The sequence below is a fragment of the Chiloscyllium punctatum genome, chromosome 33 (assembly GCF_047496795.1).
Source record: "Chiloscyllium punctatum isolate Juve2018m chromosome 33, sChiPun1.3, whole genome shotgun sequence".
NCBI lineage: Eukaryota > Metazoa > Chordata > Chondrichthyes > Orectolobiformes > Hemiscylliidae > Chiloscyllium > Chiloscyllium punctatum.
This window is the reverse complement of record NC_092771.1, coordinates 52,974,310-53,043,953: the sequence shown is the minus strand read 5'-3', so window position 1 is coordinate 53,043,953 and position 69,644 is coordinate 52,974,310.

Sequence of the window (69,644 nt, the reverse complement as noted above, 5' to 3'; positions counted from 1 at the left end):
TGTTACATTGACAGAGTTGGGTCAGTCTGCTCTTCCTAGCTGGGTTACATTGACAGAGTTGGGTCAGTCTGCTCTTCCTGGGTGGGTTACATTGTCAGAGTTAGGTCAGTCTGCTCTTCCCTGGGTGTGTTACATTGACAGAGTGGGGAAAGTCTGCTCTTCCCTGGGTGGGTTACATTGACAGAGTGGGGTTAATCTGCTCTTTCCTGGGTGTGTTACATTGAAAGTGTGGGGTCAGTCTGCCCTTCCCTGGGTGTTTTATATTGACAGAGTGGGGTCAGTCTGCTCTTCCCTGCGTGTGTGACATTGACAGAGTGGGGTCAGTCTCCTCCTCCCTGGGTGTGTTACTTTGACAGAGTGGGGTCAATCTGCTCTTCCCTGGGTGAGTTACATTGACAGAGTGGGGTCAGTCTGCTATTCCCTGGGTGTGTGACATTGACAGAGTGGGGTCAGTCTGCTCTTCCCTGGGTGGGTTACATTGACAGAGTGAAGTCAATCTTCTCTTCCCTGGTTAGTTACATTGATAGACTGGGGTCAGTCTACTCTTCCCTGGGTGTGTTACATTGACAAAGTGGGGTCAGTCTGCTCTTCCCTGGGTGTGTAACATTGACAAAGTTGGCCTGGTCTGCTCTTCCCTGGGTGTGTTACTTTGACAGATTGGGGTCAGTCTGCTCTTCCCTGGGTGTGTTACATTGACAGAGGGGTGTCAGTCTGCTCTTCCCTAGGTGTGTTACACAGACAGAGTGAGGTCAGTCTGCTCTTCCTGGGAATGTAAGATTGACAGAGTGGGGACAGTCTGCTCTACCCTGGGTATGTTACTTTGACATAGTGGGGTCAGTCTGATCTTCCCTGGGTGTGTTTCATTGACAGAGTGGGGTCAGTCTGGTCTTCCCTGGGTGTGTTACATTGACAGAGTGGGGTCAGTCTGGTCTTCCCTGGGTGTGTTACATTGACAGAGTGGGGTCAGTCTGCTCTTCCCTGGGTGTGTTACATTGACAAAGTGGTGTCAGTCTGCTCGTCCCTGGGTGTATTACATTGACCAAGTGGGGTCAGTCTGCTCTTCCCTGGGTGTGTTACATTGACAGAGTGGGGCCAGTCTGCTCTTCCCTGGGTGAGTTACATTGACAGAGTGGGGTCAGTCTGCTCTTCCCTGAGTGTGTTACATTGACAGAGTGGGGTCAGTGTGCGCTACCCTGGGTGGGTTACATTGACAGAGTGGGGTCAGTTTGCTCTTCCCTGGGTGTGTTACATTGACAGAGTGGGTTCAGTCTGCTCTTCCCTGGATGTGTTACATTGACAGAGTTGGGTCAGTCTGATCTTCTCTGGGTGTATTACATTGACAGAGTGGGGTCTGTCTGCGCTTCCCTGGGTGTGTTACATTGACAGAGTGGGGTCAGTCTGCTCTTCACTGGGTGTGTTAATTTGCTAGAGTGAGGTCACTCTGCTCTTCCCTGGGTGTGTCACATTGACAGAGAGGGGTAAGTCTGCTCTTCCCTGGGTGTGTTACATTGACAGAATGGGATCAGTCTGCTCTTCCCTGGGTGTGTTACATTGACAGAATGGGGTCAGTCTGCTCTTACCTGGGTGGGTTACATTGACAAAGTGGGGTCAGTCTGCTCGTCTCTGCGTGTGTTACTTTGACAGAGTGGGGTCAGTCTGCTCTTCCCTGGGTGTGTTACATTTACAGAGTGGGGTCAGTCTGCTCTTCTCTGGGTGTGTTACATTGACAGAGTGGTGTCAGTCTGCTCTTACCTGGGTGGGTTACATTGACAAAGTGGGGTCAGTCTGCTCGTCTCTGCGTGTGTTACTTTGACAGAGTGGGGTCAGTCTGCTCTTCCCTGGGTGTGTTACATTTACAGAGTGGGGTCAGTCTGCTCTTCTCTGGGTGTGTTACATTGACAGAGTGGTGTCAGTCTGCTCTTACCTGGGTGGGATATATTGACAAAGTGGGGTCAGTCTACTCTTACCTGGCATTGTACATTGACAGAGTGGGGTCAGTCTGCTCTTCCCTGGGTGTGTAACATTGACACAGTGGGGTCAGCCTGCTCTTCCCTGGGTGGGTTCCATTGACAGAGTGGGGTCAGTCTTCTCTTCACTGGGTGTGTTACATTGACAGAGTGAGTTGAGTCTGCTATTCCCTGGGTGTGTTACATTGACAAAGTGGGCTCAGTCTGCACTTCCCTGGGTGTGTTACATTGACAGAGTGGGGTCAGTCTGCTCTACGCTGTGTGTGTTACATTGAGAGCGTGGCGTCGGTCTGCTCTTCCCTGGGTGTGTTACATTGAGAGTGTGGGGTTAGTCTGCTCTTCCCTGGGTGTGTAACATTGACAGAGTGGGGTTAGTCTGCTCTTCCCCGAGTCGGTTAAATTGACAGAGTGAGGTCAATCTGCTCTTCCCTGGGTGTGTTACATTGTCAGATTGGGGTCAGTCTGCTCTTCCTGGGTGGGTAACATTGTCAGAGTTGGGTCAGTCTGCTCTTCCCTGGGTGTGTTACATTGACATAGTGGGGTCAGTCTGCTCTTTCCTGGGTGTGTTACATTGACAGAGTGGGGTCAGTCTGCTCTTCCCTGGGTGAGTTACATTGACAGAGTGGGGTCATTCTGCTCTTCCCTGGGTGTGTTACATTGACAGAGTGGGGTCAGTCTGCTCTTCGCTGGGTGTGTTACATTGACAGAGTGGGTTCACTCTGCTCTTCCCTGGGTGGGTTACTTTGACAGAGTGAGGTCAATCTTCTCTTCCATGGCTGAGTTACATTGACAGAGTGGGGTCAGTCTGCTCTTCCCTGGGTGTGTTACATTGACTGAGTGGTGTCAGTCTGTTCTTCCGTGGGTGTGTTACATTGACAGAGTGGGGTCAGTCTGCTCTTCCCTGGGTGGGTGACATTGACAGATTGTAGTCCATCTGCTCTTCCCTGGATGTGTAACATTGACAGAGTGGGGTCAGTCTGCTTTTCGCTGGGTGTGTTACATTGTCAGATTGGGGTCAGTCTGCACTTCCTGGGTGGGTAACATTGTCAGAGTTGGGTCAGTCTGCTCTTCCCTGGGTGTGTTACATTGACAGTGTGGGGTCAGTCTGCTTTTCCCTGGGTATGTTACATTTACAGAGTGGGGTCAGTCTGCTCTTCCCTGGGTGGGTTACATTGACAGAGTGGGGTCAGTCTGCTCTTCCCTGGGTGTGTTACATTGACAGAGTGGGGTCACTCTGCTCTTCCCTGGGTGGGTTATATTGACAGAGTGAGGTCAATCTTCTCTTCCCTGGGTGTGTTACATTGACAGAGTGGGGTCAGTCTGCTCTTCCCTGGGTTTGTTACATTGACAGAGTGGTGTCAGTCTGTTCTTCCGTGGGTGTGTAACATTGACAGAGAGGGGTCAGTCTGCTCTTCCCTGGATGTGTTACATTGACAGAGTGGGTTCAGTCTGCTCTTCCCTGGATGTGTTACATTGACAGTGTGGGGTCAGTCTGATCTTCTCTGGGTGTGTTACATTGACAGAGTGGGGTCACTCTGCTCTTCCCTGGGTGTGTCACATTGACAGAGAGGGGTCAGTCTGCTCTTCCCTGGGTGTGTCACATTGACAGAGTGGGGTCAGTCTGCTCTTCCCCGGGTGAGTTACATTGACAGAGTGGGGTCATTCTGCTCTTCCCAGGGTGTGTTACATTGACAGAGTGGGGTCAGTCTGCTCTTCCCTGGGTGTGTTACATTGACAGAGTGGGTTCACTCTGCTCTTCCCTGGGTGGGTTACATTGACAGAGTGAGGTCAATCTTCTCTTCCGTCGGTGGGTTCCATTGAAAGAGTGGGGTAAGTCTGCTCTTCCCTGGGTGTGTTACATTGACAGAGTGGGGTCAGTGTGTTCTTCCCTGGGTGTGTTACATTGACAGAGTGAGTTGAGACTGCTTTTCCTTGGCTGTGTTACATTGACAGAGTGAGTTGAGTCTGCTCTTCCGTGGGTGTGTTACATTGACAAAGTGCGCTCAGTCTACACTTCCCTGGGTGTGTTACATTGACAGAGTGGGGTCAGTCTGCTCTTTCCTGGGTGAGTTATATTGACAGAGTTGGGTCAGTCTGCTCTTCCCTGGGTGTGTTACATTGACAGAGTGGGTTCAGTCTGCTCTTCCCTGGACGTGTTACATTGACAGAGTGGGGTCAGTCTGCGCTTCCCTGGGTGTGTTATATTGACAGAGTGTGGTCAGTCTGCTCTTCACTGGGAGTGTTACTTTGCTAGAGTGAGGTCACTCTGCTCTTCCCTGGGTGTGTCACATTGACAGAGTGAGGTCAGTCTGCTCTTCCCTGGGTGAGTTACATTGACAGAGTGGGGTCAGTCTGCTCTTCCCTGGGTGTGTTACATTGACAGAGTGGTGTCAGTCTGCTCTTCCCTGGGTGGGTGATATTGACAGATTTTAGTCAGTCTGCTCTTCCCTGGATGTGTAACATTGACAGAGTGGGGTCAGTCTGCTTTTCGCTGGGTGTGTTACATTGTCAGATTGGGGTCAGACTGCTCTTCCTGGGTGGGTAACATTGTCAGAGTTGGGTCAGTCTGCTCTTCCCTGGGTGTGTTACATTGACAGAGTGGGGTCAGTCTGCTTTTCCCTGGGTGTGTTTCATTGACAGAGTGGGGTCAGTCTGCTCTTCCCTGGGTGGGTTACATTGACAGAGTGGAGTCAGTCTGCTCTTCCCTGGGTGTGTTACATTGACAGAGTGGGGTCACTCTGCTCTTCCCTGGGTGGGTTATATTGACAGAGTGAGGTCAATCTTCTCTTCCCTGGGTGTGTTACATTGACAGAGTGGGGTCAGTCTGCTCTTCCCTGGGTGTGTTACATTGACAGAGTGGTGTCAGTCTGTTCTTCCCTGGGTGTGTAACATTGACAAAGAGGGGTCAGTCTGCTCTTCCCTGCGTGTGTTACATTGACAGAGTGGGTTCAGTCTGCTCTTCCCTGGATGTGTTACATTGACAGTTTGGGGTCAGTCTGATCTTCTCTGGGTGTGTTACATTGACAGAGTGGGGTCACTCTGCTCTTCCCTGGGTGTGTCACATTGACAGAGAGGGGTCAGTCTGCTCTTCCCTGGGTGTGTCACATTGACAGAGTGGGGTCTGTCTGCTCTTCCCTGGGTGAGGTACATTGACAGAGTGGGGTCATTCCGCTCTTCCCTGGGTGTGTTACATTGACAGAGTGGGGTCAGTCTGCTCTTCCCTGGGTGTGTTACATAGACAGAGTGGGTTCACTCTGCTCTTCACTGGGTGGGTTACATTGACAGAGTGAGGCCAATCTTCTCTACCGTCGGTGGGTTCCATTGAAAGAGTGGGGTCAGTCTGCTCTTCCCTGGGTGTGTTACATTGACAGAGAGGGGTCAGTGTGTTCTTCCCTGGGTGTGTTACATTGACAGAGTGAGTTGAGTCTGCTTTTCCTTGGGTGTGTTACATTGACAGAGTGAGTTGAGTCTGCTCTTCCCTGGGTGTGTTACATTGACAAAGTGCGCTCAGTCTGCACTTCCCTGGGTGTGTAACATTGACAGAGTGGGGTCAGTCTGCTCTTCCCTGGGTGAGTTATATTGACAGAGTGGGGTCAGTCTGCTCTTCCCTGGGTGTGTTACATTGACAGAGTGTGTTCAGTCTGCTCTTCCCTGGATGTGTTACATTGACAGAGTGGGGTCAGTCTGCTCTTCCCTGGGTGTGTTACATTGACAGAGTGGGGTCAGTCTGCTCTTCACTGGGTGTGTTACTTTGCTAGAGTGAGGTCACTCTGCTCTTCCCTGGGTGTGTCACATTGACAGAGTGAGGTCAGTCTGCTCTTGTCTGGGTGTGTTACATTGACAGAGTGGGGTCAGTCTGCTCTTCCCTGGGTGGGTTACATTGACAAAGTGGGCTCAGTCTGCTCTTCTCTGGGTGTGTTACTTTGACAGAGTGGGGTCAGTCTGCTCTTCCCTGGGTGTGTTACATTTACAGAGTGGGGTCAGTCTGCTCTTCCCTGGGTGTGTTACATTGACAGAGTGGTGTCAGTCTGCTCTTCCCTGGGTGGGTTACATTGACAAAGTGGGGTCAGTCTACACTTCCCTGGCATTGTACATTGACAGAGTGAGGTCAGTCTGCTCTTCTCTGGGTGTGTTACATTGACACAGTGGGGTCAGTCTGCTCTTCCATGGGTGGGTTACATTGACAGAGTGGGGTCAGTTTGCTCTTCCCTGGGTGTGTTACATTGACAGAGTGGGTTCAGTCTGCTCTTCCCTGGATGTGTTACATTGACAGAGTTGGGTCAGTCTGATCTTCTCTGGGTGTATTACATTGACAGAGTGGGGTCTGTCTGCGCTTCCCTGGGTGTGTTACATTGACAGAGTGGGGTCAGTCTGCTCTTCACTGGGTGTGTTAATTTGCTAGAGTGAGGTCACTCTGCTCTTCCCTGGGTGTGTCACATTGACAGAGAGGGGTAAGTCTGCTCTTCCCTGGGTGTGTTACATTGACAGAATGGGATCAGTCTGCTCTTCCCTGGGTGTGTTACATTGACAGAATGGGGTCAGTCTGCTCTTACCTGGGTGGGTTACATTGACAAAGTGGGGTCAGTCTGCTCGTCTCTGCGTGTGTTACTTTGACAGAGTGGGGTCAGTCTGCTCTTCCCTGGGTGTGTTACATTTACAGAGTGGGGTCAGTCTGCTCTTCTCTGGGTGTGTTACATTGACAGAGTGGTGTCAGTCTGCTCTTACCTGGGTGGGATATATTGACAAAGTGGGGTCAGTCTACTCTTACCTGGCATTGTACATTGACAGAGTGGCGTCAGTCTGCTCTTCCCTGGGTGTGTAACATTGACACAGTGGGGTCAGCCTGCTCTTCCCTGGGTGGGTTCCATTGACAGAGTGGGGTCAGTCTTCTCTTCACTGGGTGTGTTACATTGACAGAGTGAGTTGAGTCTGCTATTCCCTGGGTGTGTTACATTGACAAAGTGGGCTCAGTCTGCACTTCCCTGGGTGTGTTACATTGACAGAGTGGGGTCAGTCTGCTCTACGCTGTGTGTGTTACATTGAGAGCGTGGCGTCGGTCTGCTCTTCCCTGGGTGTGTTACATTGAGAGTGTGGGGTTAGTCTGCTCTTCCCTGGGTGTGTAACATTGACAGAGTGGGGTTAGTCTGCTCTTCCCCGAGTCGGTTAAATTGACAGAGTGAGGTCAATCTGCTCTTCCCTGGGTGTGTTACATTGTCAGATTGGGGTCAGTCTGCTCTTCCTGGGTGGGTAACATTGTCAGAGTTGGGTCAGTCTGCTCTTCCCTGGGTGTGTTACATTGACATAGTGGGGTCAGTCTGCTCTTTCCTGGGTGTGTTACATTGACAGAGTGGGGTCAGTCTGCTCTTCCCTGGGTGAGTTACATTGACAGAGTGGGGTCATTCTGCTCTTCCCTGGGTGTGTTACATTGACAGAGTGGGGTCAGTCTGCTCTTCGCTGGGTGTGTTACATTGACAGAGTGGGTTCACTCTGCTCTTCCCTGGGTGGGTTACTTTGACAGAGTGAGGTCAATCTTCTCTTCCATGGCTGAGTTACATTGACAGAGTGGGGTCAGTCTGCTCTTCCCTGGGTGTGTTACATTGACTGAGTGGTGTCAGTCTGTTCTTCCGTGGGTGTGTTACATTGACAGAGTGGGGTCAGTCTGCTCTTCCCTGGGTGGGTGACATTGACAGATTGTAGTCCATCTGCTCTTCCCTGGATGTGTAACATTGACAGAGTGGGGTCAGTCTGCTTTTCGCTGGGTGTGTTACATTGTCAGATTGGGGTCAGTCTGCACTTCCTGGGTGGGTAACATTGTCAGAGTTGGGTCAGTCTGCTCTTCCCTGGGTGTGTTACATTGACAGTGTGGGGTCAGTCTGCTTTTCCCTGGGTATGTTACATTTACAGAGTGGGGTCAGTCTGCTCTTCCCTGGGTGGGTTACATTGACAGAGTGGGGTCAGTCTGCTCTTCCCTGGGTGTGTTACATTGACAGAGTGGGGTCACTCTGCTCTTCCCTGGGTGGGTTATATTGACAGAGTGAGGTCAATCTTCTCTTCCCTGGGTGTGTTACATTGACAGAGTGGGGTCAGTCTGCTCTTCCCTGGGTTTGTTACATTGACAGAGTGGTGTCAGTCTGTTCTTCCGTGGGTGTGTAACATTGACAGAGAGGGGTCAGTCTGCTCTTCCCTGGATGTGTTACATTGACAGAGTGGGTTCAGTCTGCTCTTCCCTGGATGTGTTACATTGACAGTGTGGGGTCAGTCTGATCTTCTCTGGGTGTGTTACATTGACAGAGTGGGGTCACTCTGCTCTTCCCTGGGTGTGTCACATTGACAGAGAGGGGTCAGTCTGCTCTTCCCTGGGTGTGTCACATTGACAGAGTGGGGTCAGTCTGCTCTTCCCCGGGTGAGTTACATTGACAGAGTGGGGTCATTCTGCTCTTCCCAGGGTGTGTTACATTGACAGAGTGGGGTCAGTCTGCTCTTCCCTGGGTGTGTTACATTGACAGAGTGGGTTCACTCTGCTCTTCCCTGGGTGGGTTACATTGACAGAGTGAGGTCAATCTTCTCTTCCGTCGGTGGGTTCCATTGAAAGAGTGGGGTAAGTCTGCTCTTCCCTGGGTGTGTTACATTGACAGAGTGGGGTCAGTGTGTTCTTCCCTGGGTGTGTTACATTGACAGAGTGAGTTGAGACTGCTTTTCCTTGGCTGTGTTACATTGACAGAGTGAGTTGAGTCTGCTCTTCCCTGGGTGTGTTACATTGACAAAGTGCGCTCAGTCTACACTTCCCTGGGTGTGTTACATTGACAGAGTGGGGTCAGTCTGCTCTTTCCTGGGTGAGTTATATTGACAGAGTTGGGTCAGTCTGCTCTTCCCTGGGTGTGTTACATTGACAGAGTGGGTTCAGTCTGCTCTTCCCTGGACGTGTTACATTGACAGAGTGGGGTCAGTCTGCGCTTCCCTGGGTGTGTTATATTGACAGAGTGTGGTCAGTCTGCTCTTCACTGGGAGTGTTACTTTGCTAGAGTGAGGTCACTCTGCTCTTCCCTGGGTGTGTCACATTGACAGAGTGAGGTCAGTCTGCTCTTCCCTGGGTGAGTTACATTGACAGAGTGGGGTCAGTCTGCTCTTCCCTGGGTGTGTTACATTGACAGAGTGGTGTCAGTCTGCTCTTCCCTGGGTGGGTGATATTGACAGATTTTAGTCAGTCTGCTCTTCCCTGGATGTGTAACATTGACAGAGTGGGGTCAGTCTGCTTTTCGCTGGGTGTGTTACATTGTCAGATTGGGGTCAGACTGCTCTTCCTGGGTGGGTAACATTGTCAGAGTTGGGTCAGTCTGCTCTTCCCTGGGTGTGTTACATTGACAGAGTGGGGTCAGTCTGCTTTTCCCTGGGTGTGTTTCATTGACAGAGTGGGGTCAGTCTGCTCTTCCCTGGGTGGGTTACATTGACAGAGTGGAGTCAGTCTGCTCTTCCCTGGGTGTGTTACATTGACAGAGTGGGGTCACTCTGCTCTTCCCTGGGTGGGTTATATTGACAGAGTGAGGTCAATCTTCTCTTCCCTGGGTGTGTTACATTGACAGAGTGGGGTCAGTCTGCTCTTCCCTGGGTGTGTTACATTGACAGAGTGGTGTCAGTCTGTTCTTCCCTGGGTGTGTAACATTGACAAAGAGGGGTCAGTCTGCTCTTCCCTGCGTGTGTTACATTGACAGAGTGGGTTCAGTCTGCTCTTCCCTGGATGTGTTACATTGACAGTTTGGGGTCAGTCTGATCTTCTCTGGGTGTGTTACATTGACAGAGTGGGGTCACTCTGCTCTTCCCTGGGTGTGTCACATTGACAGAGAGGGGTCAGTCTGCTCTTCCCTGGGTGTGTCACATTGACAGAGTGGGGTCTGTCTGCTCTTCCCTGGGTGAGGTACATTGACAGAGTGGGGTCATTCCGCTCTTCCCTGGGTGTGTTACATTGACAGAGTGGGGTCAGTCTGCTCTTCCCTGGGTGTGTTACATAGACAGAGTGGGTTCACTCTGCTCTTCCCTGGGTGGGTTACATTGACAGAGTGAGGCCAATCTTCTCTACCGTCGGTGGGTTCCATTGAAAGAGTGGGGTCAGTCTGCTCTTCCCTGGGTGTGTTACATTGACAGAGTGAGTTGAGTCTGCTTTTCCTTGGGTGTGTTACATTGACAGAGTGAGTTGAGTCTGCTCTTCCCTGGGTGTGTTACATTGACAAAGTGCGCTCAGTCTGCACTTCCCTGGGTGTGTAACATTGACAGAGTGGGGTCAGTCTGCTCTTCCCTGGGTGAGTTATATTGACAGAGTGGGGTCAGTCTGCTCTTCCCTGGGTGTGTTACATTGACAGAGTGTGTTCAGTCTGCTCTTCCCTGGATGTGTTACATTGACAGAGTGGGGTCAGTCTGCTCTTCCCTGGGTGTGTTACATTGACAGAGTGGGGTCAGTCTGCTCTTCACTGGGTGTGTTACTTTGCTAGAGTGAGGTCACTCTGCTCTTCCCTGGGTGTGTCACATTGACAGAGTGAGGTCAGTCTGCTCTTGTCTGGGTGTGTTACATTGACAGAGTGGGGTCAGTCTGCTCTTCCCTGGGTGGGTTACATTGACAAAGTGGGCTCAGTCTGCTCTTCTCTGGGTGTGTTACTTTGACAGAGTGGGGTCAGTCTGCTCTTCCCTGGGTGTGTTACATTTACAGAGTGGGGTCAGTCTGCTCTTCCCTGGGTGTGTTACATTGACAGAGTGGTGTCAGTCTGCTCTTCCCTGGGTGGGTTACATTGACAAAGTGGGGTCAGTCTACACTTCCCTGGCATTGTACATTGACAGAGTGAGGTCAGTCTGCTCTTCTCTGGGTGTGTTACATTGACACAGTGGGGTCAGTCTGCTCTTCCATGGGTGGGTTCCATTGACAGAGTGGGGTCAGTCTGCTCTTCGCTGGGGGTGTTACATTGAGAGAGTGGGGTCATTCTGCTCTTCCCTGTGTGTGTTACATTGACAGAGAGGGGTTAGTCTGCTCTTCCCTGGGTGTGTTACATTGACAGAGTGGGGTCAGTGTGTTCTTCCCTGGGCGTGTTACATTGACAGAGTGAGTTGAGTCTGCTCTTCCCTGGGTGTGTTACATTGACAAAGTGGGGTCAGTCTGCACTTCCCTGGGTGTGTTACATTGACAGAGTGGGGTCAGTCTGCTCTTCCCTGGGTGTGTTATATTGACAGAGTGGGGTCAGTCTGCTCTTCCCTGGGTGTGTTATATTGACAGAGTGGGGTCAGTCTGCTCTTCCCCGAGTGGGTTAAATTGACAGAGTGAGGTCAATCTTCTCTTCCCTGGGTGTGTTACATTGTCAGATTGGGGTCAGTCTGCTCTTCCTGGGTGGGTAACATTGTCAGAGTTGGGTCAGTCTGCTCTTCCCTGGGTGTGTTACATTGACATAGTGGGGTCAGTCTGGTCTTTCCTGATTGTGTTACATTGACAGTGTGGGGTCAGTCTGCTTTTCCCTGGGTATGTTACATTGACAGAGTGGGGTCAGTCTGCTCTTCCCTGGGTGGGTTACATTGACAGAGTGGGGTCAGTCTGCTCTTCCCCGGGTGTGTTACATTGACAGAGTGGGGTCACTCTGCTCTTCCCTGGGTGGGTTATATTGACAGAGTGAGGTCAATCTTCTCTTCCCTGGGTGTGTTACATTGACAGAGTGGGGTCAGTCTGCTCTTCCCTGGGTGTGTTACATTGACAGAGTGGTGTCAGTCTGTTCTTCCTTGGTGTGTAACATTGACAGAGAGGGGTCAGTCTGCTCTTCCCTGGATGTGTTACATTGACAGAGTGGGTTCAGTCTGCTCTTCCCTGGATGTGTTACATTGACAGTGTGGGGTCAGTCTGATCTTCTCTGGGTGTGTTACATTGACAGAGTGGGGTCACTCTGCTCTTCCCTGGGTGTGTCACATTGACAGAGAGGGGTCAGTCTGCTCTTCCCTGGGTGTGTCACATTGACAGAGTGGGGTCAGTCTGCTCTTCCCCGGGTGAGTTACATTGACAGAGTGGGGTCATTCTGCTCTTCCCAGGGTGTGTTACATTGACAGAGTGGGGTCAGTCTGCTCTTCCCTGGGTGTGTTACATTGACAGAGTGGGTTCACTCTGCTCTTCCCTGGGTGGGTTACATTGACAGAGTGAGGTCAATCTTCTCTTCCGTCGGTGGGTTCCATTGAAAGAGTGGGGTAAGTCTGCTCTTCCCTGGGTGTGTTACATTGACAGAGTGGGGTCAGTGTGTTCTTCCCTGGGTGTGTTACATTGACAGAGTGAGTTGAGACTGCTTTTCCTTGGCTGTGTTACATTGACAGAGTGAGTTGAGTCTGCTCTTCCCTGGGTGTGTTACATTGACAAAGTGCGCTCAGTCTACACTTCCCTGGGTGTGTTACATTGACAGAGTGGGGTCAGTCTGCTCTTTCCTGGGTGAGTTATATTGACAGAGTTGGGTCAGTCTGCTCTTCCCTGGGTGTGTTACATTGACAGAGTGGGTTCAGTCTGCTCTTCCCTGGACGTGTTACATTGACAGAGTGGGGTCAGTCTGCGCTTCCCTGGGTGTGTTATATTGACAGAGTGTGGTCAGTCTGCTCTTCACTGGGTGTGTTACTTTGCTAGAGTGAGGTCACTCTGCTCTTCCCTGGGTGTGTCACATTGACAGAGTGAGGTCAGTCTGCTCTTCCCTGGGTGAGTTACATTGACAGAGTGGGGTCAGTCTGCTCTTCCCTGGGTGTGTTACATTGACAGAGTGGTGTCAGTCTGCTCTTCCCTGGGTGGGTGATATTGACAGATTTTAGTCAGTCTGCTCTTCCCTGGATGTGTAACATTGACAGAGTGGGGTCAGTCTGCTTTTCGCTGGGTGTGTTACATTGTCAGATTGGGGTCAGACTGCTCTTCCTGGGTGGGTAACATTGTCAGAGTTGGGTCAGTCTGCTCTTCCCTGGGTGTGTTACATTGACAGAGTGGGGTCAGTCTGCTTTTCCCTGGGTGTGTTTCATTGACAGAGTGGGGTCAGTCTGCTCTTCCCTGGGTGGGTTACATTGACAGAGTGGAGTCAGTCTGCTCTTCCCTGGGTGTGTTACATTGACAGAGTGGGGTCACTCTGCTCTTCCCTGGGTGGGTTATATTGACAGAGTGAAGTCAATCTTCTCTTCCCTGGGTGTGTTACATTGACAGAGTGGGGTCAGTCTGCTCTTCCCTGGGTGTGTTACATTGACAGAGTGGTGTCAGTCTGTTCTTCCCTGGGTGTGTAACATTGACAAAGAGGGGTCAGTCTGCTCTTCCCTGCGTGTGTTACATTGACAGAGTGGGTTCAGTCTGCTCTTCCCTGGATGTGTTACATTGACAGTTTGGGGTCAGTCTGATCTTCTCTGGGTGTGTTACATTGTCAGATTGGGGTCAGTCTGCTCATCCTGGGTGGGTAACATTGTCAGAGTTGGGTCAGTCTGCTCTTCCCTGGGTGTGTTACATTGACATAGTGGGGTCAGTCTGGTCTTTCCTGATTGTGTTACATTGACAGTGTGGGGTCAGTCTGCTTTTCCCTGGGTATGTTACATTGACAGAGTGGGGTCAGTCTGCTCTTCCCTGGGTGGGTTACATTGACAGAGTGGGGTCAGTCTGCTCTTCCCTGGGTGTGTTACATTGACAGAGTGGGGTCACTCTGCTCTTCCCTGGGTGGGTTATATTGACAGAGTGAGGTCAATCTTCTCTTCCCTGGGTGTGTTACATTGACAGAGTGGGGTCAGTCTGCTCTTCCCTGGGTGTGTTACATTGACAGAGTGGGGTCACTCTGCTCTTCCCTGGGTGGGTTATATTGACAGAGTGAGGTCAATCTTCTCTTCCCTGGGTGTGTTACATTGACAGAGTGGGGTCAGTCTGCTCTTCCCTGGGTGTGTTACATTGACAGAGTGGTGTCAGTCTGTTCTTCCCTGGGTGTGTAACATTGACAAAGAGGGGTCAGTCTGCTCTTCCCTGCGTGTGTTACATTGACAGAGTGGGTTCAGTCTGCTCTTCCCTGGATGTGTTACATTGACAGTTTGGGGTCAGTCTGATCTTCTCTGGGTGTGTTACATTGACAGATTGGGGTAACTCTGCTCTTCCCTGGGTGTGTCACATTGACAGAGAGGGGCCAGTCTGCTCTTCCCTGGGTGTGTCACATTGACAGAGTGGGGTCTGTCTGCTCTTCCCTGGGTGAGGTACATTGACAGAGTGGGGTCATTCCGCTCTTCCCTGGGTGTGTTACATTGACAGAGTGGGGTCAGTCTGCTCTTCCCTGGGTGTGTTACATAGACAGAGTGGGTTCACTCTGCTCTTCCCTGGGTGGGTTACATTGACAGAGTGAGGCCAATCTTCTCTTCCGTCGGTGGGTTCCATTGAAAGAGTGGGGTCAGTCTGCTCTTCCCTGGGTGTGTTACATTGACAGAGAGGGGTCAGTGTGTTCTTCCCTGGGTGTGTTACATTGACAGAGTGAGTTGAGTCTGCTTTTCCTTGGGTGTGTTACATTGACAGAGTGAGTTGAGTCTGCTCTTTCCTGGGTGTGTTACATTGACAAAGTGCGCTCAGTCTACACTTCCCTGGCATTGTACATTGACAGAGTGAGGTCAGTCTGCTCTTCTCTGGGTGTGTTACATTGACACAGTGGGGTCAGTCTGCTCTTCCATGGGTGGGTTCCATTGACAGAGTGGGGTCAGTCTGCTCTTCGCTGGGGGTGTTACATTTTGAGAGTGCGGTCATTCTGCTCTTCCCTGTGTGTGTTACATTGACAGAGAGGGGTTAGTCTGCTCTTCCCTGGGTGTGTTACATTGACAGAGTGGGGTCAGTGTGTTCTTCCCTGGGCGTGTTACATTGACAGAGTGAGTTGAGTCTGCTCTTCCCTGGGTGTGTTACATTGACAAAGTGGGGTCAGTCTGCACTTCCCTGGGTGTGTTACATTGACAGAGTGGGGTCAGTCTGCTCTTCCCTGGGTGTGTTATATTGACAGAGTGGGGTCAGTCTGCTCTTCGCTGGGTGTGTAACATTGACAGAGTGGGGTCAGTCTGCTCTTCCCCGAGTGGGTTAAATTGACAGAGTGAGGTCAATCTTCTCTTCCCTGGGTGTGTTACATTGTCAGATTGGGGTCAGTCTGCTCTTCCTGGGTGGGTAACATTGTCAGAGTTGGGTCAGTCTGCTCTTCCCTGGGTGTGTTACATTGACATAGTGGGGTCAGTCTGGTCTTTCCTGATTGTGTTACATTGACAGTGTGGGGTCAGTCTGCTTTTCCCTGGGTATGTTACATTGACAGAGTGGGGTCAGTCTGCTCTTCCCTGGGTGGGTTACATTGACAGTGTGGGGTCAGTCTGCTCTTCCCTGGGTGTGTTACATTGACAGAGTGGGGTCACTCTGCTCTTCCCTGGGTGGGTTATATTGACAGAGTGAGGTCAATCTTCTCTTCCCTGGGTGTGTTACATTGACAGAGTGGGGTCAGTCTGCTCTTCCCTGGGTGTGTTACATTGACAGAGTGGTGTCAGTCTGTTCTTCCTTGGTGTGTAACATTGACAGAGAGGGGTCAGTCTGCTCTTCCCTGGATGTGTTACATTGACAGAGTGGGTTCAGTCTGCTCTTCCCTGGATGTGTTACATTGACAGTGTGGGGTCAGTCTGATCTTCTCTGGGTGTGTTACATTGACAGAGTGGGGTCACTCTGCTCTTCCCTGGGTGTGTCACATTGACAGAGAGGGGTCAGTCTGCTCTTCCCTGGGTGTGTCACATTGACAGAGTGGGGTCAGTCTGCTCTTCCCCGGGTGAGTTACATTGACAGAGTGGGGTCATTCTGCTCTTCCCAGGGTGTGTTACATTGACAGAGTGGGGTCAGTCTGCTCTTCCCTGGGTGTGTTACATTGACAGAGTGGGTTCACTCTGCTCTTCCCTGGGTGGGTTACATTGACAGAGTGAGGTCAATCTTCTCTTCCGTCGGTGGGTTCCATTGAATGAGTGGGGTAAGTCTGCTCTTCCCTGGGTGTGTTACATTGACAGAGTGGGGTCAGTGTGTTCTTCCCTGGGTGTGTTACATTGACAGAGTGAGTTGAGACTGCTTTTCCTTGGCTGTGTTACATTGACAGAGTGAGTTGAGTCTGCTCTTCCCTGGGTGTGTTACATTGACAAAGTGCGCTCAGTCTACATTTCCCTGGGTGTGTTACATTGACAGAGTGGGGTCAGTCTGCTCTTTCCTGGGTGAGTTATATTGACAGAGTTGGGTCAGTCTGCTCTTCCCTGGGTGTGTTACATTGACAGAGTGGGTTCAGTCTGCTCTTCCCTGGACGTGTTACATTGACAGAGTGGGGTCAGTCTGCGCTTCCCTGGGTGTGTTATATTGACAGAGTGTGGTCAGTCTGCTCTTCACTGGGTGTGTTACTTTGCTAGAGTGAGGTCACTCTGCTCTTCCCTGGGTGTTTCACATTGACAGAGTGAGGTCAGTCTGCTCTTCCCTGGGTGAGTTACATTGACAGAGTGGGGTCAGTCTGCTCTTCCCTGGGTGTGTTACATTGACAGAGTGGTGTCAGTCTGCTCTTCCCTGGGTGGGTGATATTGACAGATTTTAGTCAGTCTGCTCTTCCCTGGATGTGTAACATTGACAGAGTTGGGTCAGTCTGCTTTTCGCTGGGTGTGTTACATTGTCAGATTGGAGTCAGACTGCTCTTCCTGGGTGGGTAACATTGTCAGAGTTGGGTCAGTCTGCTCTTCCCTGGGTGTGTTACATTGACAGAGTGGGGTCAGTCTGCTTTTCCCTGGGTGTGTTTCATTGACAGAGTGGGGTCAGTCTGCTCTTCCCTGGGTGGGTTACATTGACAGAGTGGAGTCAGTCTGCTCTTCCCTGGGTGTGTTACATTGACAGAGTGGGGTCACTCTGCTCTTCCCTGGGTGGGTTATATTGACAGAGTGAGGTCAATCTTCTCTTCCCTGGGTGTGTTACATTGACAGAGTGGGGTCAGTCTGCTCTTCCCTGGGTGTGTTACATTGACAGAGTGGTGTCAGTCTGTTCTTCCCTGGGTGTGTAACATTGACAAAGAGGGGTCAGTCTGCTCTTCCCTGCGTGTGTTACATTGACAGAGTGGGTTCAGTCTGCTCTTCCCTGGATGTGTTACATTGACAGTTTGGGGTCAGTCTGATCTTCTCTGGGTGTGTTACATTCACAGAGTGGGGTCACTCTGCTCTTCCCTGGGTGTGTCACATTGACAGAGAGGGGTCAGTCTGCTCTTCCCTGGGTGTGTCACATTGACAGAGTGGGGTCTGTCTGCTCTTCCCTGGGTGTGTTACATTGACAGAGTGTGGTCAGTCTGCTCTTCCCTGGGTGTGTTACATAGACAGAGTGGGTTCACTCTGCTCTTCCCTGGGTGGGTTACATTGACAGAGTGAGGCCAATCTTCTCTTCCGTCGGTGGGTTCCATTGAAAGTGTGGGGTCAGTCTGCTCTTCCCTGGGTGTGTTACATTGACAGAGAGGGGTCAGTGTGTTCTTCCCTGGGTGTGTTACATTGACAGAGTGAGTTGAGTCTGCTTTTCCTTGGGTGTGTTACATTGACAGAGTGAGTTGAGTCTGCTCTTCCCTGGGTTTGTTACATTGACAAAGTGCGCTCAGTCTGCACTTCCCTGGGTGTGTAACATTGACAGAGTGGGGTCTGTCTGCTCTTCCCTGGGTGAGTTATATTGACAGAGTGGGGTCAGTCTGCTCTTCCCTGGGTGTGTTACATTGACAGAGTGTGTTCAGTCTGCTCTTCCCTGGATGTGTTACATTGACAGAGTGGGGTCAGTCTGCGCTTCCCTGGGTGTGTTACATTGACAGAGTGGGGTCAGTCTGCTCTTCATTGGGTGTGTTACTTTGCTAGAGTGAGGTCACTCTGCTCTTCCCTGGGTTTGTCACATTGACAGAGTGAGGTCAGTCTGCTCTTGCCTGGGTGTGTTACATTGACAGAGTGGGGTCAGTCTGCTCTTCCCTGGGTGGGTTACATTGACAAAGTGGGCTCAGTCTGCTCTTCTCTGGGTGTGTTACTTTGACAGAGTGGGGTCAGTCTGCTCTTCCCTGGGTGTGTTACATTTACAGAGTGGGGTCAGTCTGCTCTTCCCTGGGTGTGTTACATTGACAGAGTGGTGTCAGTCTGCTCTTCCCTGGGTGGGTTACATTGACAAAGTGGGGTCAGTCTACACTTCCCTGGCATTGTACATTGACAGAGTGAGGTCAGTCTGCTCTTCTCTGGGTGTGTTACATTGACACAGTGGGGTCAGTCTGCTCTTCATTGGGTGTGTTACTTTGCTAGAGTGAGGTCACTCTGCTCTTCCCTGGGTTTGTCACATTGACAGAGTGAGGTCAGTCTGCTCTTGCCTGGGTGTGTTACATTGACAGAGTGGGGTCAGTCTGCTCTTCCCTGGGTGGGTTACATTGACAAAGTGGGCTCAGTCTGCTCTTCTCTGGGTGTGTTACTTTGACAGAGTGGGGTCAGTCTGCTCTTCCCTGGGTGTGTTACATTTACAGAGTGGGGTCAGTCTGCTCTTCCCTGGGTGTGTTACATTGACAGAGTGGTGTCAGTCTGCTCTTCCCTGGGTGGGTTACATTGACAAAGTGGGGTCAGTCTACACTTCCCTGGCATTGTACATTGACAGAGTGAGGTCAGTCTGCTCTTCTCTGGGTGTGTTACATTGACACAGTGGGGTCAGTCTGCTCTTCCATGGGTGGGTTCCATTGACAGAGTGGGGTCAGTCTGCTCTTCGCTGGGGGTGTTACATTGAGAGAGTGGGGTCATTCTGCTCTTCCCTGTGTGTGTTACATTGACAGAGAGGGGTTAGTCTGCTCTTCCCTGGGTGTGTTACATTGACAGAGTGGGGTCAGTGTGTTCTTCCCTGGGCGTGTTACATTGACAGAGTGAGTTGAGTCTGCTCTTCCCTGGTTGTGTTACATTGACAAAGTGGGGTCAGTCTGCACTTCCCTGGGTGTGTTACATTGACAGAGTGGGGTCAGTCTGCTCTTCCCTGGATGTGTTATATTGACAGAGTGGGGTCAGTCTGCTCTTCGCTGGGTGTGTTACATTGAGAGCGTGGGGTCAGTCTGCTCTTCCCTGGGTGTGTTACATTGAGAGAGTGGGGTTAGTCTGCTCTTCCCTGGGTGTGTAACATTGACAGAGTGGGGTCAGTCTGCTCTTCCCCGAGTGGGTTAAATTGACAGAGTGAGGTCAATCTTCTCTTCCCTGGGTGTGTTACATTGTCAGATTGGGGTCAGTCTGCTCTTCCTGGGTGGGTAACATTGTCAGAGTTGGGTCAGTCTGCTCTTCCCTGGGTGTGTTACATTGACATAGTGGGGTCAGTCTGGTCTTTCCTGATTGTGTTACATTGACAGAGTGGGGTCAGTCTGCTCTTCCCTGGGTGAGTTACATTGACAGAGTGGGGTCATTCTGCTCTTCCCTGGGTCTGTTACATTGACAGAGTGGAGTCAGTCTGCTCTTCCCTGGGTGTGTTACATTGACAGAGTGGGTACACTCTGCTCTTCCCTGGGTGGCTTACATTGACAGAGTAAGGTCAATCTTCTCTTCCCTGGGTGAGTTACATTGACAGAGTGGGGTCAGTCTGCTCTTCCCTGGGTGTGTTACATTGACAGAGTGGTGTCAGTCTGTTCTTCCGTGGGTATGTTACAGTGACAGAGTGGGGTCAGTCTGCTCTTCCCTGGATGTGTTACATTGACACATTTTAGTCAGTCTGCTCTTCCCTGGATGTGTAACATTGACAGAGTGGGGTCAGTCTGCTTTTCGCTGGGTGTGTTACATTGTCAGATTGGGGTCAGTCTGCTCTTCCTGGGTGGGTAACATTGTCAGAGTTGTGTCAGTCTGCTCTTCCCTGGGTGTGTTTCGTTGACAGAGTGGGGTCAGTCTGCTTTTCCCTGGGTGTGTTACATTGACAGAGTGGGGTCAGTCTGCTCTTCCCTGGGTGGGTTACATTGACAGAGTGGGGTCAGTCTGCGCTTCCCTGGGTGTGTTACATTGACAGAGTGGGGTCACTCTGCTCTTCCCTGGGTGGGTTACATTGACAGAGTGAGGTCAATCTTCTCTTCCCTGGGTGTGTTACATTGACAGAGTGGGGTCAGTCTGCTCTTCCCTGGGTGTGTTACATTGACAGAGTGGTGTCAGTCTGTTCTTCCCTGGGTGTGTAACATTGACAGAGAGGGGTCAGTCTGCTCTTCCCTGGGTGAGTTAGATTGACAGAGTGGGGTATTTCTGCTCTTCCCTGGGTGTGTTACATTGACAGAGTGGGGTCAGTCTGCACTTCCCTGGGTGAGTTATATTGACAGAGTGGGGTCAGTCTGCTCTTCGCTGGGTGAGTTACATTGAGAGAGTGGGGTCATTCTGCTCTTCCCTGGGTGTGTTACATTGACAGAGTGGGGTTAGTCTGCTCTTCCCTGCGTGTGTTACATTGACAGAGTGGGGTCAGTCTGCTCTTCCCTGAGTGGGTTACATTGACAGAGTGAGGTAAATCTGCTCTTCCCTGGGTGTGTTACATTGATAGAGTGGGGTCAGTCTGCTCTTGCCTGTGGGTGTTACATTGACAGAGTGGGGTCAGTCTGCTCTTCCCTGGGTGTGTTACATTGTCAGATTGGGTTCAGTCTGCTCTTTCTGGATGGTTTACATCGTCAGAGTGGGGTCAGTCTGCTCTTCCCTGGTAGTGTTACATTGACAGAGTGGGGTCAGTCTGCTCTTCTCTGGGTGAGTTACATTGACAGAGTGGGGTCAGTCTGCTCTCCCCTGGGTGTGTTACATTGACAGAGTTGGGTCAGTCTGCTCTTCACTGGGTGTGTTACATTGACAAAGTGGTGTCAGTCTGCTCTTTCCTGGGTGTATTACATTGACCAAGTGGGGTCAGTATGCTCTTCCCTGGGTGTGTTACATTGACAGAGTGGTGTCAGTCTGTTCTTCCCTGGGTGTGTTACATTGACACAGTAGGGTCAGTCTGCTTTTCCCTGGGTGTGATACATTGACAGAGTGGGGTCAGTCTGCTCTTTCCTGGGTGTGTTACATTGACAGAGTGGGGTCAGTCTGCTTTCCCCTGGGTGTGTTACATTGACAGAATGGGATCAGTCTGCTCTTCCCTGGGTGGGTTAGATTGACAGAGTGGAGTCAGTCTGCTCTTTCCTGGGTGGGTTACATTGAAAGTGTTGGGTCAGTCTGCCCTTCCCTGGGTGTGTTATATTGACAGAGTGGGGTCAGTCTGCTCTTCCCTGGGTGTGTGACATTTACAGAGTGGGGTCAGTCTACTCCTCCCTGGGTGTGTTACTTTGACAGAGTGGGGTCAGTCTGCTCTTCCCTGGGTGTGTTACTTAGACATAGTGGGGTCAGTCTGCTCTTCCCTGAGTGGGTTACATTGACAGAGTGAGGTAAATCTGCTCTTCCCTGGGTGTGTTACATTGACAGAGTGGGGTCAGTCTGCTCTTCCCTGGGTGTGTTACATTGACCAAGTGGGGTCAGTCTGCTCTTCCCTGGGTGTGTTACATTGTCAGATTGGGTTCAGTCTGCTCTTCCTCGGTGGTTTACATTGTCAGAGTTGGGTCAGTCTGCTCTTCCCTGGGTGTGTGACATTGACAGAATGGGGTCAGTCTGCTCTTTCCTGGGTGTGTTACATTGACAGAGTGGGGTCAGTCTGCTCTCCCCTGGGTGTGTTACATTGACAGAGTGGGGTCAGTCTGCTCTTCCCTGGGTGTGTTACATTGACAGAGTGGGGTCTTAATGCTCTTCCCTGGGTTGGTTACAGTGACAGAGTGGGGTCAGTCTGCTCTTTCCTGGGTGTGTTACATTAACAGAATGGGATCAGTCTGCTCTTCCCTGGGTGGGTTAGATTGACAGAGTGGAGTCAGTCTGCTCTTTCCTGGGTGGGTTACATTGAAAGTGTTGGGTCAGTCTGCCCTTCCCTGGGTGTGTTATATTGACAGAGTGGGGTCAGTCTGCTCTTCCCTGGGTGTGTGACATTGACAGAGTGGGGTCAGTCTACTCCTCCCTGGGTGTGTTACTTTGACAGAGTGGGGTCAGTCTGCTCTTCCCTGGGTGTGTTACTTTGACATAGTGGGGTCAGTCTTATCTTCCCTGGGTGTGTTACATTGACAGAGTGGGGTCAGTCTGCTCTTCCCTGAGTGGGTTACATTGACAGAGTGAGGTAAATCTGCTCTTCCCTGGGTGTGTTACATTGACAGAGTGGGGTCAGTCTGCTCTTCCTTGGGTGTGTTACATTGACAGAGTGGGGTAAGTCTGCTCTTCCCTGGGTGTGTTACATTGTCAGATTGGGTTCAGTCTGCTGTTCCTCGGTGGTTTACATTGTCACAGTTGGGTCAGTCTCCTCTTCCCTGGGTGTGTTACATTGACAGAATGGGGTCAGTCTGCTCTTTCCTGGGTGTGTTACATTGACAGAGTGGGGTCAGTCTGCTCTTCCCTGGATGAGTTACATTGACAGAGTGGGGTCAGTCTGCTCTCCCCTGGGTGTGTTACATTGACAGAGTGGGGTCAGTCTGCTCTTCCCTGGGTGTGTTACATTGACAGAGTGGGGTCTTAATGCTCTTCCCTGGGTTGGTTACAGTGACAGAGTGGGGTCAGTCTGCTCTTCTCTGGGTGTGTTACATTTACAGAGTGGGGTCAGTCAGCTCTTCCCTGGGTGGGTTACATTGACAAAGTGGGGTCAGTCTGCTCTTCCCTCGGTGTGTTACATTGTCAGATTGGGGTCAGTCTGCTCTTCCTGGGTGGGTAACATTGTCAGAGTTGGGTCAGTCTGCTCTTCCCTGGCTGTGTTACATTGACATAGTGGGGTCAGTCTGGTCTTTCCTGGGTTTGTTACATTGACAGAGTGGGGTCAGTCTGCTCTTCCCTGGGTGAGTTACATTGACAGAGTGGGGTCATTCTGCTCTTCCCTGGGTGTGTTACATTGACAGATTGGTTTCAGTCTGCTCTTCCCTGGGTGTGTTACATTGACAGAGTGGGTTCACTCTGCTCTTCCCTGTGTGGGTTACATTGACAGAGTAAGGTCAATCTTCTCTTCCCTGGGTGAGTTACATTGACAGAGTGGGGTCAGTCTGCTCTTCCTGGGTGCGTCACATTGACAGAGTGGGGTCAGTCTGATCTTTCGTGTGTGAGTTACATTGTCAGAGTTGCGTCAGTCTTCTCTTCCTGTGTGGTTACATTGACAGAGTGGGGTCAGTCTGCTCTTCCCTGGGTGTGTTACATTGACAGAGTGGGTTCAGTCTGCTCTTCCCTCGGTGTGTTACATTGACAGAGTGGGGTCAGTCTTCTCTTTCTTGGGTGTGTTACATTGACAGAGTGGGGTCAGTCTGATCTTCTCTGGGTGTATTACATTGACAGAGTTGGGTCAGTCTGCTCTTCCTGGGTGGATTACATTGACAGAGTGGGGTCAGTCTGCTCTTCCCTGGGGGGGTTACATTGACAGAGTGGGGTCAGTCTGCTCTTCACTGGGTGTGTTACATTGACAGAGTGGTGTCAGTCTGTTCTTCCCTGGGTGTGTTACATTGACAGAGTTGGGTCAGTCTGCTCTTCCCTGGGTGTGTTACTTTGACATAGTGGGGTCAGTCTGATCTTCCCTGGGTGTGTTCCATTGACAGAGTGGGGTCAGTCTGCTCTTCCCTGGGTGATTTACATTGACCAAGTGGGGTCAGTCTGCTCTTCCCTGGGTGTGTTACATTGTCAGAGTGGTGTCAGTGTGTTCTTCCCTGGGTGTGTTACATTGACAGAGTGGTGTCAGTCTGCTCTTCCCTGGGTGGGTGACATTGACAGATTTTAGTCAGTCTGCTCTTCCCTGGATGTGTAACATTGACAGAGAGGGGTCAGTCTGCTCTTCCCTGGGTGAGTTAGATTGACAGAGTGGGGTCAGTCTGCTTTCCCCTGTGTGTGTTACATTGACACAGTAGGGTCAGTCTGCTTTTCCCTGGGTGTGATACATTGACAGAGTCGGGTCAGTCTGCTCTTTCCTGGGTGTGTTACATTGACAGTGTGGGGTCAGTCTGCCCTTCCCTTGGTGTGTTATATTGACAGAGTGGGGTCAGTCTGCTCTTCCCTGGGTGTGTGACATTGACAGAGTGGGGTCAGTCTACTCCACCCTGGGTGTGTTACATTGACAGAGTGGGGTCAGTCTGCTTTTCCCTGGGTGTGTTACATTGACAGAATGGGGTCAGTCTGCTCTTCCCTGGGTGGGTTAGAGTGAAAGTGTTGGGTCCGTCTGCCCTTCCCTGGGTGTGTTATATTGACAGAGTGGGGTCAGTCTGCTCTTCCCTGGGTGTGTTACATTGACAGAGTGGGGTCAGTCTGCTCTTCCCTTAGTGGGTTACATTGACAGAGTGAGGTAAATCTGCTCTTCCCTGGGTGTGTTACATTGACAGAGTCGGGTCAGTCTGCTCTTCCTTGGGTGTGTTACATTGTCAGTTTGGGTTCAGTCTGCTCTTCCCTGGGTGTGTTACATTGACAGAGTCGGGTCAGTCTGCTCTTCCTGGGTGGGTTACATTGTTAGAGTTGGGTCAGTCTGCTCTTCCCTGGGGGTGTTACATTGACAGAGTGGGATCATTCTGCTCTTCCCTGGGTGGGTTACATTGACAGAGTGGGGTCAGTCTGCTCTTCACTGGGTGTGTTATATTGACAGAGTGGGGACAGTCTGCTCTTCCCTGGGTGTGTTACATTGACAAAGTGGTGTCAGTCTGCTCTTCACTGGGTGTATTACATTGACAGAGTGGTGTCAGTCTGTTCTTCCCTGGGTGTGTTATATTGACAGAGTGGTGTCAGTCTGTTCTTCCCTGGGTGTGTTACATTGACAGAGTGGGGTCAGTCTGCTCTTCCCTTAGTGGGTTACATTGACAGAGTGAGGTAAATCTGCTCTTCCCTAGGTGTGTTACATTGACAGAGTGGGGTCAGTCTGCTCTTTCCTGGGTGTGTTATATTGACAGAGTCGGGTCAGTCTGCTCTTCCCTGGGTGTGTTACATTGACAGAGTGGGGTCAGTCTGCTCCTCCCTGGGTGTGTTACATTGACAGAGTGGGGTCAGTCTGCTCTTTCCTGGGTGTGTTACATTGACAGAGTGGGGTCAGTCTGCTCTTCCCTGGGTGAGTTACATTGACAGAGTGGGGTCAGTCTGCTCTCCCCTGGGTGTGTTACATTGACAGAGTGGGGTCAGTCTGCTCTTCCCTGGGTGAGTTACATTGACAGAGTGGGGTCAGTCTGCTCTTCTCTGGGTGTGTTACATTGACAAAGTGGTGTCAGTCTGCTCTTCCCTGGGTGTACTACATTGACCAAGTGGGGTCAGTCTGCTCTTCACTGGGTGTGTTACATTGACAGAGTGGTGTCAGTCTGTTCTTCCCTGGGTGTGTTACATTGACAGAGTGGGGTCAGTCTGCTCTTCCCTGGGTGTGTTACTTTGACATAGTGGGGTCAGTCTGATCTTCCCTGGGTGTGTTACATTGACAGAGTGGGGTCAGTCTGCTCTTCCCTGGGTGTATTACATTGACCAAGTGGGGTCAGTCTGCTCTTCCCTGGTTGTGTTACATTGTCAGATTGGGTTCAGTCTGCTCTTCCTCGGTGGTTTACATTGTCAGAGTTGGGTCAGTCTGCTCTTCCCTGGGTGTGTGACATTGACAGAATGGGGTCAGTCTGCTCTTTCCTGGGTGTGTTACATTGACAGAGTGGGGTCAGTCTGCTCTCCCCTGGGTGTGTTACATTGACAGAGTGGGGTCAGTCTGCTCTTCCCTGGGTGTGTTACATTGACAGAGAGGGGTCTTAATGCTCTTCCCTGGGTTGGTTACAGTGACAGAGTGGGGTCAGTCTGCTCTTTCCTGGGTGTGTTACATTAACAGAATGGGATCAGTCTGCTCTTCCCTGGGTGGGTTAGATTGACAGAGTGGAGTCAGTCTGCTCTTTCCTGGGTGGGTTACATTGAAAGTGTTGGGTCAGTCTGCCCTTCCCTGGGTGTGTTATATTGACAGAGTGGGGTCAGTCTGCTCTTCCCTGGGTGTGTGACATTGACAGAGTGGGGTCAGTCTACTCCTCCCTGGGTGTGTTACTTTGACAGAGTGGGGTCAGTCTGCTCTTCCCTGGGTGTGTTACTTTGACATAGTGGGGTCAGTCTTATCTTCCCTGGGTGTGTTACATTGACAGAGTGGGGTCAGTCTGCTCTTCCCTGAGTGGGTTACATTGACAGAGTGAGGTAAATCTGCTCTTCCCTGGGTGTGTTACATTGACAGAGTGGGGTCAGTCTGCTCTTCCTTGGGTGTGTTACATTGACAGAGTGGGGTAAGTCTGCTCTTCCCTGGGTGTGTTACATTGTCAGATTGGGTTCAGTCTGCTGTTCCTCGGTGGTTTACATTGTCACAGTTGGGTCAGTCTCCTCTTCCCTGGGTGTGTTACATTGACAGAATGGGGTCAGTCTGCTCTTTCCTGGGTGTGTTACATTGACAGAGTGGGGTCAGTCTGCTCTTCCCTGGATGAGTTACATTGACAGAGTGGGGTCAGTCTGCTCTCCCCTGGGTGTGTTACATTGACAGAGTGGGGTCAGTCTGCTCTTCCCTGGGTGTGTTACATTGACAGAGTGGGGTCTTAATGCTCTTCCCTGGGTTGGTTACAGTGACAGAGTGGGGTCAGTCTGCTCTTCTCTGGGTGTGTTACATTTACAGAGTGGGGTCAGTCAGCTCTTCCCTGGGTGGGTTACATTGACAAAGTGGGGTCAGTCTGCTCTTCCCTCGGTGTGTTACATTGTCAGATTGGGGTCAGTCTGCTCTTCCTGGGTGGGTAACATTGTCAGAGTTGGGTCAGTCTGCTCTTCCCTGGCTGTGTTACATTGACATTGTGGGGTCAGTCTGGTCTTTCCTGGGTGTGTTACATTGACAGAGTGGGGTCAGCCTGCTCTTCCCTGGGTGAGTTACATTGACAGAGTGGGGTCATTCTGCTCTTCCCTGGGTGTGTTACATTGACAGATTGGTTTCAGTCTGCTCTTCCCTGGGTGTGTTACATTGACAGAGTGGGTTCACTCTGCTCTTCCCGGTGTGGGTTACATTGACAGAGTAAGGTCAATCTTCTCTTCCCTGGGTGAGTTTCATTGACAGAGTGGGGTCAGTCTGCTCTTCCTGGGTGCGTCACATTGACAGAGTGGGGTCAGTCTGATCTTTCGTGTGTGAGTTACATTGTCAGAGTTGCGTCAGTCTTCTCTTCGTGTGTGGTTACATTGACAGAGTGGGGTCAGTCTGCTCTTCCCTGGGTGTGTTACATTGACAGAGTGGGTTCAGTCTGCTCTTCCCTCGGTGTGTTACATTGACAGAGTGGGGTCAGTCTTCTCTTTCTTGGGTGTGTTACATTGACAGAGTGGGGTCAGTCTGATCTTCTCTGGGTGTATTACATTGACAGAGTTGGGTCAATCTGCTCTTCCTGGGTGGATTACATTGACAGAGTGGGGTCAGTCTGCTCTTCCCTGGGGGGGTTACATTGACAGAGTGGGGTCAGTCTGCTCTTCACTGGGTGTGTTACATTGACAGAGTGGTGTCAGTCTGTTCTTCCCTGGGTGTGTTACATTGACAGAGTTGGGTCAGTCTGCTCTTCCCTGGGTGTGTTACTTTGACATAGTGGGGTCAGTCTGATCTTCCCTGGGTGTGTTCCATTGACAGAGTTGGGTCAGTCTGCTCTTCCCTGCGTGATTTACATTGACCAAGTGGGGTCAGTCTGCTCTTCCCTGGGTGTGTTACATTGTCAGAGTGGTGTCAGTGTGTTCTTCCCTGGGTGTGTTACATTGACAGAGTGGTGTCAGTCTGCTCTTCCCTGGGTGGGTGACATTGACAGATTTTAGTCAGTCTGCTCTTCCCTGGATGTGTAACATTGACAGAGAGGGGTCAGTCTGCTCTTCCCTGGGTGAGTTAGATTGACAGAGTGGGGTCAGTCTGCTTTCCCCTGGGTGTGTTACATTGACACAGTAGGGTCAGTCTGCTTTTCCCTGGGTGTGATACATTGACAGAGTCGGGTCAGTCTGCTCTTTCCTGGGTGTGTTACATTGACAGTGTGGGGTCAGTCTGCCCTTCCCTTGGTGTGTTATATTGACAGAGTGGGGTCAGTCTGCTCTTCCCTGGGTGTGTGACATTGACAGAGTGGGGTCAGTCTACTCCACCCTGGGTGTGTTACATTGACAGAGTGGGGTCAGTCTGCTTTTCCCTGGGTGTGTTACATTGACAGAATGGGGTCAGTCTGCTCTTCCCTGGGTGGGTTAGAGTGACAGAGTGGAGTCAGTCTGCTCTTTCCTGGGTTGGTTACAGTGAAAGTGTGGGGTCCGTCTGCCCTTCCCTGGGTGTGTTATATTGACAGAGTGGGGTCAGTCTGCTCATCCCTGGGTGTGTTACATTGACAGAGTGGGGTCAGTCTGCTCTTCCCTTAGTGGGTTACATTGACAGAGTGAGGTAAATCTGCTCTTCCCTGGGTGTGTTACATTGACAGAGTCGGGTCAGTCTGCTCTTGCCTGGGGGTGTTACATTGACAGATTGGGGTCAGTCTGCTCTTCCTTGGGTGTGTTACATTGTCAGTTTGGGTTCAGTCTGCTCTTCCCTGGGTGTGTTACATTGACAGAGTCGGGTCAGTCTGCTCTTCCTGGGTGGGTTACATTGTTAGAGTTGGGTCAGTCTGCTCTTCCCTGGGGGTGTTACATTGACAGAGTGGGATCATTCTGCTCTTCCCTGGGTGGGTTACATTGACAGAGTGGGGTCAGTCTGCTCTTCACTGGGTGTGTTATATTGACAGAGTGGGGACAGTCTGCTCTTCCCTGGGTGTGTTACATTGACAAAGTGGTGTCAGTCTGCTCTTCCCTGGGTGTATTACATTGACAGAGTGGTGTCAGTCTGTTCTTCCCTGGGTGTGTTATATTGACAGAGTGGTGTCAGTCTGTTCTTCCCTGGGTGTGTTACATTGACAGAGTGGGGTCAGTCTGCTCTTCCCTTAGTGGGTTACATTGACAGAGTGAGGTAAATCTGCTCTTCCCTAGGTGTGTTACATTGACAGAGTGGGGTCAGTCTGCTCTTTCCTGGGTGTGTTATATTGACAGAGTCGGGTCAGTCTGCTCTTCCCTGGGTGTGTTACATTGACAGAGTGGGGTCAGTCTGCTCCTCCATGGGTGTGTTACATTGACAGAGTGGGGTCAGTCTGCTCTTTCCTGGGTGTGTTACATTGACAGAGTGGGGTCAGTCAGCTCTTCCCTGGGTGAGTTACATTGACAGAGTGGGGTCAGTCTGCTCTCCCCTGGGTGTGTTACATTGACAGAGTGGGGTCAGTCTGCTCTTCCCTGGGTGAGTTACATTGACAGAGTGGGGTCAGTCTGCTCTTCTCTGGGTGTGTTACATTGACAAAGTGGTGTCAGTCTGCTCTTCCCTGGGTGTACTACATTGACCAAGTGGGGTCAGTCTGCTCTTCACTGGGTGTGTTACATTGACAGAGTGGTGTCAGTCTGTTCTTCCCTGGGTGTGTTACATTGACAGAGTGGGGTCAGTCTGCTCTTCCCTGGGTGTGTTACTTTGACATAGTGGGGTCAGTCTGATCTTCCCTGGGTGTGTTACATTGACAGAGTGGGGTCAGTCTGCTCTTCCCTGGGTGTATTACATTGACCAAGTGGGGTCAGTCTGCTCTTCCCTGGTTGTGTTACATTGACAGAGTCGTGTCAGTGTGTTCTTCCCTGGGTGTGTTACATTGACAGAGTGGGGTCAGTCTGCTCTTCCCTGGGTGGGTGACATTGACAGATTTTAGTCAGTCTGCTCTTCCCTGCATGTGTAACATTGACAGAGAGGGGTCAGTCTGCTCTTCCCTGGGTGAGTTAGATTGTCAGAGTGGGGTCAGTCTGCTCTTCCCTGGGTGTGTTACATTGACACAGTAGGGTCAGTCTGCTTTTCCCTGGGTGTGATACATTGACAGAGTGGGGTCAGTCTGCTCCTTCCTGGGTGTGTTACATTGACAGTGTGGGGTCAGTCTGCCCTTCCCTTTGTGTGTTATATTGACAGAGTGGAGTCAGTATGCTCTTCCCTGGGTGTGTGACATTGACAGAGTGGGGTCAGTCTACTCCTCCCTGGGTGTGTTACATTGACAGAGAGGGGTCAGTCTGCTTTTCCCTGGGTGTGTTACATTGACAGAATGGGGTCAGTCTGCTCTTCCCTGGGTGGGTTAGAGTGACAGAGTGGAGTCAGTCTGCTCTTTCCTGGGTTGGTTACATTGAAAGTGTGGGGTCAGTCTGCCCTTCCCTGGGTGTGTGATATTGACAGAGTGGGGTCAGTCTGCTCTTCCCTGGGTGTGTGACATTGACAGAGTGGGGTCAGTGAACTGCTCCCTGGGTGGGTTACATTGACAAAGTGGGGTCAGTCTGCTCTTCCCTCGGTGTGTTACATTGTCAGATTGGGGTCAGTCTGCTCTTCCTGGGTGGGTAACATTGTCAGAGTTGGGTCAGTCTGCTCTTCCCTGGCTGTGTTACATTGACATTGTGGGGTCAGTCTGGTCTTTCCTGGGTGTGTTACATTGACAGAGTGGGGTCAGCCTGCTCTTCCCTGGGTGAGTTACATTGACAGAGTGGGGTCATTCTGCTCTTCCCTGGGTGTGTTACATTGACAGATTGGTTTCAGTCTGCTCTTCCCTGGGTGTGTTACATTGACAGAGTGGGTTCACTCTGCTCTTCCCGGTGTGGGTTACATTGACAGAGTAAGGTCAATCTTCTCTTCCCTGGGTGAGTTTCATTGACAGAGTGGGGTCAGTCTGCTCTTCCTGGGTGCGTCACATTGACAGAGTGGGGTCAGTCTGATCTTTCGTGTGTGAGTTACATTGTCAGAGTTGCGTCAGTCTTCTCTTCGTGTGTGGTTACATTGACAGAGTGGGGTCAGTCTGCTCTTCCCTGGGTGTGTTACATTGACAGAGTGGGTTCAGTCTGCTCTTCCCTCGGTGTGTTACATTGACAGAGTGGGGTCAGTCTTCTCTTTCTTGGGTGTGTTACATTGACAGAGTGGGGTCAGTCTGATCTTCTCTGGGTGTATTACATTGACAGAGTTGGGTCAATCTGCTCTTCCTGGGTGGATTACATTGACAGAGTGGGGTCAGTCTGCTCTTCCCTGGGGGGGTTACATTGACAGAGTGGGGTCAGTCTGCTCTTCACTGGGTGTGTTACATTGACAGAGTGGTGTCAGTCTGTTCTTCCCTGGGTGTGTTACATTGACAGAGTTGGGTCAGTCTGCTCTTCCCTGGGTGTGTTACTTTGACATAGTGGGGTCAGTCTGATCTTCCCTGGGTGTGTTCCATTGACAGAGTTGGGTCAGTCTGCTCTTCCCTGCGTGATTTACATTGACCAAGTGGGGTCAGTCTGCTCTTCCCTGGGTGTGTTACATTGTCAGAGTGGTGTCAGTGTGTTCTTCCCTGGGTGTGTTACATTGACAGAGTGGTGTCAGTCTGCTCTTCCCTGGGTGGGTGACATTGACAGATTTTAGTCAGTCTGCTCTTCCCTGGATGTGTAACATTGACAGAGAGGGGTCAGTCTGCTCTTCCCTGGGTGAGTTAGATTGACAGAGTGGGGTCAGTCTGCTTTCCCCTGGGTGTGTTACATTGACACAGTAGGGTCAGTCTGCTTTTCCCTGGGTGTGATACATTGACAGAGTCGGGTCAGTCTGCTCTTTCCTGGGTGTGTTACATTGACAGTGTGGGGTCAGTCTGCCCTTCCCTTGGTGTGTTATATTGACAGAGTGGGGTCAGTCTGCTCTTCCCTGGGTGTGTGACATTGACAGAGTGGGGTCAGTCTACTCCACCCTGGGTGTGTTACATTGACAGAGTGGGGTCAGTCTGCTTTTCCCTGGGTGTGTTACATTGACAGAATGGGGTCAGTCTGCTCTTCCCTGGGTGGGTTAGAGTGACAGAGTGGAGTCAGTCTGCTCTTTCCTGGGTTGGTTACAGTGAAAGTGTGGGGTCCGTCTGCCCTTCCCTGGGTGTGTTATATTGACAGAGTGGGGTCAGTCTGCTCATCCCTGGGTGTGTTACATTGACAGAGTGGGGTCAGTCTGCTCTTCCCTTAGTGGGTTACATTGACAGAGTGAGGTAAATCTGCTCTTCCCTGGGTGTGTTACATTGACAGAGTCGGGTCAGTCTGCTCTTGCCTGGGGGTGTTACATTGACAGATTGGGGTCAGTCTGCTCTTCCTTGGGTGTGTTACATTGTCAGTTTGGGTTCAGTCTGCTCTTCCCTGGGTGTGTTACATTGACAGAGTCGGGTCAGTCTGCTCTTCCTGGGTGGGTTACATTGTTAGAGTTGGGTCAGTCTGCTCTTCCCTGGGGGTGTTACATTGACAGAGTGGGATCATTCTGCTCTTCCCTGGGTGGGTTACATTGACAGAGTGGGGTCAGTCTGCTCTTCACTGGGTGTGTTATATTGACAGAGTGGGGACAGTCTGCTCTTCCCTGGGTGTGTTACATTGACAAAGTGGTGTCAGTCTGCTCTTCCCTGGGTGTATTACATTGACAGAGTGGTGTCAGTCTGTTCTTCCCTGGGTGTGTTATATTGACAGAGTGGTGTCAGTCTGTTCTTCCCTGGGTGTGTTACATTGACAGAGTGGGGTCAGTCTGCTCTTCCCTTAGTGGGTTACATTGACAGAGTGAGGTAAATCTGCTCTTCCCTAGGTGTGTTACATTGACAGAGTGGGGTCAGTCTGCTCTTTCCTGGGTGTGTTATATTGACAGAGTCGGGTCAGTCTGCTCTTCCCTGGGTGTGTTACATTGACAGAGTGGGGTCAGTCTGCTCCTCCATGGGTGTGTTACATTGACAGAGTGGGGTCAGTCTGCTCTTTCCTGGGTGTGTTACATTGACAGAGTGGGGTCAGTCAGCTCTTCCCTGGGTGAGTTACATTGACAGAGTGGGGTCAGTCTGCTCTCCCCTGGGTGTGTTACATTGACAGAGTGGGGTCAGTCTGCTCTTCCCTGGGTGAGTTACATTGACAGAGTGGGGTCAGTCTGCTCTTCTCTGGGTGTGTTACATTGACAAAGTGGTGTCAGTCTGCTCTTCCCTGGGTGTACTACATTGACCAAGTGGGGTCAGTCTGCTCTTCACTGGGTGTGTTACATTGACAGAGTGGTGTCAGTCTGTTCTTCCCTGGGTGTGTTACATTGACAGAGTGGGGTCAGTCTGCTCTTCCCTGGGTGTGTTACTTTGACATAGTGGGGTCAGTCTGATCTTCCCTGGGTGTGTTACATTGACAGAGTGGGGTCAGTCTGCTCTTCCCTGGGTGTATTACATTGACCAAGTGGGGTCAGTCTGCTCTTCCCTGGTTGTGTTACATTGACAGAGTCGTGTCAGTGTGTTCTTCCCTGGGTGTGTTACATTGACAGAGTGGGGTCAGTCTGCTCTTCCCTGGGTGGGTGACATTGACAGATTTTAGTCAGTCTGCTCTTCCCTGCATGTGTAACATTGACAGAGAGGGGTCAGTCTGCTCTTCCCTGGGTGAGTTAGATTGTCAGAGTGGGGTCAGTCTGCTCTTCCCTGGGTGTGTTACATTGACACAGTAGGGTCAGTCTGCTTTTCCCTGGGTGTGATACATTGACAGAGTGGGGTCAGTCTGCTCCTTCCTGGGTGTGTTACATTGACAGTGTGGGGTCAGTCTGCCCTTCCCTTTGTGTGTTATATTGACAGAGTGGAGTCAGTATGCTCTTCCCTGGGTGTGTGACATTGACAGAGTGGGGTCAGTCTACTCCTCCCTGGGTGTGTTACATTGACAGAGAGGGGTCAGTCTGCTTTTCCCTGGGTGTGTTACATTGACAGAATGGGGTCAGTCTGCTCTTCCCTGGGTGGGTTAGAGTGACAGAGTGGAGTCAGTCTGCTCTTTCCTGGGTTGGTTACATTGAAAGTGTGGGGTCAGTTGCCCTTCCCTGGGTGTGTGATATTGACAGAGTGGGGTCAGTCTGCTCTTCCCTGGGTGTGTGACATTGACAGAGTGGGGTCAGTGAACTGCTCCCTGGGTGTTTTACTTTGACAGAGTGGGGTCAGTCTGCTCTTCCCTGGGTGGGTTACATTGACGAAGTGGGGTCAGTCTGCTCTTCCCTGGGTGTGTTACTTTGACAGAGTGGGGTCAGTCTGATGTTCCCTGGGTGTGTTACATTGACAGAGTGGGGTCACTCTGCTCTTCCCTGGGTGGGTTAGAGTGACAGAGTGGAGTCAGTCTGCTCTTTCCTGGGTTGGTTACATTGAAAGTGTGGGGTCAGTCTGCCCTTCCCTGGGTGTGTTATATTGACAGAGTGGGGTCAGTCTGCTCTTCCCTGGGTGAGTTACATTGACAGAGTGGGGTCAGTCTGTTCTTCTCTGGGTGTGTTACATTGACAAAGTGGTGTCAGTCTGCTCTTCCCTGGGTGTACAACATTAACCAAGTGGCGTCAGTCTGCTCTTCACTGGGTGCGTTACATTGACAGAGTGGTGTCAGTCTGTTCTTCCCTGGGTGTGTTACATTGACAGAATGGGGTCAGTCTGCTCTTCCCATAGTGGGTTACATTGACAGAGTGGGGTCAGTCTGCTCTTCCCTTAGTGGGTTACATTGACAGAGTGAGGTAAATCTGCTCTTCCCTGGGTGTGTTACATTGACAGAGTCGGGTCAGTCTTCTCTTGCCTGGGGGTGTTACATTGACAGATTGGGGTCAGTCTGCTCTTCCTTGGGTGTGTTACATTGTCAGATTGGGTTCAGTCTGCTCTTCCCTGGGTGTGTTACATTGACGGAGTTGGGTCAGTCTGCTCTTCCTGGGTGGGTTACGTTGTCAGTGTTGGGTCAGTCTGCTCTTCCCTGGGGGTGTTACATTGACAGAGTGGGGTCAGTCTGCTCTTCCCTGGGTGAGTTACATTGACAGAGTGGGGTCAGTCTGCTCTTCCCTGAGTATGTTACATTGACAAAGTGGGGTCAGTCTGCTCTTCCCTGGGTGTGTTACTTTGACAGAGTGGGGTCAGTCTGCTCTTCCCTGGGTGTGTTACATTGACAGAGTGGGGTCACTCTGCTCTTCCCTGGGTGGGTTACAGTGACAGAGTGGGGTCAGTCTGCTCTTCCCTGGGGGAGTTACATTGACAGAGTGGGGACAGTCTGCTCTTCCCTGGGTGTGTTACATTGACCGAGTGGGGTCAGTCTGCTCTTCCCTGGGTGGGTTAGAGAGACAGAGTGGAGTCAGTCTGCTCTTTCCTGGGTTGGTTACATTGAAAGTGTGGGGTCAGTCTGCTCTTCCCTGGGTGTGTTACATTGACAGAGTGGGGTCAGTCTGATCTTCACTGGGTGGGTTACATTGACAGAGTGGGGTCAGTCTGCTCTTCCCTGGGTGGGTTACATTGACAAAGTGGGGTCAGTCTGCTCTTCCCTGGGTGTGTTACTTTGACAGAGTGGGGTCAGTCTGCTCTTCCCTGGGTGTGTTACATTGACAGAGTGGGGTCACTCTGCTCTTCCCTGGGTGGGTTACAGTGACAGAGTGGGGTCAGTCTGCTCTTCCCTGGGGGAGTTACATTGACAGAGTGGGGACAGTCTGCTCTTCCCTGGGTGTGTTACATTGACAGAGTGGGGTCAGTCTGCTCTTACCTGGGTATGTTATATTGACAGAGTGGGGTCAGTCTGCTCTTCCCTGGGTGTGTGATATTGACAGAGTGGGGTCAGTGAACTGCTCCCTGGGTGTTTTACTTTGTCAGAGTGGGGTCAGTCTGCTCTTCCCTGGGTGTGTTACATTGACAGAGTGGGGTCAGTCTGCTCTTCCCTTCGTGGGTTACCTTTACAGAGTGAGGTAAATCTGCTCTTCCCTGGGTGTGTTACATTGACAGAGTCGGGTCAGTCTGCTCTTGCCTGGGGGTGTTACATTGACAGATTGGGGTCAGTCTGCTCGTCCTTGGGTGTGTTACATTGTCAGATTGGGTTCAGTCTGCTCTTCCCTGGGTGTGTTACATTGACAGAGTTGGGACAGTCTGCTCTTCCTGGGTGTGTGACATTGACAGAGTGGGGTCAGTGAACTGCTCCCTGGGTGTTTTACTTTGACAGAGTGGGGTCAGTCTGCTCTTCCCTGGGTGTGTTACCTTGACAGAGTGGGGTCAGTCTGCTCTTCCCTTAGTGGGTTACATTGACAGAGTGAGGTAAATCTGCTCTTCCCTGGGTGTGTTACATTGACAGAGTCGGGTCAGTCTGCTCTTGCCTGGGGGTGTTACATTGACAGATTGGGGTCAGTCTGCTCTTCCTTGGGTGTGTTACATTGTCAGATTGGGTTCAGTCTGCTCTTCCCTGGGTGTGTTACATTGACAGAGTGGGGTCAGTCTGCTCTTCCTGGGTGTGTGACATTGACAGAGTGGGGTCAGTGAACTGCTCCCTGGGTGTTTTACTTTGACAGAGTGGTGTCAGTCTGCTCTTCCCTGGGTGTGTTACATTGACAGAGTGGGGTCAGTCTGCTCTTCCTTTCGTGGGTTACATTGACAGAGTGAGGTAAATCTGCTCTTCCCTGGGTGTGTTACATTGACAGAGTCGGGTCAGTCTGCTCTTGCCTGGGGGTGTTACATTGACAGATTGGGGTCAGTCTGCTCTTCCTTGGGCGTGTTACATTGTCAGATTGGGTTCAGACTGCTCTTCCCTGGGTGTGTTACATTGACAGAGTTGGGTCAGTCTGCTCTTCCTGGGTGGGTTACATTGTCAGAGTTGGGTCAGTCTGCTCTTCCCTGGGGGTGTTACATTGACAGAGTGGGATCATTCTGCTCTTCCCTGGGTGGGTTACATTGACAGAGTGGGGTCAGTCTGCTCTTCACTGGGTGTGTTATATTGACAGAGTGGGGACAGTCTGCTCTTCCCTGGGTGTGTTACATTGACAAAGTGGTGTCAGTCTGCTCTTCCCTGGGTGTATTACATTGACAGAGTGGTGTCAGTCTGTTCTTCCCTGGGTGTGTTACATTGACAGAGTGGGGTCAGTCTGCTCTTCCCTGGGTGTGTTACATTGACAGAGTGGGGTCAGTCTGCTCTTCCCTGGGTGTGTTACATTGACAGAGTGGGGTCAGTCTGCTCTTCCCTTAGTGGGTTACATTGACAGAGTGAGGTAAATCTGCTCTTCCCTAGGTGTGTTACATTGACAGAGTCGGGTCAGTCTGCTCTTCCTTTCGTGCGTTACATTGACAGAGTGAGGTCAGTCTGCTCTTCCCTGGGTGTGTTACATTGACAGAGTGGGGTCAGTCTGCTCTTTCCTGGGTGTGTTACATTGACAGAGTGGGGTCAGTCTGCTCTTCCCTGGGTGAGTTACATTGACAGAGTGGGGTCAGTCTGCTCTCCCCTGGGTGTGTTACATTGACAGAGTGGGGTCAGTCTGCTCTTCCCTGGGTGAGTTACATTGACAGAGTGGGGTCAGTCTGCTCTTCTCTGGGTGTGTTACATTGACAAAGTGGTGTCAGTCTGCTCTTCCCTGGGTGTACTACATTGACCAAGTGGGGTCAGTCTGCTCTTCACTGGGTGTGTTACATTGACAGAGTGGTGTCAGTCTGTTCTTCCCTGGGTGTGTTACATTGACAGAGTGGGGTCAGTCTGCTCTTCCCTGGGTGTGTTACTTTGACATAGTGGGGTCAGTCTGATCTTCCCTGGGTGTGTTACATTGACAGAGTGGGGTCAGTCTGCTCTTCCCTGGGTGTATTACATTGACCAAGTGGGGTCAGTCTGCTCTTCCCTGGTTGTGTTACATTGACAGAGTCGTGTCAGTGTGTTCTTCCCTGGGTGTGTTACATTGACAGAGTGGGGTCAGTCTGCTCTTCCCTGGGTGGGTGACATTGACAGATTTTAGTCTGTCTGCTCTTCCCTGCATGTGTTACATTGACAGAGTGGGGTCAGTCTGCTCTTCCCTGGGTGAGTTACATTGACAGAGTGGGGTCAGTCTGCTCTTCTCTGGGTGTGTTACATTGACAAAGTGGTGTCAGTCTGCTCTTCCCTGGGTGTACTACATTGACCAAGTGGGGTCAGTCTGCTCTTCACTGGGTGTGTTACATTGACAGAGTGGTGTCAGTCTGTTCTTCCCTGGGTGTGTTACATTGACAGAGTGGGGTCAGTCTGCTCTTCCCTGGGTGTGTTACTTTGACATAGTGGGGTCAGTCTGATCTTCCCTGGGTGTGTTACATTGACAGAGTGGGGTCAGTCTGCTCTTCCCTGGGTGTATTACATTGACCAAGTGGGGTCAGTCTGCTCTTCCCTGGTTGTGTTACATTGACAGAGTCGTGTCAGTGTGTTCTTCCCTGGGTGTGTTACATTGACAGAGTGGGGTCAGTCTGCTCTTCCCTGGGTGGGTGACATTGACAGATTTTAGTCAGTCTGCTCTTCCCTGCATGTGTAACATTGACAGAGAGGGGTCAGTCTGCTCTTCCCTGGGTGAGTTAGATTGTCAGAGTGGGGTCAGTCTGCTCTTCCCTGGGTGTGTTACATTGACACAGTAGGGTCAGTCTGCCCTTCCCTTGGTGTGTTATATTGACAGAGTGGTGTCAGTCTGCTCTTCCCTGGGTGTACTACATTAACCAAGTGGGGTCAGTCTGCTCTTCACTGGGTGCGTTACATTGACAGAGTGGTGTCAGTCTGTTCTTCCCTGGGTGTGTTACATTGACAGAATGGGGTCAGTCTGCTCTTCCCATAGTGGGTTACATTGACAGAGTGGGGTCAGTCTGCTCTTCCCTTAGTGGGTTACATTGACAGAGTGAGGTAAATCTGCTCTTCCCTGGGTGTGTTACATTGACAGAGTCGGGTCTGTCTGCTCTTGCCTGGGGGTGTTACATTGACAGATTGGGGTCAGTCTGCTCTTCCTTGGGTGTGTTACATTGTCAGATTGGGTTCAGTCTGCTCTTCCCTGGGTGTGTTACATTGACAGAGTTGGGTCAGTCTGCTCTTCCTGGGTGGGTTACGTTGTCAGTGTTGGGTCAGTCTGCTCTTCCCTGGGGGTGTTACATTGACAGAGTGGGGTCAGTCTGCTCTTCCCTGGGTGAGTTACATTGACAGAGTGGGGTCAGTCTGCTCTTCCCTGAGTATGTTACATTGACAAAGTGGGGTCAGTCTGCTCTTCCCTGGGTGTGTTACTTTGACAGAGTGGGGTCAGTCTGCTCTTCCCTGGGTGTGTTACATTGACAGAGTGGGGTCAGTCTGCTCTTCCCTGGGTGGGTTAGAGAGACAGAGTGGAGTCAGTCTGCTCTTTCCTGGGTTGGTTACATTGAAAGTGTGGGGTCAGTCTGCTCTTCCCTGGGTGTGTTACATTGACAGAGTGGGGTCAGTCTGATCTTCACTGGGTGGGTTACATTGACAGAGTGGGGTCAGTCTGCTCTTCCCTGGGTGGGTTACATTGACAAAGTGGGGTCAGTCTGCTCTTCCCTGGGTGTGTTACTTTGACAGAGTGGGGTCAGTCTGCTCTTCCCTGGGTGTGTTACATTGACAGAGTGGGGTCACTCTGCTCTTCCCTGGGTGGGTTACAGTGACAGAGTGGGGTCAGTCTGCTCTTCCCTGGGGGAGTTACATTGACAGAGTGGGGACAGTCTGCTCTTCCCTGGGTGTGTTACATTGACAGAGTGGGGTCAGTCTGCTCTTCCCTGGGTGTGTTATATTGACAGAGTGGGGTCAGTCTGCTCTTCCCTGGGTGTGTGACATTGACAGAGTGGGGTCAGTGAACTGCTCCCTGGGTGTTTTACTTTGTCAGAGTGGGGTCAGTCTGCTCTTCCCTGGGTGTGTTACATTGACAGAGTGGGGTCAGTCTGCTCTTCCCTTAGTGGGTTACCTTTACAGAGTGAGGTAAATCTGCTCTTCCCTGGGTGTGTTACATTGACAGAGTCGGGTCAGTCTGCTCTTGCCTGGGGGTGTTACATTGACAGATTGGGGTCAGTCTGCTCGTCCTTGGGTGTGTTACATTGTCAGATTGGGTTCAGTCTGCTCTTCCCTGGGTGTGTTACATTGACAGAGTTGGGACAGTCTGCTCTTCCTGGGTGTGTGACATTGACAGAGTGGGGTCAGTGAACTGCTCCCTGGGTGTTTTACTTTGACAGAGTGGGGTCAGTCTGCTCTTCCCTGGGTGTGTTACCTTGACAGAGTGGGGTCAGTCTGCTCTTCCCTTAGTGGGTTACATTGACAGAGTGAGGTAAATCTGCTCTTCCCTGGGTGTGTTACATTTACAGAGTCGGGTCAGTCTGCTCTTGCCTGGGGGTGTTACATTGAGAGTTTGGGGTCTGTCTGCTCTTCCTTGGGTGTGTTACATTGTCAGATTGGGTTCAGTCTGCTCTTCCCTGGGTGTGTTACATTGACAGAGTGGGGTCAGTCTGCTCTTCCTGGGTGTGTGACATTGACAGAGTGGGGTCAGTGAACTGCTCCCTGGGTGTTTTACTTTGACAGAGTGGTGTCAGTCTGCTCTTCCCTGGGTGTGTTACATTGACAGAGTGGGGTCAGTCTGCTCTTCCCTTCGTGGTTACATTGACAGAGTGAGGTAAATCTGCTCTTCCCTGGGTGTGTTACATTGACAGAGTCGGGTCAGTCTGCTCTTGCCTGGGGCTGTTACATTGACAGATTGGGGTCAGTCTGCTCTTCCTTGGGTGTGTTACATTGTCAGATTGGGTTCAGACTGCTCTTCCCTGGGAGTGTTACATTGACAGAGTTGGGTCAGTCTGCTCGTCCTTGGGTGTGTTACATTGTCAGATTGGGTTCAGTCTGCTCTTCCCTGGGTGTGTTACATTGACAGAGTTGGGACAGTCTGCTCTTCCTGGGTGTGTGACATTGACAGAGTGGGGTCAGTGAACTGCTCCCTGGGTGTTTTACTTTGACAGAGTGGGGTCAGTCTGCTCTTCCCTGGGTGTGTTACCTTGACAGAGTGGGGTCAGTCTGCTCTTCCCTTAGTGGGTTACATTGACAGAGTGAGGTAAATCTGCTCTTCCCTGGGTGTGTTACATTGAAAGAGTCGGGTCAGTCTGCTCTTGCCTGGGGGTGTTACATTGAGAGATTGGGGTCAGTCTGCTCTTCCCTGGGTGTGTTACATTGACAGAGTGGGGTCAGTCTGCTCTTCCTTTCGTGGGTTACATTGACAGAGTGAGGTAAATCTGCTCTTCCCTGGGTGTGTTACATTGACAGAGTCGGGTCAGTCTGCTCTTGCCTGGGGGTGTTACATTGACAGATTGGGGTCAGTCTGCTCTTCCTTGGGCGTGTTACATTGTCAGATTGGGTTCAGACTGCTCTTCCCTGGGTGTGTTACATTGACAGAGTTGGGTCAGTCTGCTCTTCCTGGGTGGGTTACATTGTCAGAGTTGGGTCAGTCTGCTCTTGCCTGGGGGTGTTACATTGACAGATTGGGGTCAGTCTGCTCTACCTTGGGTGTGTTACATTGTCAGATTGGGTTCAGTCTGCTCTTCCCTGGGTGTGTTACATTGACAGAGTCGGGTCAGTCTGCTCTTCCTGGGTGGGTTACATTGTTAGAGTTGGGTCAGTCTGCTCTTCCCTGGGGGTGTTACATTGACAGAGTGGGATCATTCTGCTCTTCCTGGGTGGGTTACATTGACAGAGTGGGGTCAGTCTGCTCTTCACTGGGTGTGTTATATTGACAGAGTGGGGACAGTCTGCTCTTCCCTGGGTGTGTTACATTGACAAAGTGGTGTCAGTCTGCTCTTCCCTGGGTGTATTACATTGACAGAGTGGTGTCAGTCTGTTCTTCCCTGGGTGTGTTATATTGACAGAGTGGTGTCAGTCTGTTCTTCCCTGGGTGTGTTACATTGACAGAGTGGGGTCAGTCTGCTCTTCCCTTAGTGGGTTACATTGACAGAGTGAGGTAAATCTGCTCTTCCCTAGGTGTGTTACATTGACAGAGTCGGGTCAGTCTGCTCTTCCCTGGGTGTGTTACATTGACAGAGTGGGGTCAGTCTGCTCTTCCCTGGGTGTGTTACATTGACAGAGTGGGGTCAGTCTGCTCTTTCCTGGGTGTGTTACATTGACAGAGTGGGGTCAGTCTGCTCTTCCCTGGGTGAGTTACATTGACAGAGTGGGGTCAGTCTGCTCTCCCCTGGGTGTGTTACATTGACAGAGTGGGGTCAGTCTGCTCTTCCCTGGGTGAGTTACATTGACAGAGTGGGGTCAGTCTGCTCTTCTCTGGGTGTGTTACATTGACAAAGTGGTGTCAGTCTGCTCTTCCCTGGGTGTACTACATTGACCAAGTGGGGTCAGTCTGCTCTTCACTGGGTGTGTTACATTGACAGAGTGGTGTCAGTCTGTTCTTCCCTGGGTGTGTTACATTGACAGAGTGGGGTCAGTCTGCTCTTCCCTGGGTGTGTTACTTTGACATAGTGGGGTCAGTCTGATCTTCCCTGGGTGTGTTACATTGACAGAGTGGGGTCAGTCTGCTCTTCCCTGGGTGTATTACATTGACCAAGTGGGGTCAGTCTGCTCTTCCCTGGTTGTGTTACATTGACAGAGTCGTGTCAGTGTGTTCTTCCCTGGGTGTGTTACATTGACAGAGTGGGGTCAGTCTGCTCTTCCCTGGGTGGGTGACATTGACAGATTTTAGTCAGTCTGCTCTTCCCTGCATGTGTAACATTGACAGAGAGGGGTCAGTCTGCTCTTCCCTGGGTGAGTTAGATTGTCAGAGTGGGGTCAGTCTGCTCTTCCCTGGGTGTGTTACATTGACACAGTAGGGTCAGTCTGCCCTTCCCTTGGTGTGTTATATTGACAGAGTGGTGTCAGTCTGCTCTTCCCTGGGTGTACTACATTAACCAAGTGGGGTCAGTCTGCTCTTCACAGGGTGCGTTACATTGACAGAGTGGTGTCAGTCTGTTCTTCCCTGGGTGTGTTACATTGACAGAATGGGGTCAGTCTGCTCTTCCCATAGTGGGTTACATTGACAGAGTGGGGTCAGTCTGCTCTTCCCTTAGTGGGTTACATTGACAGAGTGAGGTAAATCTGCTCTTCCCTGGGTGTGTTACATTGACAGAGTCGGGTCAGTCTGCTCTTGCCTGGGGGTGTTACATTGACAGATTGGGGTCAGTCTGCTCTTCCTTGGGTGTGTTACATTGTCAGATTGGGTTCAGTCTGCTCTTCCCTGGGTGTGTTACATTGACAGAGTTGGGTCAGTCTGCTCTTCCTGGGTGGGTTACGTTGTCAGTGTTGGGTCAGTCTGCTCTTCCCTGGGGGTGCTACATTGACAGAGTGGGGTCAGTCTGCTCTTCCCTGGGTGAGTTACATTGACAGAGTGGGGTCAGTCTGCTCTTCCCTGAGTATGTTACATTGACAAAGTGGGGTCAGTCTGCTCTTCCCTGGGTGTGTTACTTTGACAGAGTGGGGTCAGTCTGCTCTTCCCTGGGTGTGTTACATTGACAGAGTGGGGTCAGTCTGCTCTTCCCTGGGTGGGTTAGAGAGACAGAGTGGAGTCAGTCTGCTCTTTCCTGGGTTGGTTACATTGAAAGTGTGGGGTCAGTCTGCTCTTCCCTGGGTGTGTTACATTGACAGAGTGGGGTCAGTCTGATCTTCACTGGGTGGGTTACATTGACAGAGTGGGGTCAGTCTGCTCTTCCCTGGGTGGGTTACATTGACAAAGTGGGGTCAGTCTGCTCTTCCCTGGGTGTGTTACTTTGACAGAGTGGGGTCAGTCTGCTCTTCCCTGGGTGTGTTACATTGACAGAGTGGGGTCACTCTGCTCTTCCCTGGGTGGGTTACAGTGACAGAGTGGGGTCAGTCTGCTCTTCCCTGGGGGAGTTACATTGACAGAGTGGGGACAGTCTGCTCTTCCCTGGGTGTGTTTCATTGACAGAGTGGGGTCAGTCTGCTCTTCCCTGGGTGTGTTATATTGACAGAGTGGGGTCAGTCTGCTCTTCCCTGGGTGTGTGACATTGACAGAGTGGGGTCAGTGAACTGCTCCCTGGGTGTTTTACTTTGTCAGAGTGGGGTCAGTCTGCTCTTCCCTGGGTGTGTTACATTGACAGAGTGGGGTCAGTCTGCTCTTCCCTTAGTGGGTTACCTTTACAGAGTGAGGTAAATCTGCTCTTCCCTGGGTGTGTTACATTGACAGAGTCGGGTCAGTCTGCTCTTGCCTGGGGGTGTTACATTGACAGATTGGGGTCAGTCTGCTCGTCCTTGGGTGTGTTACATTGTCAGATTGGGTTCAGTCTGCTCTTCCCTGGGTGTGTTACATTGACAGAGTTGGGACAGTGTGCTCTTCCTGGGTGTGTGACATTGACAGAGTGGGGTCAGTGAACTGCTCCCTGGGTGTTTTACTTTGACAGAGTGGGGTCAGTCTGCTCTTCCCTGGGTGTGTTACCTTGACAGAGTGGGGTCAGTCTGCTCTTCCCTTAGTGGGTTACATTGACAGAGTGAGGTAAATCTGCTCTTCCCTGGGTGTGTTACATTTACAGAGTCGGGTCAGTCTGCTCTTGCCTGGGGGTGTTACATTGAGAGATTGGGGTCAGTCTGCTCTTCCTTGGGTGTGTTACATTGTCAGATTGGGTTCAGTCTGCTCTTCCCTGGGTGTGTTACATTGACAGAGTGGGGTCAGTCTGCTCTTCCTGGGTGTGTGACATTGACAGAGTGGGGTCAGTGAACTGCTCCCTGGGTGTTTTACTTTGACAGAGTGGTGTCAGTCTGCTCTTCCCTGGGTGTGTTACATTGACAGAGTGGGGTCAGTCTGCTCTTCCCTTCGTGGTTACATTGACAGAGTGAGGTAAATCTGCTCTTCCCTGGGTGTGTTACATTGACAGAGTCGGGTCAGTCTGCTCTTGCCTGGGGCTGTTACATTGACAGATTGGGGTCAGTCTGCTCTTCCTTGGGTGTGTTACATTGTCAGATTGGGTTCAGACTGCTCTTCCCTGGGAGTGTTACATTGACAGAGTTGGGTCAGTCTGCTCTTCCTGGGTGGGTTACATTGTCAGAGTTGGGTCAGTCTGCTCTTCCCTGGGGGTGTTACATTGACAGAGTGGGGTCAGTCTGCTCTTCCCTGGGTGAGTTACATTGACAGAGTGGGGTCAGTCTGCTCTTCCCTGAGTGTGTTACATTGACAGAGTGGGGTCAGTCTGATCTTCACTGGGTGGGTTACATTGACAGAGTGGGGTCAGTCTGCTCTTCCCTGGGTGGGTTACATTGACAAAGTGGGGTCAGTCTGCTCTTCCCTGGGTGTGTTACTTTGACAGAGTGGGGTCAGTCTGCTCTTCCCTGGGTGTGTTACATTGACAGAGTGGGGTCACTCTGCTCTTCCCTGGGTGGGTTACAGTGACAGAGTGGGGTCAGTCTGCTCTTCCCTGGGGGAGTTACATTGACAGAGTGGGGACAGTCTGCTCTTCCCTGGGTGTGTTACATTGACAAAGTGGTGTCAGTCTGCTCTTCCCTGTTTGTATTACATTGACCAAGTGGGGTCAGTCTGCTCTTCCCTGGGTGTGTTACATTGACAGAGTGGTGTCAGTCTGTTCTTCCCTGGGTGTGTTACATTGACAGAGTGGGTTCAGTCTGCTCTTCCCTGGATGGGTTACATTGACAGATTTTAGTCAGTCTGCTCTTCCCTGGATGTGTAACATTGACAGAGAGGGGTCAGTCTGCTCTTCCATGGGTGAGTTAGATGGACAGAGTGGGGTCAGTCTGCTCTTCCCTGGGTGTGTTCCTTTGACAGAGTAGGGTCAGTCTGCTTTTCCCTGGGTGTGTTACATTGACAGAGTGGGTTCAGTCTGCTCTTCCCTGGGTGGGTTACATTGACAGAGTGGGGTCAGTCTGCTTTTCCCTGGGTGTGTTACATTGTCAGAGTGGGGTCAGTCTGCTCTGCCCTGGGTGGGTTACATTGACAGAGTGGAGTCAGTGTGCTCTTTCATGGGTTGGTTACATTGAAAGTGTGGGGTCAGTCTGTCCTTCCCTGGGTGTGTTATATTGACCGAGTGGGGTCAGTCTGCTCTTCCCTGGGTGTGTGACATTGACAGAGTGGGGTCAGTCTACTCCTCCCTGGGTGTTTTACTTTGACAGTGTGGGGTCAGTCTGCTCTTCCCTGGGTGTGTTACATTGACAGAGTGTGGTCAGTCTGCTCTTCCCTTAGTGGGTTACATTGACAGAGTGAGGTAAATCTGCTCTTCCCTAGGTGTGTTACATTGACAGTGTGGGGTCAGTCTGCCCTTCCCTTGGTGTGTTATATTGACAGAGTGGGGTCAGTCTGCTCTTCCCTGTGTGTGTGACATTGACAGAGTGGGGTCAGTCTACTCCTCCCTTGGTGTGTTACATTGACAGAGTGGGGTCAGTCTGCTTTTCCCTGGGTGTGTTATATTGACAGAGTGGGGTCAGTCTGCTCTTCCCTGGGTGCGTTACATTGACAGAGTGGGGTCAGTCTGCTTTTCCCTGGGTGTGTTACATTGACAGAGTGGGGTCAGTCTGCTCTTCCCTGGGTGAGTTACATTGACAGAGTGGAGTCAGTCTGCTCTTTCCTGGGTGTGTTACATTGACAGAGTGGGGTCAGTCTGCCCTTCCCTGGGTGTGTTATATTGACAGAGTGTGGTCAGTCTGCTCTTCCTTGGGTGTGTTACATTGTCAGATTGGGTTCAGTCTGCTCTTCCCTGGGTGTGTTACATTGACAGAGTTGGGTCCGTCTTCTATTCCTGGGTGGGTTACATTGACAGAGTTGGGTCAGTCTGCTCTTCCTGGGTGGGTTACATTGTCAGAGTTGGGTCAGTCTGCTCTTCCCTGGGTGTGTTACATTGACAGAGTGGGGTCAGTCTGCTCTTCCCTGGGAGGGTTACATTGACAGAGTGGGGTCAGTCTGCTCTTTCCTGGGTGTGTTACATTGAAAGTGTGGGGTCAGTCTGCCCTTCCCTGGGTGTGTTATATTGACAGAGTCGGGTCAGTCTGCTCTTCCCTGGGTGTGTTACATTGACAGAGTGGGGTCAGTCTGCTCTTCCCTGGGTGTGTTACATTGACAGAGTGGGGTCAGTCTGCTCTTTCCTGGGTGTGTTACATTGACAGAGTGGGGTCAGTCTGCTCTTCCCTGGGTGAGTTACATTGACAGAGTGGGGTCAGTCTGCTCTCCCCTGGGTGTGTTACATTGACAGAGTGGGGTCAGTCTGCTCTTCCCTGAGTGTGTTACATTGACAGAGTGGGGTCACTCTGCTCTTCACTGGGTGGGTTACAGTGACAGATTGGGGTCAGTCTGCTCTTCCCTGGGTGTACTACATTGACAAAGTGGGGTCAGTCTGCTCTTCATTGGGTGTGTTACATTGACAGAGTGGTGTCAGTCTGTTCTTCCCTGGGTGTGTTACATTGACAGAGTGGGTTCAGTCTGCTCTTCCCTGGGTGTGTTACTTTGACATAGTGGGGTCAGTCTGATCTTCCCTGGGTGTGTTACATTGACAGAGTGGGGTCAGTCTGCTCCTCCCTGGGTGTATTACATTGACCAAGTGGGGTCAGTCTGCTCTTCCCTGGGTGTGTTACATTGACAGAGTGGGGTCAGTCTGCTCTTCCCTGGGTGGGTTACATTGACAGATTTTAGTCAGTCTGCTCTTCCCTGGATGTGTAACATTGACAGAGTGGGGTCAGTCTGCTCTTCCCTGGGTGAGTTAGATTGACAGAGTTTAGTCAGTCTGCTCTTCCCTGGATGTGTAACATTGGCAGAGAGGGGTCAGTCTGCTCTTCCCTGGGTGAGTTAGATTGACAGAGCGGGGTCAGTCTGCTCTTCACTGGGTGTGTAACATTGAAACAGTAGGGTCAGTCTGCTTTTCCCTGGGTGTGATACATTGACAGAGTGGGGTCAGTCTGCTCTTTCCTGGGTGTGTTACATTGACAGAGTGGGGTCAGTCTGCCCTTCCCTTGGTGTGTTATATTGACAGAGTGGTGTCAGTCTGCTCTTCCCTGGGTGTGTGACATTGACAGAGTGGGGTCAGTCTACTCCTCCCTGGGTGTGTTACATTGACAGAGTGGGGTCAGTCTGGTTTTCCCTGGGTGTGTTACATTGACATAATGGGGTCAGTCTGCTCTTCCCTGGGTGGGTTAGAGTGACAGAGTGGAGTCAGTCTGCTCTTTCCTGGGTGGGTTACATTGAAAGTGTTGGGTCAGTCTGCCCTTCCCTGGGTGTGTTACATTGACAGAGTGGGGTCATTCTGCTCTTGCCTGGGGGTGTTACATTGACAGAGTGGTGTCAGTCTGCTCTTTCCTGGGTGTGTTACATTGACAGTGTTGGGTCAGTCTGCCCTTCCCTTGGTGTGTTATATTGACAGAGTGGGGTCAGTCTGCTCTTCCCTGGGTGTGTGACATTGACAGAGTGGGGTCAGTCTACTCCTCCCTGGGTGTGTTACTTTGACAGAGTGGGGTCAAGTCTGCTCTTCCCTGGGTGTGTTACTTTGACATAGTGGGGTCAGTCAGATCTTCCCTGGGTGTGTTACATTGAGAGAGTGGGGTCAGTCTGCTCCTCCCTGAGTGGGTTACATTGACAGCGTGAGGTAAATCTGCTCTTCCCTGGGTGTGTTACCTTGACAGAGTGGGGTCAGTCTGCTCTTGCCTGGGGGTGTTACACTGACAGAGTGGGGTCAGTGTGGTCTTCCACGGGTGGGTTACATTGACAGAGTTGGGTCAGTCTGCTCTTACCTGGGTGTGTTACATTGACAGAGTGGGGTCAGTCTGATCTTCCGTGTGTGAGTTACATTGTCAGAGTTGGGTCAGTCTTCTCTACCTGGGTGTGTTACATTGACAGAGTGGGTTCAGTCTGCTCTTCCCTGGGTGTGTTACATTGACAGAGTGGGGTGAGCCTTCTCTTTCTTGGGTGTGTTACATTGACAGAGTGGGGTCAGTCTGATCTTCTCTGGGTGTATTACATTGACAGAGTTGGGTCAGTCTGCTCTTCCTGGGTGGGTTACATTGACAGAGTGGGGTCAGTCTGCTCTTCCCTGGGGGGGTTACATTGACAGAGTGGTGTCAGTCTGCTCTTCCCTGGGTGTGTTACATTGACAGAGTGGGGTCAGTCTGCTCTTCCCTGGGTGTGTTACTTTGACAGAGTGAGGTCACTCTGCTCTTCCCTGGGTGTGTTACGTTGACAAAGTGGGGTCAGTCTGCTCTTCCCTGGGTGTGTTACATTTACAGAGTGGGGTCAGTATGCTCTTCCCTGTGTGTGTTAAATTGACCGAGTGGTGTCAGTCTGCTCTTCCCTGGGTGGGTTACATTGACAAAGTGGGGTCAGTCTGCTCTTCCCTGGGTGTGTTACATTGACAGAGTGGGGTCAGTCTGCTCTTCCCTGTGTGTTTTATATTGACAGAGTGGGGTCAGCCTGCTCTTCCCTGGGTGTGTTACATTGACAGAGTGAGTTTAGTCTGCTCTTCCCTGGGTGTGTTACATTGACAATTTGCGCTCAGTCTGCACTTCCCTGGGTGTGTTACATTGACAGAGTGGGGTCAGTCTGCTCTTCCCTGGGTGTGTTATATTGACAGAGTGGGGTCAGTCTGCTCTTTGCTGGGTGTGTTACATTGAGAGAGTGGGGTCATTCTGCTCTTCCCTGGGTGTGTTACATTGACAGAGTGGGGTTAGTCTGCTCTTCCCTGGGTGTGTTACATTGACAGAGTGGGGTCAGTCTGCTCTTCCCTGGGTGTGTTACATTGACAGAGTTGGGTCAGTCTGCTCTTCCCTGGGTGAGTTACATTGACAGAGTGAGGTAAATCTACTCTTCCCTGGGTGTGTTACATTGACAGAGTGGGGTCAGTCTGCTCTTGCCTGGGGGTGTTACATTGACAGAGTGGGGTTTGTCTGCTCTTCCCTGGGTGTGTTGCATTGTCAGATTGGGTTCAGTCTGCTCTTCCCTGGGTGTGTTACATTGACAGAGTTGGGTCAGTCTGCTCTTCCCTGGGTGAGTTACATTGACACAGTGGGGTCAGTCTGCTCTCCCTGGGTGTGTTACATTGACAAAGTTGTGTCAGTCTGACCTTCCCTGGGTGTGTTACATTGACAGAGTGGGGTCAGTCTCCTCTTCCCTGGGTGGGTTACATTGACAGATTTTAGTCAGTCTGCTCTTCCCTGGATGTGTAACATTGACAGAGAGGGGTCAGTCTGCTCTTCGCTGGGTGAGTTAGATTGACAGAGTGGGGTCAGTCTGCTCTTCCCTGGGTGTGTTACATTGACAGAGTTGGGTCAGTCTGCTCTTCCTGGGTGTGTGACATTGACAGAGTGGGGTCAGTGAACTGCTCCCTGGGTGTTTTACTTTGACAGAGTGGGGTCAGTCTGCTCTTCCCTGGGTGTGTTACATTGACAGAGTGGGGTCAGTCTGCTCTTCCCTTAGTGGGTTACATTGACAGAGTGAGGTAAATCTGCTCTTCCCTGGGTGTGTTACATTGACAGAGTTGGGTCAGTCTGCTCTTGCCTGGGGGTGTTACATTGACAGATTGCGGTCAGTCTGCTCTTCCTTGGGTGTGTTACATTGTCAGATTGGGTTCAGTCTGCTCTTCCCTGGGTGTGTTACATTGACAGAGTTGGGTCAGTCTGCTCTTCCTGGGTGTGTGACATTGACAGAGTGGGGTCAGTGAACTGCTCCCTGGGTGTTTTACTTTGACAGAGTGGGGTCAGTCTGCTCTTCCCTGGGTGTGTTACATTGACAGAGTGGGGTCAGTCTGCTCTTCCCTTAGTGGGTTACTTTGACAGAGTGAGGTAAATCTGCTCTTCCGTGGGTGTGTTACTTTGACAGAGTCGGGTCAGTCTGCTCTTGCCTGGGGGTGTTACATTGACAGAGTGGGGTCAGTCTGCTCTTCCTTGGGTGTGTTACATTGTCAGATTGGGTTCAGTCTGCTCTTCCCTGGGTCTGTTACATTGACAGAGTTGGGTCAGTCTGCTCTACCTGGGTGGGTTACATTGTCAGAGTTCGGTCAGTCTGCTCTGCCCTGGGGGTGTTACATTGACAGAGTGGGGTCAGTCTGCTCTTCCCTGGGTGGGTTACATTGTCAGAGTTGGGTCAGTCTGCTCTGCCCTGGGGGTGTTACATTGACAGAGTGGGGTCAGTCTGCTCTTCCCTGGGTGAGTTACATTGACAGAGTGGGGTCAGTCTGCTCTTCCCTGAGTGTGTTACATTGACAGAGTGGGGTCACTCTGATCTTCACTGGGTGGGTTACATTGACAGAGTGGGGTCAGTCTGCTCTTCCCTGGGTGGGTTACATTGACAAAGTGGGGTCAGTCTGCTCTTCCCTGGGTGTGTTACTTTGACAGAGTAGGGTCAGTCTGCTCTTCCCTGGGTGTGTTACATTGACAGAGTGGGGTCACTCTGCTCTTCCCTGGGTGGGTTACAGTGACAGAGTGAGTTCAGTCTGCTCTTCCCTTGGGGAGTAACATTGACAGAGTGGGGACAGTCTGCTCATCCCTGGGTGTGTTACATTGACAAAGTGGTGTCAGTCTGCTCTTCCCTGGTTGTATTACATTGACCAAGTGGGGTCAGTCTGCTCTTCCCTGGGTGTGTTACATTGACAGAGTGGTGTCAGTCTGTTCTTCCCTGGGTGTGTTACATTGACAGAGTGGGGTCAGTCTGCTCTTCCCTGGGTGGGTTACATTGACAGATTTTAGTCAGTCTGCTCTTCCCTGGATGTGTAACATTGACAGATTGGGGTCAGTCTGCTCTTGCCTGGGGGTGTTACATTGACAGAGTGGGGTCAGTCTTCTCTTCCTTGGGTGTGTTACATTGTCAGATTGGGTTCAGTCTGCTCTTCCCTGGGTGTGTTACATTGACAGAGTTGGGTCAGTCTGCTCTTCCTGGGTGGGTTACATCGTCAGAGTTGGGTTAGTCTGCTCTTCCCTGGGTGTGTAACATTGACAGAGGGAGGTCAGTCTGCTCTTCCCTGGGTGGGTTACATTGACAGAGTGGGGTCAGTCTGCTCATTCCTGGGTGTGTTACATTGAAAGTGTGGGTTCAGTCTGCCCTTCCCTGGGTGTGTTATATTGACAGAGTCGGGTCAGTCTGCTCTTCCCTGGGTGTGTTATATTGACAGAGTGGGGTCAGTCTGCTCTTGCCTGGGGGTGTTACATTGACAGAATGGGGTTTGTCTGCTCTTCCCTGGGTGTGTTACATTGTCAGATTGGGTTCAGTCTGCTCTTCCCTGGGTGTGTTACATTGACAGAGTTGGGTCAGTCTGCTCTTCCCTGGGTGAGTTACATTGACAGAGTGGGGTCAGTCTGCTCTCCCTGGGTGTGTTACATTGACAAAGTGGTGTCAGTCTACTCCTCCCTGGGTGTGTTCCTTTGACAGAGTGGGGGCAGTCTGCTCTTCCCTGGGTGTGTTACAATGACAGAGTGGGGTCAGTCTGCTCTTCCCTTAGTGGGTTACATTGACAGAGTGAGGTAAATCTGCTCTTCCCTGGGTGTGTTACATTGACAGATTGGGGTCAGTCTGCTCGTGCCTGGGGGTGTTACATTGACAGAGTGGGGTCAGTCTGCTCTTCCTTGGGTGTGTTACTTTGTCAGATTGGGTTCAGTTTGCTCTTCCCTGGGTGTGTTACATTGACAGAGTTGGGTCAGTCTGCTCTTCCTGGGTGGGTTACATTGACAGAGTTGTGTCAGTCTGCTCTTCCTGGGTGGGTTACATTGACAGAGTGGGGTCAGTCTGCTTTTCCCTGGGTGTGTTACATTGACAGAGTGGGGTCAGTCAGCTCTTCCCTGGGTGGGTTACACAGACAGAGTGAGGTCTGTTTGCTCTTCCCTGGGAATGTTACGTTGACAAAGTGGGGTCAGTCTGCTCTTCCCTGGGTGTGTTACATTGACAGAGTGGGGTCAGTCTGCTCTTCCCTGGGTGTGTTACATTGACAAAGTGGTGTCAGTCTGCTCTTCCCTGAGTGTGTTACATTGACAGAGTGGGGTCAGTCTGCTCTTCCCTGGGTGGGTTACATTGACAAAGTGGTGTCAGTCTGCTCTTCCGTGGGTGTATTACATTGACCAAGTGCGGTCAGTCTGCTCTTCCCTGGGTGTGTTACATTGACAGAGTGGTGTCAGTCTGTTCTTCCCTGGGTGGGTTACATTGACAGAGTGGGGTCAGTCTGCTCTTCCCTGGGTGGGTTACATTGACAGAGTGGGGTCAGTCTGCTCTTTCCTAGGTGTGTTACATTGACAGAGTGGGGTCAGTCTGCCCTTCCCTTGGTGTGTTACATTCACAGAGTGGGGTCAGTCTGCTTTTCCCTGGGTGTGTTACATTGACACAGTGGGGTCAGTCTGCTCTTCCCTGGGTGTGTTACTTTGACAGAGTGAGGTCACTCTGCTCTTCCCTGGGTGTGTCACATTGACAGAGAGGGGTCAGTCTGCTCTTCCCTGGGTGAGTTAGATTGACAGAGTTGGGTCAGTCTGCTTTTCCCTGGGTGTGTTACATTGACAGAGTGGGGTCAGTCTGCTCTGCCCTGGGTGGGTTACATTGACAGAGTGGGGTTAGTCTGCTCTTTCCTGGGTGTGTTACATTGACAGTGTGGGGTCAGTCTGCCCTTCCCTTGGTGTGTTATATTGACAGAGTGCGGTCAGTCTGCTCTTCCCTGGGTGTGTGACATTGACAGAGTGGGGTCCGTCTACTCCTCCCTGGGTGTGTTACATTGACAGAGTGGGGTCAGTCTGCTTTTCCCTGGGTGTGTTACATTGTCAGATTGGGGTCAGTCTGCTCTTCCCTGGGTGTGTTACATTGACGGAGTGAGGTAAATCTGCTCTTCCCTGGGTGTGTTACATTGACAGAGTTGGGTCAGTCTGCTCTTCCCTGGGTGTGTTACATTGACAGAGTGGGGTCAGTCTGCTCTTCCCTGGGTGTGTTACATTGACAGAGTTGGGTCAGTCTGCTCTTCCCTGGGTGAGTTACATTGACAGAGTGAGGTAAATCTACTCTTCCCTGGGTGTGTTACATTGACAGAGTGGGGTCAGTCTGCTCTTGCCTGGGGGTGTTACATTGACAGTGTGGGGTTTGTCTGCTCTTCCCTGGGTGTGTTGCATTGTCAGATTGGGTTCAGTCTGTTCTTCCCTGGGTGTGTTACATTGACAGAGTTGGGTCAGTCTGCTCTTCCCTGGGTGAGTTACATTGACACAGTGGGGTCAGTCTGCTCTCCCTGGGTGTGTTACATTGACAAAGTTGTGTCAGTCTGACCTTCCCTGGGTGTGTTACATTGACAGAGTGGGGTCAGTCTCCTCTTCCCTGGGTGGGTTACATTGACAGACTTTAGTCAGTCTGCTCTTCCCTGGATGTGTAACATTGACAGAGAGGGGTCAGTCTGCTCTTCGCTGGGTGAGTTAGATTGACAGAGTGGGGTCAGTCTGCTCTTCCCTGGGTGTGTTACATTGACAGAGTTGGGTCAGTCTGCTCTTCCTGGGAGTGTGACATTGACAGAGTGGGGTCAGTGAACTGCTCCCTGGGTGTTTTACTTTGACAGAGTGGGGTCAGTCTGCTCTTCCCTGGGTGTGTTACATTGACAAAGTGGGGTCAGTCTGCTCTTCCCTTAGTGGGTTACATTGACAGAGTGAGGTAAATCTGCTCTTCCCTGGGTGTGTTACATTGACAGAGTTGGGTCAGTCTGCTCTTACCTGGGTGTGTTACATTGACAGAGTGGGGTCAGTCTGATCTTCCGTGTGTGAGTTACATTGTCAGAGTTGGGTCAGTCTTCTCTACCTGGGTGTGTTACATTGACAGAGTGGGTTCAGTCTGCTCTTCCCTGGGTGTGTTACATTGACAGAGTGGGGTGAGCCTTCTCTTTCTTGGGTGTGTTACATTGACAGAGTGGGGTCAGTCTGATCTTCTCTGGGTGTATTACATTGACAGAGTTGGGTCAGTCTGCTCTTCCTGGGTGGGTTACATTGACAGAGTGGGGTCAGTCTGCTCTTCCCTGGGGGGGTTACATTGACAGAGTGGTGTCAGTCTGCTCTTCCCTGGGTGTGTTACATTGACAGAGTGGGGTCAGTCTGCTCTTCCCTGGGTGTGTTACTTTGACAGAGTGAGGTCACTCTGCTCTTCCCTGGGTGTGTTACGTTGACAAAGTGGGGTCAGTCTGCTCTTCCCTGGGTGTGTTACATTTACAGAGTGGGGTCAGTATGCTCTTCCCTGTGTGTGTTAAATTGACCGAGTGGTTTCAGTCTGCTCTTCCCTGGGTGGGTTACATTGACAAAGTGGGGTCAGTCTGCTCTTCCCTGGGTGTGTTACATTGACAGAGTGGGGTCAGTCTGCTCTTCCCTGTGTGTTTTATATTGACAGAGTGGGGTCAGCCTGCTCTTCCCTGGGTGTGTTACATTGACAGAGTGAGTTGAGTCTGCTCTTCCCTGGGTGTGTTACATTGACAATTTGCGCTCAGTCTGCACTTCCCTGGGTGTGTTACATTGACAGAGTGGGGTCAGTCTGCTCTTCCCTGGGTGTGTTATATTGACAGAGTGGGGTCAGTCTGCTCTTTGCTGGGTGTGTTACATTGAGAGAGTGGGGTCATTCTGCTCTTCCCTGGGTGTGTTACATTGACAGAGTGGGGTTAGTCTGCTCTTCCCTGGGTGTGTTACATTGACAGAGTGGGGTCAGTCTGCTCTTCCCTGGGTGTGTTACATTGACAGAGTTGGGTCAGTCTGCTCTTCCCTGGGTGAGTTACATTGACAGAGTGAGGTAAATCTACTCTTCCCTGGGGGTGTTACATTGACAGAGTGGGGTTTGTCTGCTCTTCCCTGGGTGTGTTGCATTGTCAGATTGGGTTCAGTCTGCTCTTCCCTGGGTGTGTTACATTGACAGAGTTGGGTCAGTCTGCTCTTCCCTGGGTGAGTTACATTGACACAGTGGGGTCAGTCTGCTCTCCCTGGGTGTGTTACATTGACAAAGTTGTGTCAGTCTGACCTTCCCTGGGTGTGTTACATTGACAGAGTGGGGTCAGTCTCCTCTTCCCTGGGTGGGTTACATTGACAGATTTTAGTCAGTCTGCTCTTCCCTGGATGTGTAACATTGACAGAGAGGGGTCAGTCTGCTCTTCGCTGGGTGAGTTAGATTGACAGAGTGGGGTCAGTCTGCTCTTCCCTGGGTGTGTTACATTGACAGAGTTGGGTCAGTCTGCTCTTCCTGGGTGTGTGACATTGACAGAGTGGGGTCAGTGAACTGCTCCCTGGGTGTTTTACTTTGACAGAGTGGGGTCAGTCTGCTCTTCCCTGGGTGTGTTACATTGACAGAGTGGGGTCAGTCTGCTCTTCCCTTAGTGGGTTACATTGACAGAGTGAGGTAAATCTGCTCTTCCCTGGGTGTGTTACATTGACAGAGTTGGGTCAGTCTGCTCTTGCCTGGGGGTGTTACATTGACAGATTGCGGTCAGTCTGCTCTTCCTTGGGTGTGTTACATTGTCAGATTGGGTTCAGTCTGCTCTTCCCTGGGTGTGTTACATTGACAGAGTTGGGTCAGTCTGCTCTTCCTGGGTGTGTGACATTGACAGAGTGGGGTCAGTGAACTGCTCCCTGGGTGTTTTACTTTGACAGAGTGCGGTCAGTCTGCTCTTCCCTGGGTGTGTTACATTGACAGAGTGGGGTCAGTCTGCTCTTCCCTTAGTGGGTTACATTGACAGAGTGAGGTAAATCTGCTCTTCCCTGGGTGTGTTACATTGACAGAGTCGGGTCAGTCTGCTCTTGCCTGGGGGTGTTACATTGACAGAGTTGGGTCAGTCTGCTCTTCCTGGGTGGGTTACATTGTCAGAGTTGGGTCAGTCTGCTCTGCCCTGGGGGTGTTACATTGACAGAGTGGGGTCAGTCTGCTCTTCCCTGGGTGGGTTACATTGTCAGAGTTGGGTCAGTCTGCTCTGCCCTGGCGGTGTTACATTGACAGAGTGGGGTCAGTCTGCTCTTCCCTGGGTGTGTTACCTTGACAGAGTGGGGTCGGTCTGCTCTTCCCTGAGTGTGTTACATTGACAGAGTGGGGTCACTCTGATCTTCACTGGGTGGGTTACATTGACAGAGTGGGGTCAGTCTGCTCTTCCCTGGTTGGGTTACATTGACAAAGTGGGGTCAGTCTGCTCTTCCCTGGGTGTGTTACTTTGACAGAGTAGGGTCAGTCTGCTCTTCCCTGGGTGTGTTACATTGACAGAGTGGGGTCACTCTGCTCTTCCCTGGGTGGGTTACAGTGACAGAGTGGGGTCAGTCTGCTCTTCCCTTGGGGAGTAACATTGACAGAGTGGGGACAGTCTGCTCTTCCCTGGGTGTGTTACATTGACAAAGTGGTGTCAGTCTGCTCTTCCCTGGTTGTATTACATTGACCAAGTGGGGTCAGTCTGCTCTTCCCTGGGTGTGTTACATTGACAGAGTGGTGTCAGTCTGTTCTTCCCTGGGTGTGTTACATTGACAGAGTGGGGTCAGTCTGCTCTTCCCTGGGTGGGTTACATTGACAGATTTTAGTCAGTCTGCTCTTCCCTGGATGTGTAACATTGACAGATTGGGGTCAGTCTGCTCTTGCCTGGGGGTGTTACATTGACAGAGTGGGGTCAGTCTTCTCTTCCTTGGGTGTGTTACATTGTCAGATTGGGTTCAGTCTGCTCTTCCCTGGGTGTGTTACATTGACAGAGTTGGGTCAGTCTGCTCTTCCTGGGTGGGTTACATCGTCAGAGTTGGGTTAGTCTGCTCTTCCCTGGGTGTGTAACATTGACAGAGGGAGGTCAGTCTGCCCTTCCCTGGGTGTGTTATATTGACAGAGTCGGGTCAGTCTGCTCTTCCCTGGGTGTGTTATATTGACAGAGTGGGGTCAGTCTGCTCTTGCCTGGGGGTGTTACATTGACAGAATGGGGTTTGTCTGCTCTTCCCTGGGTGGGTTACATTGTCAGATTGGGTTCAGTCTGCTCTTCCCTGGGTGTGTTACATTGACAGAGTTGGGTCAGTCTGCTCTTCCCTGGGTGAGTTACATTGACAGAGTGGGGTCAGTCTGCTCTCCCTGGGTGTGTTACATTGACAAAGTGGTGTCAGTCTACTCCTCCCTGGGTGTGTTCCTTTGACAGAGTGGGGTCAGTCTGCTCTTCCCTGAGTGTGTTACATTGACAGAGTGGGGTCAGTCTGCTCTTCCCTTAGTGGGTTACATTGACAGAGTGAGGTAAATCTGCTCTTCCCTGGGTGTGTTACATTGACAGATTGGGGTCAGTCTGCTCGTGCCTGGGGGTGTTACATTGACAGAGTGGGGTCAGTCTGCTCTTCCTTGGGTGTGTTACTTTGTCAGATTGGGTTCAGTTTGCTCTTCCCTGGGTGTGTTACATTGACAGAGTTGGGTCAGTCTGCTCTTCCTGGGTGGGTTACATTGACAGAGTTGTGTCAGTCTGCTCTTCCTGGGTGGGTTACATTGACAGAGTGGGGTCAGTCTGCTTTTCCCTGGGTGTGTTACATTGACAGAGTGGGGTCAGTCAGCTCTTCCCTGGGTGGGTTACACAGACAGAGTGAGGTCTGTTTGCTCTTCCCTGGGAATGTTACGTTGACAAAGTGGGGTCAGTCTGCTCTTCCCTGGGTGTGTTACATTGACAGAGTGGGGTCAGTCTGCTCTTCCCTGGGTGTGTTACATTGACAAAGTGGTGTCAGTCTGCTCTTCCCTGAGTGTGTTACATTGACAGAGTGGGGTCAGTCTGCTCTTCCCTGGGTGTGTTACATTGACAAAGTGGTGTCAGTCTGCTCTTCCCTGGGTGTGTTACATTGACAGAGTGGGGTCACTCTGCTCTTCCCTGGGTGGGTTACAGTGACAGAGTGGGGTCAGTCTGCTCTTCCCTTGGGGAGTAACATTGACAGAGTGGGGACAGTCTGCTCTTCCCTGGGTGTGTTACATTGACAAAGTGGTGTCAGTCTGCTCTTCCCTGGTTGTATTACATTGACCAAGTGGGGTCAGTCTGCTCTTCCCTGGGTGTGTTACATTGACAGAGTGGTGTCAGTCTGTTCTTCCCTGGGTTTGTTACATTGACAGAGTGGGGTCAGTCTGCTCTTCCCTGGGTGGGTTACATTGACAGATTTTAGTCAGTCTGCTCTTCCCTGGATGTGTAACATTGACAGATTGGGGTCAGTCTGCTCTTGCCTGGGGGTGTTACATTGACAGAGTGGGGTCAGTCTTCTCTTCCTTGGGTGTGTTACATTGTCAGATTGGGTTCAGTCTGCTCTTCCCTGGGTGTGTTACATTGACAGAGTTGGGTCAGTCTGCTCTTCCTGGGTGGGTTACATCGTCAGAGTTGGGTTAGTCTGCTCTTCCCTGGGTGTGTAACATTGACAGAGGGAGGTCAGTCTGCTCTTCCCTGGGTGGGTTACATTGACAGAGTGGGGTCAGTCTGCTCATTCCTGGGTGTGTTACATTGAAAGTGTGGGTTCAGTCTGCCCTTCCCTGGGTGTGTTATATTGACAGAGTCGGGTCAGTCTGCTCTTCCCTGGGTGTGTTATATTGACAGAGTGGGGTCAGTCTGCTCTTGCCTGGGGGTGTTACATTGACAGAATGGGGTTTGTCTGCTCTTCCCTGGGTGGGTTACATTGTCAGATTGGGTTCAGTCTGCTCTTCCCTGGGTGTGTTACATTGACAGAGTTGGGTCAGTCTGCTCTTCCCTGGGTGAGTTACATTGACAGAGTGGGGTCAGTCTGCTCTCCCTGGGTGTGTTACATTGACAAAGTGGTGTCAGTCTACTCCTCCCTGGGTGTGTTCCTTTGACAGAGTGGGGTCAGTCTGCTCTTCCCTGAGTGTGTTACATTGACAGAGTGGGGTCAGTCTGCTCTTCCCTTAGTGGGTTACATTGACAGAGTGAGGTAAATCTGCTCTTCCCTGGGTGTGTTACATTGACAGATTGGGGTCAGTCTGCTCGTGCCTGGGGGTGTTACATTGACAGAGTGGGGTCAGTCTGCTCTTCCTTGGGTGTGTTACTTTGTCAGATTGGGTTCAGTTTGCTCTTCCCTGGGTGTGTTACATTGACAGAGTTGGGTCAGTCTGCTCTTCCTGGGTGGGTTACATTGACAGAGTTGTGTCAGTCTGCTCTTCCTGGGTGGGTTACATTGACAGAGTGGGGTCAGTCTGCTTTTCCCTGGGTGTGTTACATTGACAGAGTGGGGTCAGTCAGCTCTTCCCTGGGTGGGTTACACAGACAGAGTGAGGTCTGTTTGCTCTTCCCTGGGAATGTTACGTTGACAAAGTGGGGTCAGTCTGCTCTTCCCTGGGTGTGTTACATTGACAGAGTGGGGTCAGTCTGCTCTTCCCTGGGTGTGTTACATTGACAAAGTGGTGTCAGTCTGCTCTTCCCTGAGTGTGTTACATTGACAGAGTGGGGTCAGTCTGCTCTTCCCTGGGTGGGTTACATTGACAAAGTGGTGTCAGTCTGCTCTTCCCTGGGTGTGTTACATTGACAGAGTGGGGTCAGTCTGTTCTTCCCTGGGTGGGTTACATTGACAGAGTGGGGTCAGTCTGCTCTTCCCTGGATGGGTTACATTGACAGAGTGGGGTCAGTCTGCTCTTTCCTAGGTGTGTTACATTGACAGAGTGGGGTCAGTCTGCCCTTCCCTTGGTGTGTTACATTCACAGAGTGGGGTCAGTCTGCTTTTCCCTGGGTGTGTTACATTGACACAGTGGGGTCAGTCTGCTCTTCCCTGGGTGTGTTACTTTGACAGAGTGAGGTCACTCTGCTCTTCCCTGGGTGTGTCACATTGACAGAGAGGGGTCAGTCTGCTCTTCCCTGGGTGAGTTAGATTGACAGAGTTGGGTCAGTCTGCTTTTCCCTGGGTGTGTTACATTGACAGAGTGGGGTCAGTCTGCTCTGCCCTGGGTGGGTTACATTGACAGAGTGGGGTTAGTCTGCTCTTTCCTGGGTGTGTTACATTGACAGTGTGGGGTCAGTCTGCCCTTCCCTTGGTGTGTTATATTGCCAGAGTGGGGTCAGTCTGCTCTTCCCTGGGTGTGTGACATTGACAGAGTGGGGTCCGTCTACTCCTCCCTGGGTGTGTTACATTGACAGAGTGGGGTCAGTCTGCTTTTCCCTGGGTGTGTTACATTGTCAGATTGGGGTCAGTCTGCTCTTCCCTGGGTGTGTTACATTGACGGAGTGAGGTAAATCTGCTCTTCCCTGGGTGTGTTACATTGACAGAGTTGGGTCAGTCTGCTCTTCCCTGGGTGTGTTACATTGACAGAGTGGGGTCAGTCTGCTCTTCCCTGGGTGTGTTACATTGACAGAGTTGGGTCAGTCTGCTCTTCCCTGGGTGAGTTACATTGACAGAGTGAGGTAAATCTACTCTTCCCTGGGTGTGTTACATTGACAGAGTGGGGTCAGTCTGCTCTTGCCTGGGGGTGTTACATTGACAGTGTGGGGTTTGTCTGCTCTTCCCTGGGTGTGTTGCATTGTCAGATTGGGTTCAGTCTGTTCTTCCCTGGGTGTGTTACATTGACAGAGTTGGGTCAGTCTGCTCTTCCCTGGGTGAGTTACATTGACACAGTGGGGTCAGTCTGCTCTCCCTGGGTGTGTTACATTGACAAAGTTGTGTCAGTCTGACCTTCCCTGGGTGTGTTACATTGACAGAGTGGGGTCAGTCTCCTCTTCCCTGGGTGGGTTACATTGACAGATTTTAGTCAGTCTGCTCTTCCCTGGATGTGTAACATTGACAGAGAGGGGTCAGTCTGCTCTTCGCTGGGTGAGTTAGATTGACAGAGTGGGGTCAGTCTGCTCTTCCCTGGGTGTGTTACATTGACAGAGTTGGGTCAGTCTGCTCTTCCTGGGTGTGTGACATTGACAGAGTGGGGTCAGTGAACTGCTCCCTGGGTGTTTTACTTTGACAGAGTGGGGTCAGTCTGCTCTTCCCTGGGTGTGTTACATTGACAGAGTGGGGTCAGTCTGCTCTTCCCTTAGTGGGTTACATTGACAGAGTGAGGTAAATCTGCTCTTCCCTGGGTGTGTTACATTGACAGAGTTGGGTCAGTCTGCTCTTGCCTGGGGGTGTTACATTGACAGATTGGGGTCAGTCTGCTCTTCCTTGGGTGTGTTACATTGTCAGATTGGGTTCAGTCTGGTCTTCCCTGGGTGTGTTACATTGACAGAGTTGGGTCAGTCTGCTCTTCCTGGGTGTGTGACATTGACAGAGTGGGGTCAGTGAACTGCTCCCTGGGTGTTTTACTTTGACAGAGTGGGGTCAGTCTGCTCTTCCCTGGGTGTGTTACATTGACAGAGTTGGGTCAGTCTGCTCTTCCCTTAGTGGGTTACATTGACAGAGTGAGGTAAATCTGCTCTTCCCTGGGTGTGTTACATTGACAGAGTCGGGTCAGTCTGCTCTTGCCTGGGGGTGTTACATTGACAGAGTGGGGTCAGTCTGCTCTTCCTTGGGTGTGTTACATTGTCAGATTGGGTTCAGTCTGCTCTTCCCTGGGTGTGTTACATTGACAGAGTTGGGTCAGTCTGCTCTTCCTGGGTGGGTTACATTGTCAGAGTTGGGTCAGTCTGCTCTGCCCTGGGGGTGTTACATTGACAGAGTGGGGTCAGTCTGCTCTTCCCTGTGTGTGTTACATTGACAGAGTGGGGTCAATCTGCTTTTCCCTGGGTGGGTTACATTGTCAGAGTTGGGTCAGTCTGCTCTGCCCTGGGGGTGTTACATTGACAGAGTGGGGTCAGTCTGCTCTTCCCTGGGTGAGTTACATTGACAGAGTGGGGTCGGTCTGCTCTTCCCTGAGTGTGTTACATTGACAGAGTGGGGTTACTCTGATCTTCACTGGGTGGGTTACATTGACAGAGTGGGGTCAGTCTGCTCTTCCCTGGGTGTGTTACATTGACAGAGTGAGGTAAATCTGCTCTTCCCTGGGTGTGTTACATTGACAAAGTGGGGTCAGTCTGCTCTTCCCTGGGTGTGTTACTTTGACAGAGTAGGGTCAGTCTGCTCTTCCCTGGGTGTGTTACATTGACAGAGTGGGGTCACTCTGCTCTTCCCTGGGTGGGTTACAGTGACAGAGTGGGGTCAGTCTGCTCTTCCCTGGGGGAGTAACATTGACAGAGTGGGGACAGTCTGCTCTTCCCTGGGTGTGTTAAATTGACAAAGTGGTGTCAGTCTGCTCTTCCCTGGTTGTATTACATTGACCAAGTGGGGTCAGTCTGCTCTTCCCTGGGTGTGTTACATTGACAGAGTGGTGTCAGTCTGTTCTTCCCTGGGTGTGTTACATTGACAGAGTGGGGTCAGTCTGCTCTTCCCTGGTTGGGTTACATTGACAGATTTTAGTCAGTCTGCTCTTCCCTGGATGTGTAACATTGACAGATTGGGGTCAGTCTGCTCTTGCCTGGGGGTGTTACATTGACAGAGTGGGGTCAGTCTTCTCTTCCTTGGGTGTGTTACATTGTCAGATTGGGTTCAGTCTGCTCTTCCCTGGGTGTGTTACATTGACAGAGTTGGGTCCGTCTGCTCTTCCTGGGTGGGTTACATTGACAGAGTTGGGTCAGTCTGCTCTTCCTGGGTGGGTTACATCGTCAGAGTTGGGTCAGTCTGCTCTTCCCTGGGTGTGTTACATTGACAGAGTGGGGTCAGTCTGCTCTTCCCTGGGTGGGTTACATTGACAGAGTGGGGTCAGTCTGCTCATTCCTGGGTGTGTTACATTGAAAGTGTGGGTTCAGTCTGCCCTTCCCTGGGTGTGTTATATTGACAGAGTCGGGTCAGTCTGCTCTTCCCTGGGTGTGTTATATTGACAGAGTGGGGTCAGTCTGCTCTTGCCTGGGGGTGTTACATTGACAGAATGGGGTTTGTCTGCTCTTCCCTGGGTGTGTTACATTGTCAGATTGGGTTCAGTCTGCTCTTCCCTGGGTGTGTTACATTGACAGAGTTGTGTCAGTCTGCTCTTCCCTGGGTGAGTTACATTGACAGAGTGGGGTCAGTCTGCTCTCCCTGGGTGTGTTACATTGACAAAGTGGTGTCAGTCTACTCCTCCCTGGGTGTGTTCCTTTGACAGAGTGGGGTCAGTCTGCTCTTCCCTGGGTGTGTTACATTGACAGAGTGGGGTCAGTCTGCTCTTCCCTTAGTGGGTTACATTGACAGAGTGAGGTAAATCTGCTCTTCCCTGGGTGTGTTACATTGACAGATTGGGGTCAGTCTGCTCGTGCCTGGGGGTGTTACATTGACAGAGTGGGGTCAGTCTGCTCTTCCTTGGGTGTGTTACTTTGTCAGATTGGGTTCAGTTTGTTCTTCCCTGGGTGTGTTACATTGACAGAGTTGGGTCAGTCTGCTCTTCCTGGGTGGGTTACATTGACAGAGTTGTGTCAGTCTGCTCTTCCTGGGTGGGTTACATTGACAGAGTGGGGTCAGTCTGCTTTTCCCTGGGTGTGTTACATTGACAGAGTGGGGTCAGTCAGCTCTTCCCTGGGTGGGTTACACAGACAGAGTGAGGTCTGTTTGCTCTTCCCTGGGAATGTTACGTTGACAAAGTGGGGTCAGTCTGCTCTTCCCTGGGTGTGTTACATTGACAGAGTGGGGTCAGTCTGCTCTTCCCTGGGTGTGTTACATTGACAAAGTGGGGTCAGTCTGCTCTTCCCTGGGTGTGTTACATTGACAGAGTGGGGTCAGTCTGCTCTTCCCTGGGTGTGTTACATTGACAAAGTGGTGTCAGTCTGCTCTTCCCTGAGTGTGTTACATTGACAGAGTGGGGTCAGTCTGCTCTTCCCTGGGTGGGTTACATTGACAAAGTGGTGTCAGTCTGCTCTTCCGTGGGTGTATTACATTGACCAAGTTCGGTCAGTCTGCTCTTCCCTGGGTGTGTTACATTGACAGAGTGGTGTCAGTCTGTTCTTCCCTGGGTGGGTTACATTGAAAGAGTGGGGTCAGTCTGCTCTTCCCTGGGTGTGTTACATTGACAAAGTGGTGTCAGTCTGCTCTTCCCTGAGTGTGTTACATTGACAGAGTGGGGTCAGTCTGCTCTTCCCTGGGTGGGTTACATTGACAGAGTGGGGTCAGTCTGCTCTTCCCTGGGTGTGTTACATTGACAAAGTGGTGTCAGTCTGCTCTTCCCTGAGTGTGTTACATTGACAGAGTGGGGTCAGTCTGCTCTTCCCTGGGTGGGTTACATTGACAAAGTGGTGTCAGTCTGCTCTTCCGTGGGTGTATTACATTGACCAAGTGCGTTCAGTCTGCTATTCCCTGGGTGTGTTACATTGACAGAGTGGTGTCAGTCTGTTCTTCCCTGGGTGGGTTACATTGACAGAGTGGGGTCAGTCTGCTCTTCCCTGGGTGGGTTACATTGACAGAGTGGGGTCAGTCTGCTCTTTCCTAGGTGTGTTACATTGACAGTGTGGGGTCAGTCTGCCCTTCCCTTGGTGTGTTACATTGACAGAGTGGTGTCAGTCTGCTTTTCCCTGGGTGTGTTACATTGACAGAGTGGGGTCAGTCTGCTCTTCCCTGGGTGTGTTACTTTGACAGAGTGAGGTCACTCTGCTCTTCCCTGGGTGTGTCACATTGACAGAGAGGGGTCAGTCTGCTCTTCCCTGGGTGAGTTAGATTGACAGAGTTGGGTCAGTCTGCCCTTCCCTGGGTGTGTTACATTGACAGAGTAGGGTCAGTCTGCTTTTCCCTGGGTGTGTTACATTGACAGAGTGGGGTCAGTCTGCTCTGCCCTGGGGGGGTTACATTGACAGAGTGGGGTTAGTCTGCTCTTTCCTGGGTGTGTTACATTGACAGTGTGGGGTCAGTCTGCCCTTCCCTTGGTGTGTTATATTGACAGAGTGGGGTCAGTCTGCTCTTCCCTGGGTGTGTGACATTGACAGAGTGGGGTCCGTCTACTCCTCCCTGGGTGTGTTACATTGACAGAGTGGGGTCAGTCTGCTTTTCCCTGGGTGTGTTACATTGTCAGATTGGGGTCAGTCTGCTCTTCCCTGGGTGTGTTACATTGACAGAGTGAGGTAAATCTGCTCTTCCCTGGGTGTGTTACATTGACAGAGTTGGGTCAGTCTGCTCTTCCTAGGTGGGTTACATTGACAGATTTGGATCAGTCTGCTCTTCCTGGGTGGTTTACATTGTCAGAGTTGGGTCAGTCTGCTATTCCCTGGGTGTGTTACATTGACAAAGTGGTGTCAGTCTGCTCTTCCCTGGGTGGGTTACATTGACAGAGTGGGGTCAGTCTGCTCTTCCCTGGGTGTGTTTCATTGACAGAGTGGTGTCAGTCTGTTCTTCCGTGGGTGTGTTACATTGACAGAGTGGGGGAAGTCTACTCTTCCCTGGGTGGGTTACATTGACAGATTTTAGTCAGTCTGCTCTTCCCTGGGTGGGTAATATTGTCAGAGTTGGGTCAGTCTGCTTTTCCCTGGGTGTGTTACATTGACAGAGTGTGGTCAGTCTTCTTTTCCCTGGGTGTGTTACATTGACAGAGTGGGGTCAGTCTGCTCTTCCCTGGGTGGGTTACATTGACAGAGTGGGGTCAGTCTGCTCTTCCCTGGGTGGGTTACATTGACAGAGTGAGGTCAATCTTCTCTTCCCTGGGTGTGTTACATTGACAGTTTGGGGTCAGTCTGCTCTTCCCTGGGTGTGTTCCATTGACAGAGTGGTGTCAGTCTGTTCTTCCCTGTGTGTGTAACATTGACAGAGAGGGGTCAGTCTGCTCTTCCGTGGGTGAGTTAGATTGACAGAGTGGGGTCAGTCTGCTCTTCCCTGGGTGTGTTACATTGACTGTGTGGGGTCAGTCTGCCCTTCCCTTGGTGTGTTATATTGACAGAGTGGGGTCAGTCTGCTCTTTCCTGGGTGTGTTACATTGACTGTGTGGGGTCAGTCTGCCCTTCCCTTGGTGTGTTATATTGACAGAGTGGGGTCAGTCTGCTCTTCCCTGGGTGTGTGTCATTGACAGAGTGGGGTCAGTCTACTCCTCCCTGGGTGTGTTACATTGACAGAGTGGGTTCATTCTGCTTTTCCCTGGGTGTGTTACATTGACAGAGTGGGGTCAGTCAGCTCTTCCCTGGGTGGGTTACACAGACAGAGTGAGGTCAGTTTGCTCTTCCCTGGGAATGTTACATTGACAGAGTGGGGACAGTCTGCTCTACCCTGGGTGTGTTACTTTGACAGAGTGGGGTCAGTCTGCTCTTCCCTGGGTGCCCCACATTGACAGAGTGAGGTCAGTCTGCTCTTCCCTGGGTGTGTTACTTTCCAGAGTGGGGTCAGTCTGCTCTTGCCTGGGTGTGTTACATTGACAGAGTGGGGTCAGTCTGCTCTTCCCTGGGTGCATAACATTGACACAGTGGGGTCAGTCTGCTCTTCCCTGGGTGTGTAATATTAACAGAGCGGGGTCAGTCTGCTCTTCCCTGGGTGAGTTACATTGACAGAGTGGGGTCAGTCTGCTCTTCCCTGGTGAGTTACATTGACAGAGTGGGGTCAGTCTGCTCTTCCCTGGGTGTGTTACATTGACAAAGTGGGGTCAGTCTGCTCTTCGCTGGGTGCGTTACTTTGACAGAGTGAGGTCAGTCTACTCTTCCCTGTGTGTGTCACATTCACAGAAAGGGGTCAGTCTGCTCTTCCCTGGGTGTGTTACATTGACAAAGTGGGGTCAGTCTGCTCTTCCCAGGCTGTGTTATATTGACAAAGTGGTTTCAGTCAGCTCGTCCCTGGGTGGTTTACACAGAAAGAGTGAGGTCAGTTTGCTCTTCCCTGGGTGTATTACATTGACCAAGTGGGGTCAGTCTGCTCTTCCCTGGGTGTGTTACATTGACAGAGTGGGGTCAGTCTGCTCTTCCCTGGGTGAGTTACATTGACAGAGTGGGGTCAGTCTGCTCTTCCCTGAGTTTGTTACATTGAGAGAGTGGGGTCAGTCTGCGCTTCCCTAGGCGGGTTACATTGACAGAGTGGGGTCAGTCTGCTCTTTCCTGGGTGTGTTACATTGACAGAGTGGGTTCAGTCTGCTCTCCCCTGGATGTGTTACATTGCCAGAGTGGGGTCAGTCGGCTCTTCCCTGGGTGGGTTACACAGACAGAGTGAGGTCAGTTTGCTCTTCCCTGGGAATGTTACATTGACAGAGTGAGGACTGTCTGCTCTACCCTGGGTGTGTTACTTTGACAGAGTGGGGTCAGTCTGCTCTTCCCTGGGTGCGCCACATTGACAGAGTGAGGTCAGTCTGCTCTTCCCTGGGTGTGTTACTTTCCAGTGTGGGGTCAGTCTGCTCTTGCCTGGGTGTGTTCCATTGACAGAGTGGGGTCAGTCTGCTCTTCCCTGGGTGCATAACATTGACACAGTGGGGTCAGTCTGCTCTTCCCTGGGTGTGTAATATTAACAGAGCGGGGTCAGTCTGCTCTTCCCTGGGTGAGTTACATTGACAGAGTGGGGTCAGTCTGCTCTTCCCTGGTGAGTTACATTGACAGAGTGGGGTCAGTCTGCTCTTCGCTGGGTGCGTTACTTTGACAGAGTGAGGTCAGTCTACTCTTCCCTGTGTGTGTCACATTCACAGAAAGGGGTCAGTCTGCTCTTCCCTGGGTGTGTTATATTGACAAAGTGGTTTCAGTCAGCTCGTCCCTGGGTGGGTTACACAGACAGAGTGAGGTCAGTTTGCTCTTCCCTGGGTGTATTACATTGACCAAGTGGGGTCAGTCTGCTCTTCCCTGGGTGTGTTACATTGACAGAGTGGGGTCAGTCTGCTCTTCCCTGGGTGAGTTACATTGACAGAGTGGGGTCAGTCTGCTCTTCCCTGATTTTGTTACATTGACAGAGTGGGGTCAGTCTGCGCTGCCCTAGGCGGGTTACATTGACAGAGTGGGGTCAGTCTGCTCTTTCCTGTGTGTGTTACATTGACAGAGTGGGTTCAGTCTGCTCTTCCCTGGATGTGTTACATTGTCAGAGTTGGGTCAGTCAGCTCTTCCCTGGGTGTGTTACATTGCCAGAGTGGGGTCAGTCTGCTCTTCCCTGGGTGTGTTACATTGACAGAGTGGGGTCAGTCTGCTCTTCACTGTGTGTGTTACTTTGCTAGAGTGATGTCAATCTGCTCTTCCCTGGGTGTGTTACATTGACAGAGTGGGTTCACTCTGCTCTTCCCTGGGTGGGTTACATTGACAGAGTGAGGTCAATCTTCTCTTCCCTGGGTGAGTTACATTGACAGATTGGTGTCAGTCTCTTCTTCCCTGGGTGTGTTACATTGACAGAGTGGGGTCAGTCTGCTCTTCCCTGGGTGGGTTACATTGACAGATTTTAGTCAGTCTGCTCTTCCCTGGATGTGTAACATTGACAGAGTGGGGTCAGTCTGCTTTTCGCTGGGTGTGTTACATTGACAGAGTGGGGTCAGTCTGCTCTTCCTGGGTGGGTAACATTGTCAGAGTTGGGTCAGTCTGCTCTTCCCTGGGTGTGTTACATTGAAAGAGTGGGGTCAGTCTTCTTTTCCCTGGGTGTGTTACATTGACAGAGTGGGGTCAGTCTGCTCTTTCCTGGGTGGGTTACAGTGACAGAGTGGGGTCAGTCTGCTCTTCCCTGGGTGGGTTACATTGACAGAGTGAGGTCAATCTTCTCTTCCCTGGGTGTGTTACATTGACAGAGTGGGGTCAGTGTTCTCTTCCCTGGGTGTGTTACATTGACAGAGTGGTGTCAGTCTGTTTTTCCCTGGGTGTGTGACATTGACAGAGAGGGGTCAGTCTGCTCTTCCCTGGGTGAGTTGGATTGACAGAGTGGGGTCAGTCTACTCTTCCCTGGGTGTGTTACATTGACAGAGTGGGGTCAGTCTGCTCTTTCCTGGGTGTGTTACATTGACTGTGTGGGGTCAGTCTGCCCTTCCCTTGGTGTGTTATGTTGACAGAGTGGGGTCAGTCTGCTCTTCCCTGGGTGTGTTACATTGACAGAGTGGGGTCAGTCAGCTCTTCCCTGGGTGGGTTACAC